At 38.8% G+C, this 67,182-nt stretch overlaps 1 protein-coding gene across 4 annotated transcripts; it reads right to left on the bottom strand.

Annotated features, from left to right (window-relative positions):
- Positions 1–10,795: 10,795 nt before the first annotated feature.
- LOC127429488 (NADPH--cytochrome P450 reductase-like) lies at positions 10,796–55,828 on the bottom strand. Of its 4 annotated transcripts, none has more exons than XM_051678518.1 (16): positions 55,793–55,828; positions 53,617–53,806; positions 39,794–39,842; positions 38,588–38,716; positions 36,975–37,124; positions 31,714–31,838; positions 29,586–29,675; positions 29,237–29,335; positions 26,281–26,397; positions 25,363–25,481; positions 25,075–25,256; positions 19,187–19,336; positions 18,715–18,982; positions 12,903–13,048; positions 12,190–12,275; positions 10,796–12,072 (listed from the first exon to the last, which is right to left on the bottom strand). In XM_051678518.1, the coding sequence occupies exons 2-16, from the start codon at positions 53,790–53,792 to the stop codon at positions 11,928–11,930; spliced, it is 2,031 nt and encodes a 676-aa protein (XP_051534478.1). In that variant the 5' UTR covers positions 53,793–53,806; positions 55,793–55,828; the 3' UTR covers positions 10,796–11,927. The 4 variants fall into 4 exon arrangements, with proteins under 4 accessions (XP_051534478.1, XP_051534477.1, XP_051534480.1 ...); XM_051678517.1 differs by lacking the exon at positions 55,793–55,828 and adding an exon at positions 55,556–55,632; XM_051678520.1 differs by lacking the exons at positions 53,617–53,806; positions 55,793–55,828 and adding an exon at positions 51,697–52,092.
- Positions 55,829–67,182: the final 11,354 nt, after the last annotated feature.

Genomic DNA, 67,182 nt, shown 5'->3' with positions numbered 1-67,182 from the left:
TTAAGGTCATGCCACAGCATCTCAATAGGATTCAGGTCAGTACTTTGACTAGGACACTCCAAAGTCTTCATTTTGTTTTTCTTCAGCCATTCAGAGGTGGACTTGCTGGTGTGTTTTGGATCATTGTCCTGCTGCAGAACCCAAGTTCGCTTCAGCTTGAGGTCACGAACAGATGGCCGGACATTCTCCTTCAGGATTTTTTGGTAGACAGCAGAATTCATGGTTCCATTTATCACAGCAAATCTTCCAGATCCTGAAGCAGCAAAACAGCCCCAGACCATCACACTACCACCACCATATTTTACTGTTGGTATGATGTTCTTTTTCTGAAATGCGGTGTTACTTTTACGCCAGATGTAATGGGACACACACCTTCCAAAAAGTTCAACTTTTGTCTCGTCAGTCCACAGAGTATTTTCCCAAAAGTCTTGGGGATCATCAAGATGTTTTCTGGCAAAAATGAGACGAGCCTGTTCTTTTTGCTCAGCAGTGGTTTTCGTCTTGGAACTCTGCCATGCAGGCCATTTTTGCCCAGTCTCTTTCTTATGGTAGAGTCATGAACACTGACCTTAACTGAGGCAAGTGAGGCCTGCAGTTCTTTGGATGTTGTTGTGGGGTCTTTTGTGACCTCTTGGATGAGTCGTCGCTGCGCTCTTGGGGTAATTTTGGTCGGCCGGCCACTCCTGGGAAGGTTCACCACTGTTCCATGTTTTCGCCATTTGTGGATAATGGCTCTCATTGTGGTTCTCTGGAGTCCCAAAGCTTTAGAAATGGCTTTATAACCTTTTCCAGACTGATAGATCTCAATTACTTTCTTTCTCATTTGTTCCTGAATTTCTTTGGATCTTGGCATGATGTCTAGCTTTTGAAGATCTTTTGGTCTACTTCACTTTGTCAGGCAGGTCCTATTTAAGTGATATCTTGACTGAGAACAGGTGTGGCAGTAATCAGGCCTGGGTGTGGCTAGAGAAATTGAACTCAGGTGTGATAAACCACAGTTAAGTTATGTTTTAACAGGTGGGGCAAACACTTTTTCACACAGGGCCATGTAGGTTTGGATTTTGTTTTCCCTTAATAATAACAACCTTCATTTAAAAACTGCATTTTGTGTTTACTTGTGTTATCTTTGACTAATATTTAAACTTGTTTGATGATCTGAAACATTTAAGTGTGACAAACATGCAAAAAAATAAGAAATCAGGAAGGGGGCAAACACTTTTTCACACCACTGTATATATATATATATATATATATATATATATATATATATATATATATATATATATATATAAAATAATAATAATCACACACTGAAGTGCCCAGCTGAAAAACAGTACGCTGTCAGAGCCAAAGCTTCGGATTTAGACCAATTAACTCTGTATCCTGAGAACTTAGACAAGGAATTAATAATTCTGTGGAGGCAAGGCATAGATCTAGAATGGTCGGAGACAAATAATAAAATATCATCTGCGTAAAGTAAAAGCTTATGCGCCATACCTCCTGCCACCACCCCTGGAAAATCATCTTCCTTTCTTATTGCAGCTGCTAATGGTTCCAGGGCAAGACAGAACAATAATGGGGAAAGAGGACATCCCTGCTGGGTGCCCCTTTCCAGAGTAAAATAATCTGAAATTAATCTGTTTGTTTGTACCGCCGCTACCGGGTGTCTATAAAGTAACTTAATCCACCCAATAAAAGTATTCCCGAACCCATACATTTCCAAAATTTTAAAAAGATAATCCCATTCTACCATAACAAATGCCTCAAATGCCAGTCATCAGTTTAGGAAGTTCTAATGGTTCCACAAAGTTTCGAATATCCTCATCAGTCAATGAAGAAGTGGAACAATAGAGATCAAGATAGAATTCTTTAAAAGCATTACTCTCTCTGTTTTATATATCTAGCCAGAAGTTTCCCTGCCTTGTCCCCCGATATCCCAGAGGATACTGAGGACCAGTTGGTCTCCATATAGACACTGATTTCAGCCTTTAGCATTTGTTGGAATTCAGGATTTTGCAGAAGGGATACATTAAAGCACCAACTATATGATTTCTTTTTCTCCATATGTGGCAACACCTCTAAACACACCAGGGCGTGATCTGAAACTAAAATGTTTCCAATTGAGCAATCAACAACAGATGATATGAGGGACTTAGATATACAGTATATATATATATATATATATATATATATATATATATATATATATATATATATATATATATATATACACATATATATATGTTGGGCCTCATGTATTCAGATAGAAGACAAAGGCAGGCCTAACACAGTCGTAAAACCTAACTCAGGCCCCCACATACAGGTGCATCTCAATAAATTAGAATGTCGTGGAAAAGTTCATTTATTTCAGTAATTCAACTCAAATTGTGAAACTCGTGTATTAAATAAATTCAATGCACACAGACTGAAGTAGTTTAAGTCTTTGGTTCTTTTAATTGTGATGATTTTGGCTCACATTTAACAAAAACCCACCAATTCACTATCTCAAAAAATTAGAGTACATCATAAGACCAATTAAAAAAACATTTTTAGTGAATTGTTGGCCTTCTGGAAAGTATGTTCATTTACTGTATATGTACTCAATACTTGGTAGGGGCTCCTTTTGCTTTAATTACTGCCTCAATTTGGCGTGGCATGGAGGTGATCAGTTTGTGGCACTGCCGAGGTGGTATGGAAGCCCAGGTTTCTTTGACAGTGGCCTTCAGCTCATCTGCATTTTTTGGTCTCTTGTTTCTCATTTTCCTCTTGACAATACCCCATAGATTCTCTATGGGGTTCAGGTCTGGTGAGTTTGCTGGCCAGTCAAGCACACCAACACCATGGTCATTTAACCAACTTTTGGTGCTTTTGGCAGTGTGGGCAGGTGCCAAATCCTGCTGGAAAATGAAATCAGCATCTTTAAAAAGCTGGTCAGCAGAAGGAAGCATGAAGTGCTCCAAAATTTCTTGGTAAACGGGTGCAGTGACTTTGGTTTTCAAAAAACACAATGGACCAACACCAGCAGATGACATTGCACCCCAAATCATCACAGACAGTGGAAACAACACTGGACTTCAAGCAACTTGGGCTATGAACTTCTCCACCCTTCCTCCAGACTCTAGGACCTTGGTTTCCAAATGAAATACAAAACTTGCTCTCATCTGAAAAGAGGACTTTGGACCACTGGGCAACAGTCCAGTTCTTCTTGTCCTTAGCCCAGGTAAGACGCCTCTGACGTTGTCTGTGGTTCAGGAGTGACTTAACAAGAGGAATATGACAACTGTAGCCAAATTCTTTGACACGTCTGTGTGTGGTGGCTCTTGATGCCTTGACCCCAGCCTCAGTCCATTCCTTGTGAAGTTCACCCAAATTCTTGAATCGATTTTGCTTGACAATCCTCATAAGGGTGCGGTTCTCTTGGTTGGTTGTGCATCTTTTTCTTCCACACTTTTTCCTTCCACTTAACTTTCTGTTAACATGCTTTGATACAGCACTCTGTGAACAGCCAGCTTCTTTGGCAATGAATGTTTGTGGCTTACCCTCCTTGTGAAGGGTGTCAATGATCGTCTTCTGGACAACTGTCAGATCAGCAGTCTTCCCCATGATTGTGTAGCCTAGTGAACCAAACTGAGAGACCATTTTGAAGGCTCAGGAAACCTTTGCAGGTGTTTTGAGTTGATTAGCTGATTGGCATGTCACCATATTCTAATTTTTTGAGATAGTGAATTGGTGGGTTTTTGTTAAATGTGAGCTGAGATTACTCTGTGTTCCACAGAACACTCTAACGGATCCGAAGGAGACTGCTGAGCAATCCGCATCTTCATCCATTTGCCTGCAGAAGTGAAAAGAAAAGATTTCTCTTCCCTCTTCAATCAAGTCAACGTCGCTGATTTCACCGCCAGCCTGCCGAGAATCAGCAGCTGTACCGCCCGCCGACAGAGCGAGGAAACGGCCTCCCGTCATCACCCGAGCCTCGAGGAACCGAGTCTGAGTTAAAGGACGGATGAACACACATTCTGCATCCTCATGCGATTCAAGTAAGAGGTTTACGTCTGGGCAGAGACAGAATATTATAGTGTGTTATTCTTGTGTACCAAGGTTATTGATTGTACAGTTTACGGACCGCCATGTCCGCTCATTATTAATACTCAGGGTATTAATTATCACGAATTTGATTTGCTGTAATGTGGTCCAACCACATTGGACTGCTATGCATTTCCACCATCGCAGGTGAGACCGGCAAACTGAGTTTATCCATTAAAGAATCAAAGACTGGGACGGTTTACGAGCCATCCACCGCAGCTGCTTCCTCTCCCACGATCGCGAAACCGGCTTTGGGGCCGTCACTTTATTCTCTCTCTCTCTCTCTCGTACTAACCACACACACACACACTCACGCGCGATCCATCACAAACATTCTCGGACACATTTTTGGCTAGTAAGATAGCTTCGTGATAAAGCTCAGCTTTGTCCCTAAGCTATCGTACAAGTGGATACACGTGGTAACTGGTAGACGCCATTGACTGGTTTCTCTCCGCCCACATTTGCGGCCATATTCTCTGGCCGGAAGTCTCGCATGACATACTCTCCACGAGAGTCACGTCCGCCATTTTGTGCGCGTCCCTCCTTACACACACACACTCGCTCTCTCACACACACACACACCCTCATGTGTTATAGGATTATTTTGATTTCCATATCTAATCATATCACTGTTTAGTTTGAAGTTGTAAGTCGGAAGTTTATTGACTGCATTGTATTAATTATTAATTGATATTACTGCATAAATAAACTTTGTTATATTACAAAGAGAAGTGTTTTAGTTTGTTTTGCATACACCTGTTTCATGCTGATGGCATGTCAGTGCTCGGATTCAAACCTTCATTCATTGTTTTTTTTCCTGAAAATCAATATTCTTTGGCTGTCGATTTTCCTAAGAAAACAATCTAATATTGAGACTGTTATATTATCTGGTTATTAGTCCCTGATTCCAGGGTGGTGCCCCGTCAATGTTAATCCTTATTAATATTCTATTGATTTTTGATAATTGATAATTATCTTTGATGATTGTTGAATTTGAATGATCAATAAGCTAGTGTTAATTTTAATTAATGTTTCATCGATGTTAACAATTAACGATTATCTTTGATAATTGTTGATTTAAAGGATTAGAAAAAGCTAGCATTGATTCTCATCAATGTTCTATTGATTTTAATAATTAATAATTATCTTTGATAATTATTAATTATTACTAATAACCAAACCCGCTCCTAAACGTAGCGCACTACATTTACTCGTGCCCCATATGAGGTTTTAATGAGTTAGATTCAATTAATTAATTTACATATTTATTAATAACTAAAGAAATAATTAATTATTTCTGATAGTAACACTGATCTAAACAACCAGTAAAGCCCTACACACACACACACACACACATATATATATATATATATATATATATATATATATATATATATATATAAATCTATTCTAGAGTAAATCTTATGGACTGATGAATAAAATGTATAGTCCCTACCAGATGGGTTCAAAAGTCTCCAAATATCTATAAGACCAAGATTTTTACACATCCTGTGAAGCGTCAATGTTGCTCTGTTGGGCTTGCACACTTTTGCTTCACTATGATCAAGGACTGAGTCCATCAAAATATTAAAGTCTCCTCCCAATATTATATCATGAGGGGTGCCAGCGGCTTGCAACATCCCCTCAAGATCTATAAAAAAGCCCTGATCATCAACGTTAGGTGCATAAATTTGAGCTAAAATGAGACTTTGTCCCTGAATTTCAGCTAAAACAATAATGACTCTTCCTAATTTATCTTTACTCTGTTTGAGACATTTGAATTGTAGGTGTTTACTTATCAGTGTAATGACTCCTCTGCTCTTACTTGAGCCAGCACTATAAAAACAAATGCCCACCCCATATCTTTCCAAATTTTTCAGCTTCCTGCGGAGAAAGGTATATTTCTGGAAGAAACATTATATTATATTTCTTACACTTAAGAAGAGAAATAACCTTCCTTATTTTTATGGGGTGCCCCAACCCATTCACATTCCACGTGGAGAGAGACAATCCACTCATATTAACATTTGACATATACACAAAAAAAAATAGATTGTGTCAAAAACAAGATTATAAAGACCACATTGCAACATTAGTGCAATCCTCAAAACCCGAACATCCCCCAGAACCGAACAAACAGAAAAAGAAAAACATGCGCATTAACCCCGTGCACGACAGCACCAACTGGCGTCCATCCCTCCAAATTCAAACAGTACATGCACGCCTACGAGAGCTCCCGTGACAACTTTGTCATCGGATTGCTCAAGTCCGGTGTTTCTATACAAATTTTGTGAGACAGAATTACACAGCAAAATATAATCAATAAAACACTCCAGCCAATAGGCAGAATAAGCACAAAGAGTGTGTAGATTCATCCATAAAACTGTCCTGAAGGTGTTACTCTACAAAATAAATTCCAGCCGATAGGCGGAACCAGCACAAAAAAAAAATGCTCAGTTTCTTCAAACATTCAAGCAAATGTTCAGTGAGCCGGTCCACTCAGCTGCAACATGAGTGCAAGCAAATGACTTACTCCAATGACTTTACAAGAAATACTCCACAAAACAAACTCCAGCCAATAGGCAGTATAAACACAAAGAGTGTGTAGATTCATCCATAAAACTGTCCTGAATGTGTGTTACTCCACAAAACAAACTCCAGCTGCTAGGCGGAACTAGCACAAAAAAAGCATGCAGATTCCCCAAACATTCAAGTGAATGTTCAGTGAGCCGGTCTACTCGGCTACAACATGAGTACAACAAGATGACTTACTCACTCCATTGACTTTATGAAGGACATCGCTTGCTGTGGGCATGTGAATGTTTTATGGCCATCCTTAGAATCTATTCTCAATTTAGCTGTGAACATCAGTGCAAAAGCAACCTTCCGTTGATGTAAAAGTTTCTTGCATTCCTTTCCGTCACGTGATTCCCTAGTCAGGACATAACTGATGCAAAAAACAGCATCATCGCTATTTGAAAAAAGTCATTTTTGATCAAGTCTAGACAGCAGCCATCACTCCAACACCTTATCCTTGAGTAATCATTCTAAATTGCTAATTTGGTACTAGAAAATCACTTGCCATTATATCAAACACAGTTGAAAGATATTTGGTTTGTTAAATGAAGCTTAACATTGTCTTTGTGTTTGTTTTTGAGTTGCCACAGTATGCAATAGACTGGCATGTCTTAAGGTCAATATTAGGTCAAAAATGGCAACAACAAAAAAAAGAAACAGCTTTCTCTAGAAACTTGTCAGTCAATCATTGTTTTGAGGAATGAAGGCTATACAATGCTTGAAATTACCAAAAAAACTGACGATTTCATACAAAGGTGTACACTACAGTCTTTAAAGACAAAGGACAACTGGCTCTAACAAGGACAGAAAGAGATGTGGAAGGCCAGATGTACAACTAAACAAGAGGATAAGTACATCAGAGTCTCTAGTTTGAGAAATAGACGCCTCACATGTCTTCAGCTGACAGCTTCATTGAATTCTACCCGCTCAACACCAGTTTCATGTACAACAGTAAAGAGAAGACTCAGGGGTGCAGGCCTTATGGGAAGAATTGCAAAGAAATAGCCACTTTTGAAACAGAAAAACAAAAAGAAAAGGTTAGAGTGGGCAAAGAAACACAGACATTGGACAACAGATAATTGGAAAAGAGTGTTATGGATCTTAACCCCATTGAGCTTTTGTGGGATCAGCTAGACTGTAAGGTGCGTGAGAAGTGCCCGACAACACAGCCACATCTATGGCAAGTGCTACAGGAAGTGTGGGGTGAAATGTCACCTGAGTATCTGGACAAACTGACAGCTTGAATTCCAAGGATCAGCAAAGCTGTCATTGCTGCACGTGGAGGATTTTTTGATGAGAACTCTTTGAAGTAGTTTAAGAAGTTCTGAATATTTGTTTCAAATTTTTCACATTATTAATGTCCTGACTATACATTGTGATCAGTTGAATGCCACTTTGGTGAATAAAAGTGCCAATTTCTTTCCATGAGAGCAAAATCTGTACATTATTCCAAACTTTTTGCCGCCAGTGTTTATTACAGGTGCATCTCAATAAATTAGAATGTCGTGGAAAAGTTCATTTATTTCAGTAATTCAACTCAAATTGTGAAACTCGTGTATTAAATAAATTCAGTGCACACAGACTGAAGTAGTTTAAGTCTTTGGTTCTTTTAATTGTGATGATTTTGGCTCACATTTTACAAAAACCCACCAATTCACTATCTCAAAAAATTAGAATATGGTGACATGCCAATCAGCTAATCAACTCAAAACACCTGCAAAGGTTTCCTGAGCCTTCAAAATGGTCTCTCAGTTTGGTTCACTAGGCTACACAATCTGCTGATCTGACAGTTTTCCAGAAGACAATCATTGACACCCTTCACAAGGAGGGTAAGCCACAAACATTCATTGCCAAAGAAGCTGGCTGTTCACAGAGTGCTGTATCCAAGCATGTTAACAGAAAGTTAAGTGGAAGGGAAAAGTGTGGAAGAAAAAGATGCACAACCAACCGAGAGAACCACAGCCTTATGAGGATTGTCAAGCAAAATCGATTCAAGAATTTGGTTGAATTCACAAGGAATGGACTGAGGCTGGGGTCAAGGCATCGAGAGTCACCACACACAGACGTGTCAAGGAATTTGGCTACAGTTGTCGTATTCCTCTTGTTAAGCCACTCCTGAACCACAGACAACGTCAGAGGCGTCTTACCTGGGCTAAGGAGAAGAACTGGACTGTTGCCCAGTGTTCCAAAGTCCTCTTTTCAGATGAGAGCAAGTTTTGCATTTCATTTGGAAACCAAGGTCCTAGAGTCTGGAGGAAGGGTGGAGAAGCTCATAGCCCAAGTTGCTTGAAGTCCAGTGTTAAGTTTCCACAGTCTGTGATGATTTGGGGTGCAATGTCATCTGCTGGTGTTGGTCCATTGTGTTTTTTGAAAACCAAAGTCACTGCACCCGTTTACCAAGAAATTTTGGAGCACTTCATGCTTCCTTCTGCTGACCAGCTTTTTAAAGATGCTGATTTCATTTTCCAGCAGGATTTGGCACATGCCCACATTGCCAAAAGCACCAAAAGTTGGTTAAATGACCATGGTGTTGGTGTGCTTGACTGGCCAGCAAACTCACCAGACCTGAACCCCATAGAGAATCTATGGGGTATTATCAAGAGGAAAATGAGAAACAAGAGACCAAAAAATGCAGATGAGCTGAAGGCCACTGTCAAAGAAACCTGGGCTTCCATACCACCTCAGCAGTGCCACAAACTGATCACCTCCATGCCACGCCGAATTGAGGCAGTAATTAAAGTGAAAGGAGCCCCTACCAAGTATTGAGTACATATACAGTAAATGAACATACTTTCCAGAAGGCCAACAATTCACTAAAAATGTTTCTTTTATTGGTCTTATGATGTATTCTAATTTTTTGAGATAGTGAATTGGTGGGTTTTTGTTAAATGTGAGCCAAAATCATCACAATTAAAAGAACCAAAGACTTAAACTACTTCAGTCTGTGTGCACTGAATTTATTTAATACACAAGTTTCACAATTTGAGTTGAATTACTGAAATAAATGAACTTTTCCATGACATTCTAATTTATTGAGATGCACCTGTACATATTATCTCCAAAAACAGCTCCACATGAGGCACTGTAAGGCTTATAGTTTAAAAATAAATAATAATAATAAAAACATCCCCAAAACTACACCACTGCCTACTCCTGGTTGCTATTGCTAGGATAATTTTGGACTTTGTCATTGTTGAAAGATGTTACAAAACAAAATAAATACAAAAATAAGCTCTTTTCAGCAACTCATTTACATATGTAAATTTGACGTCTTACGTAATAAATGACATCATCACGTGATTTAGCTACTTTTAGTGACATTTCAGCGAGTTCCCATGAGAAATAGTTGGCAACACTGCATCAAAGTGTGTGTGCGTGTTTCATGTTTTCACTTTTAAAGGAATATTCTGGGTTCAATACAAGTTAAGCTCAATCAACAGCTTTTGTGGCATAATGTTGATTACCACAAAAATGTATTTAGACTCGTCCCTCCTTTTCTTTAAAAAAGCAAAAATCTGGGTTACAGTGAGGCACTTATAATGGAAGTCAATGGGGCCAATCCGTAAATGTTAAAATACTAATTTCTGCCATTAAACCCTCCAAAAGTTGTCCCCATTGACTTACATTGTAAGTGACTTGCTGTATTTAATTTTTTTTTTTTTTTTTTTAAAGAAAAGTAGGAATGAGTCCAAATGCTGTCGATTGAGCTTAACTTGTATTGAACCTGGAATATTCCTCTTATAATGTTACTGCTATCATACACATTAATATATTCACAGCTGTGCAATTACATTACACTCAACAAACCCTTTTTGTAGGACATTCTTGTCATTATTTACAGTATCAAAGGTTTGGACACACAACTGATTTTTTTTTTTTTTAAACAAAGTTTTATAGACATATAAATAGTAAAAATATAAATTTTAAATATATATTAAAATCCCAATACTGTTTAAAAAGCATCCCAGGATGCACATAATGAAGTTTCATTTAGCATTTTTGTTCACAGCATAATTCCAATAAATCCATTTGTGCCAGTTCATAATTTCATAACTGTCCTTATGCAGTAAATCCCCTTCTCAAATGGGCAGGCAAATGGGCGAAAGAAAACAAGAACAGGCAAAAGACATGGATGTTACATTATAATTTTATTAATTAAAAAGACATGCCATATAGTAGTAATGTATAGGAAACAATAGGTGCATATAAAACTGGATGTCAAAAAAAGCATCTCCTAGTATATATATATAACTGTATCATCCTAAAAAATAGCGAAATTTTCAGCAGCAGTGCTGATCTTCAAGTTTCACTATGAACGAAAACTACACTTTAATAAGGCACTAGACCAGAATTCGTCCCCTTGTCAGTGTATCAGCCTTGTTTACACAAGACTAACACAGATTTAATAGTCAACTCCATAACTCGTACAGTAGTTACCAGAGAAAAGAATAGGTTAGGCATTTCTGAGCACCTCAAAGAAGAATAAAATGTTCAAGGGGCATCCAGTTTGAAATGGGGTTACATTCTTATTCAGCCAACTTTCAAAAAGAATACAAAAGTGAAAATCTCGATACTCAAGGTAGAACTATAAGCAAAATTGTGATCCACCTTCAAATAGCAAATGCACTTTTGCACCGTTTAAGAAATCGAACAGTTAAAAACAGCTTTAAAGTTGATGTACATACACTCACTGGTTCATTTCTGATCAAATAACATGAAGTGTCTTTTTTGCATATTAAGAACTAGTCATCAAGTGCATAAAAATAACGTGCGAGTCTCTCCACCTAAAGGAGGCAGCGATCTTTGCCAAAACGGTTTTACTTTTATAATAGGGTTCAGCTAAAGTTACATAATCTAGAGAGTCATCAACTCATTCCAATGCATTTGGCGGTGACAAAAAATGACCACATTTGATTATAAAGTTCTATGCATAATACAGAAGGCTACATTTAATATCCCTCTCTCTAATTGCATGGATTAACATATCATAATTAAGATTTTCCAAAGGAGATTCCCAGTCAATATTCTACACAATGTCTTTGTTTTATATATACAGTATATTTAAATTTAGTTTTCGTTTTTTCGCAAATACCCTACCATAAGCCATCTGTGTTGAATTCAGCATGGTTTCTCTTCGGAATGAGGTGTTGTGTGTCAATGTTTTCCTTTCTTTGACAAACATGTCAGAGTGATAATAGCAAACACATTTAAACCCATCCCTAAAAACAAATCCCCAAATCAGGAATGTTTGACTGCTGATAGGCCATTTAACTCCAGACGTCCTGCGAGTAGCGTCCCTTTGTCATCAGTTTCTTGATGTAATCTACAGCTTGAGTGCGGCTCATTCCGCCCAGCTCTTCGGCGATCTCGTAGAAGGAGTTCTGCACGTCCCGTGCCATGTTTCGTGCATCTCTGAGGGAAGAAAATGTGTAACATTAGAACAGTTTTACAGATGGTTCTGTAAACCCAAAACTTATATCTGTTGGAGTAGTGTTGCAGAGTAACTAACAAACATAGACTAACACTGACCCACAGATGTAGATGTGTGCGTTGTCTGTGTGAACCAGCCTCCAAACAGTCTCCTTGTTGTTCTTTAGGAGATGCTGCACATATACCTGGGTGTAAATAAACAACAAAAGTCATGCTGTGTGTATAAAATGTACACTGTTTATAAAATGCATGCTCATGGATGCTGATTGATCAATAAAGTGTTCAAGCCATTCTAAAATACACAAAAAGTGAAACACCTGTTCATCTAGCTATGTGTCAGGAACTATATCTTCTAGTGTAAAGACATTTCATGTCTTGTATATTATATTATCTGTATTTACATTCATAATATACACACATCCTCTCCAACCTTTCTGCTTAATTAAAGGATTGTGCCTCAACACCCTGGCAACATGTATACCTTGAGATGTCTCCTTCAGGTGAAACAGGTTTTGTTTTGCCACACGAGACATTTTACCAGTGCCCAGTTTCTTTGGAGGGCTCTTAAAAAGTGAAGCAAACAGAGATTTCCTATCTGCTGCCATTGACGTCCCAGTCACTATTGAAGGGCTTGTGTGTTCTTGTGGTGCTATCGACCAGTCACAGGTGTCAGGATTATTCACATAGTATTTATGGCTCAGAAAGATTGTGTACTTCCAAGGGTCGTGGGAATGCTAATGGATAGCTCTATACACACATTATATAATGGTGATAATAATACAGCTAGAGAGATATCTTAGCATGTGTGGTACCTTCTGTGCCTGGTCTCTGGAGAAAGCCACATTGAGTTCCGTCAGAACGCCAGTCTTTTCAAACTCTTCAAGTTCCTCCTGGTACAGGAAGTCCTCGTTCTTGTGACGGCATCCAAAGTACAATACCGTATTTCCAACTTCCTTGCCTAAACACAAAAGAGGAAATCGAAATATTAAAAGGCACAAGGGAAAAACAAGTAGGGCTGTGCAGAAAAATCAGCCTTACATTCAATTTTTTGTGTTGGAATTATTGTTGTGAAATGTTTCAAATAGTCTTTTAATTAAATCCATCATTCATAGTTTGTAAAACTCTCTAACTGTTTAAAGTTCAAACCCTTTTCTTGCTATCAAGTGGTCAAACTATCACCATCCCTCTTTTAAAAAAGCTACTGGGGCAGTCTGTGTCAAATCAGACAAAATTAAAGAAGTGTTGTTGCACTGACTCAGATTTTTTTGTATGTAAAAAAAAAAAAAAGGTATGTAAAATATTTATTTAGATTGTAACATTCTTATATTTTTAAGTCCCCTGAAATATTAATTTCCATAAATATTTCTTGAGGAAGCCATGTTTAGGGTACGATATCTCAAGAATTATGATTGGTGCCGTCATACAAATCAGCAGATATATAGACAAACTCGACTGCTCAAATCATGATATATAGCCTATCGGTATCAACCAAAAATGTCAAGAATATTGTGATATAGATGTTGCTATTAAAGGAATAGTTCACTCAAAAATGAAAATTCTCTCATCATTTACTCACCCTCATGCCACCCCAGATATGTATTCTTTCTGCTGCAGAACACAAATGAAGATTTTTAGAAGAATATTTCAGCTCTGTAAGTCCATACAATGCAAGTGAATGGTTACCAAAACTTTGAAGCTCCAAAAAACTGATAAAGGCAGCATAAAAGTAATCCATAGGACTCCCGTGGTTAAAACAATGTCTTCTGAAGCAATCCAGTTGGTTTTGGGTGAGAACAGACCAAAATATAACTAATTTTTGACTGTACATCTTGCCATCGCAGTCTCTATGCAGGATCATGACTTCAAGCTCGATTACACCTCCTAGTGCTTGACGCATATGCCGTGTACCATATGATGCTATAGGAAGTGTAATCAAGCTTGAAATCAGGATCACCAAGGAGACTGCTGATGTCAAGATTTATAGTGAAAAAGAAATTAAATTTTGGTCTGTTCTCATCCAAAACCAACAGGATCACTTCAGAAGACATTGTTTAACCCACTGGAGACGTATGGATTATTTTATGCTGAATTTATGTCCTTTTTGGACCATCAGAGTTCTGGCCTTCATTCACTTGTATGGACCAACATAGCTGAAATATTCTTCTAAAAATCTTAATTTGTGTTCAGCAGAAGAAAGTCATACACATCTGGGATGGCATGAGGGGGAGTAAATGATGAGAGCATCTTCATTTTTCAGTCAACTAACCCTTTAACACACACCCCTATATAGGAGAATCTTAAAAAGGGGCATAAAAGTAGTCCCTCAATGGGTCAATAGAGTATTATAATCAATATGGAATATTCTGGTATTTATTAGGCTTAATTTAAATAAGACGACAGCCTGTCTTTTTGCATGGGAACAAGACACATATAGACCAAATTCAATATCACTTTTAGATTCTCCTTGCTAGCCAAAATTGTCAAATAAGTGCTTCAAAATTAGCAAAAAATTGTGCCATACCTGCTTAAAATGTTAATATGTCACATTGTGATGATTATGTACACATGACTGTGTGGCAACACACAGCTCTAATGCCATCATTAAGTTTGCTGATGATACGACGGTGGTAGGTCTGATCACTGACAACGATGTGTAGGGCTTTACTGGTTGTTTAGATCAGTGTTACTATCAGAAATAATAATTATTTCTTTAGTTATTAATTAATATTTAAATTAATTAATTGAATCTAACTCATTAAAACCTCATATGGGGCTCCAGTAAATGTAGTGCGCTACGTTTAGGAGCAAGTTTGGTTATTAGCAATAATTCATAATTATCAAAGATAATTATTAATTAAAATCAATAGGTTAGCTTTTTAAAATCCTTTAAATCAACAATTATCAAAGATAATCGTTAATTGTTAACATCAATGAAACATTAATTAAAATTAACACTAGCTTATTGATCATTCAAATTCAATCATCAAAGATAATTATCAATTATCAAAAATCAATAGAATATTAATAAGGATTAACATTGACGGGGCACCACCCTGAAATCAGGGACTAATAACCAAATAGTGAAACAGTCTCAATATTAGATTGTTTTCTTAGGAAAATCGACATCCGAAGAATATCGATTTTCGGGAAAAAAACAATGAATGAAGGTTTGAATCCGAGCACTGACATCCCGTCAGCATGACACAGGCGTATGCAAAACAAACCAAAACACTTCTTTTGTAATATAAACAAAGTTTATTTATGCAGTAATATCAATTAATAATTAATACAATGCAGTCAATAAACTTCCGACTTACAACTACAAACTAAACAGTGATATGATTAGATATGGAAATAAAAAAATAATCCTATAACACATAAGGTGTGTGTGTGTGTGTGTGTGTGTGTGTGGTTAGTACGAGAGAGAGAGAGATAGAATTAATTAAGTGACAGCCCTAAAGCCAATTTCACGATAGTGGGAGAGAAAACAGCTGTCAGTTTATCACTCAGAGACGCAGTGGATGGCTCGTAAAAGTCCCGCGTTATTTGACTCTTTAATGGATGAACTCAGTTGCTGTCTCACCCGCGATGGCGAAATTGCACAACAATCCAATTTGTTTGGACCACAATACAGCAAAACAAATTTGTGATAATTAATACCCTGAGTATTAATAATGAGCGGACATGGCGGTCCGTAAACTGTACAAGCAAAAACCTTGAAACACAAGAATAACACACTATAATATTCTATCTCTGCCCAGACGTAAACCTCTTACTTGAATCGCATGAGGACACAGGTAGAATGTGTTTTCCTCCGTCCTTTAACTCTGACCCGGTTCCTTGAGGCTCGGGTGATGACGGGAGACCGTTTCCTCGCTCTGTCGGCGGGCGGTATGGCTGTTGATTCTCAGAGGGCGGTATGGCTGTTGATTCTCGGCGGGCTGGCGGAGAACTCAGAAATGTCGACTTGATTGAAGATGGAAGAGAAATCTTTAATCTCTTCACTTCTGTAGGATGAAGATGCGAATTGCTCGGCGGTTTCCTTCAGATCCGTTAAAGTGTTCGGTTGAACACAGAGTAATCTCAACTCGTCCAGCGAGATGGAGATTGTATGGCTACAGTTTCAAGTCGGACGTTACTTCCTTGTGCCACGAGGTTGCACATGAGAGCAGCGTTGAACTGCGTCCACACACTGTAAGCAAAGTCGCTGGAAGCAACTCACGAAACATTTCAAATGTATTTCAACTCCTGATGATGTCATGTTTGAGGGACGTTCTGTTGTGTGCCTCATCCAATAGGAGTTGAGAGTTCGATCCTTTAGTGAGCAAGGCTTAATGGATTTGTCTGTTTTGGACTCCCTTTGTTTGATTTTGGCGTGATTTTTATCAGTAAGATTTACGACTTGGAAGGTGGGGGCTTGAGTTAGGTTTTTACAACTGTTAGGCCTGCCTTTGTCTTCTATCTGAATACATGAGGCCCAACAGATGAAACAGCCTACAGAGAGGATATGCACACTCTGACACGCTGGTTTCAGGTGCACAACCTCTCCCTCAACGTCAGTAAGATGTCAGTACAGCTTGTAGTGGACTTCAGGAGAAAAGACAGAGAACACAGCCCCATCACCATCAATAGAACACCGGTGGAGAGAGTCAGCAGCTTCAAGTTCCCCGGTGTCCACATCACTGAGGATCTCATATGGTCCATCCACACTGAGGCCGTTGTGAAGGCTCACCATTGCCTCTTCTTCCTGAGATGGCTGCGGAAGTTTGGAATGAACCACCACATCCTCACACGGTTCTACACCTGCACTGTAGAGAGCATCCTGACTGGCTGCATCACTGCCTGGTACGGCAATAGCACCTGCCACCCGAGCCACGGGCTGCTCTCACTGCTACCATCAGGCGGGCGGCATCGCAGCAACAGGACCTGCACCAGCCGACTTCATGACAGCTTCTTCCCCCAAGCAATCAGACTTTTGAACTCGATCGATCCGGATACATATATCAGCACCACACTTTATTAGCCTCAGGCTGGACTCACATTTTATACTTCTCTTAATAACACACAGGCAACTGACTATTAACCAACAGCTGAATGTCAACACAACACTTCATATTTAGTGTTGGGGGGGGGGGGGTATTTACAGTGTATTTTTATTGTATACAGTCTTCTTATTTTGTGTATACTGTATATTGTATATTATTAGGTGTAATTGTGTATTGTGTAACAGATGTGTATACTGTGTTATGTGTAAATCAGATGTTTATTGTAATTATCATGACTGCTATGTTGCTTGGAACCGCACCCAAGCCTTTCACCCACTGTTGCACTTGTGTATATGATTGAGTGACAATAAAGGGATTAGATTTGATTATAGGGACATGACAGTCAATCAAGGCTAATGTTTTAAGATCAACACACATTTATTAGTTCATGGGTGATGTGTAAAGGATAATGTACAGTCAGCCGGTTGTTATCGCAAAGTTAATCCCGACAATCAGGACCCCCACTTAAGGCGGAGGGGGGTTCTGATCACCCTGCTGGGTTTTATTTTGCGATAACAACTGGCTGACTGTACTTGATCCTGCTTATTACACAGCTACTAACCAAATAAGTAAATAAATGGACAAGAAACATCGATTTGCATTGAAATTATGTAATTTGAGAAGAAAGAGTTCTGTTGGTGTTTATTTAGGGAAAATTACCGTCTGATTCCTCATTATTCAGCCTATAACAAGACTACTTGCCAATTAAACAAATCAAAATGGACATGAAACATTGATTTGAGTTGAAATTATGTAATTATGTGAGAAGAAATAAATCACTGAACAGCTGAATTCCACTTCCAGTGTTTATTTTGTAATTAATCAACGTCTGACACCTCATTATCCAGCTTATTACAAGGCTACTTGCCAAATCAATGGACATGAAACATTGATTTGTGTTGAAATTATTTTTCAGCCAGGTCTCCTATGCAACCAAATTGGCCCGGTTGCTAGGGAGGGTACAGTCACATGGGGTAACCTCCTTGTGGTTGCGATGAGTGGTTCTCGCTCTCAATGGGGCGTGTGGCAAGTTGTGCATGGATCGCGGAGTGTAGCATGAGCCTCCACATGCTGTGAGTCTCCGCGGTGTCATGCACAACAAGCCACGTGATAAAATGAGCGGATTGACGGTCTCGGAAGCGGAGGCAACTGAGACTTGTCCTCCACCAGCCAGATTGAGGTGAGTAACCGTGCCACCATAAGGACCTACTAAGTAGTAGGAATTGGGCATTCCAAATTGGGAGAAAAAGGGGATAAAAAAACAAAACAAAAACAAATACAAAAACAAACAGATGGACCCTTCTGTTTAACCACCCATATGGTTCTTATCCACCAACATCATAATCAATAATCCCACTCTCCATTGAATAAACTATAATAAAGTACAAAGCATAATCCCAGACTAAAAAACACTGCTTCTCTAAATTTTGTAGAATGCACCTTTCTGAATATTGACATTCCCCACATGATAACTCATGCTCACCATTTGTAGTTCAAATATCATTTAAGTGTAATGCTGCAAATGATTGAACTGAGGAAGCACAAAACACCTGCACTTCATCACCTGCATTACTCCTACCTTGTTCTTTGAGCCATCCTCTCTCCTGAATGAAGCCCATGAAGGGTGCGATGCCGGTGCCAGGTCCAATCATGATCACTGGGTTTGTGGACTTGAAGGGCAGGCGGAACTGAGATTTGCGGATGTACATGGGCACGGTGGCCTTGTGTCCATTATCGGTTGGTATTTTGGTCTTCAGCCAGTTAGTGGCAACCCCTTTGTTGACACGTCCTGTCTTGGTCTCGTACTCCACCACTACAGCACAGATGTGGATGCTGTTGGGATGGACCTGCCACACGACAGCAACATACAATGAAAATTGTACATTCATTAAAATTCAATGGTAAAATGTGTAATTCCTCCTAGTGGCAACAAATCAAATAGTTTGTTAGCACCACAGAGCCACACAATCTTCAGGAAGACAACATATGACTGGTTTAGTTGTAGTTGAACATTAAACTAGAGTAGGAGACTCTAGTTAAAAATAACTGACCTTGGAAGAGGATGAGATAGAATAGTAGCGCGCCTGCAGTCGTGGCAGAAGCTCACACAGATGATCAACAGGTGGGCGCAAAGAAGGCAAATCCTCAAGAATAGCCAAAATATTCCTACATGAGTCCAGGACCCAGCTCTGATACAGCGCCTGAAAGATTATGAAGACAATGTCATAAAAAATACTGTTGAATCTGAAAATGACTTAAAAAAAAAATTGTAGCCCATACCGGAGTGCATATTTGCCACAAACAAGACTTTTAATTGAAACAATACATTTCTTTGGACCTATTCACACTGAGACAATCTGTCTGATAACAGACAAGGACCCAAACTCATGAGGGGTGAAAAAAGTGAGAATGTTTCCACATATTTTTTTTTTTTTTTCAGAGAATAAGCTTAAAGCAATTTAATTTAATGTAGAAAATTCACTGCAAAATTTTGCAGAATTCGCTGGTACAGAATGCCCGCTCCAGATTGCCCTGCAAATAAACATCCCACACACGGATGGGTATGAGTTGTAAAATTTTCATTGTGGTTATTTTTATCCATCTTTAGTCGCTTTTTGCATTGAAAAGTACCTTTTCCAGGCTCAGGTAGGACTTTTAATCGGCCACTTCAATGTTTTACAACTTCACAAACTCATCAGATTCACAGGCACATAGACTTAAACTCATTAGCTTCACAGGCACTAGTAACTTAAACACATCAGCTTCACAAACAAAACAGATTAAACGTAGCAGCTTCAGGAGCACCGTGGCCTTCCTTGTGCCAGACTCTCTCACTCTCTGCTGGTGGTGTGGCTGCTTATATGCCGCTCTCCCCATGCTCACTGGAATTAGAGACAGGTGTTACACATAATCTAGCTCAGGTGCAAGCACCCTTACCGCTTTCTCTCTCTCCGGACGGATGCTCGACCACACCCCCGCTGCCACATATCCCCACCGCCCGACTCAGGCCGGGGAGACATCTGGCATGTCTACCATTCCCCCCATTTCTGGAAAGGAAGTCAGCGACAGCCACCTGCGCTCCCGGTCTGTGGACCACCTTGAACTTAAATGGCTGAAGAGCCAGATACCAACGGGTGATCCACACGTTGGTATCCTTCATGTGGTGGAGCCACTGGAGTGGGGCATGATCCAAGCAGAGGGTGAAGGCCCGCCCCAACAGGTAGTACCGGAGAGTGAGGACCGCCCCCTTGATGGCGAGACACTCCTTCTCTACAGTGCTTGCGGCTAATGTACAGCACCGGGCGCTCCTCCCCCTCCACCACCTGCGAGAGTACGGCCCCCAGCCCTCTGTCTGAAGCATCCGTTTGCAAGACAAAGGGAGAGAGAAATCGGGTGAATGTAAAAACGGCCCCCCGCAAAGTGCGGCTTTAACCTGCATGAACGCCTGTTGACACTGCTCCGTCCACTGGACCGGGTCTGGAGCTCCCTTTTTAGTGAGATCAGTCAGCGGGCTGGTGACATCCGAATAATTGTACGAATCTCCTATAATAGCCAGCCAGCCCCAGGAACTGTCTCACCCCCTTTTTGGTCTTGGGCCTCGGGCAGGTCGCAATCGCCGCAGTCTTGTCAATTTGGGGACGCCTCCCCCCGCCCAATCGCGCACTTCTTGGGGTTTGCTGTGAGTCCCGCTCGTCTCAGCGATCTCAGAACCGCCCTCAGATGCTGCATGTGCCGCTGCCAATCATTGCTGTAAATGATGATGTCATCTAAGTAGGCAGTGGCGTAAGCTGAATGCGGTCTGAGGATTCGGTCCATAAGACGCTGAAATGTAGCCAGGGCTCCAAACAAACCGAATGGAAGTGTCACAAATTGGTGTAGTCCAGACGGCGTGGAGAAGGCTGTTTTTTCACGAGAAATTTGTGTCAAGGGGATCTGCCAATAACCCTTTGTCAAATCCAGTGTCGAATAAAATCGAGCAACACGAGGCATTGGGTATGCGTCAAATTTGGACACCACGTTGACTTTTCTATAATCCACACAGAACCGTACAGACCCATCGCTCTTAGGAACTAGAACAACCGGGCTGGACCAATCGCTGTGGGATTCCTCTATTACCCCCATATCGAGCATTGCATCAATTCTTCCTGGACAATTTTCTTTTTGTGCTCGGGCAATCGGTAGGGACGGCTACGTACCACCACCCCCGGCTCGGTCTCGATGTGGTGCTGTATGAGGTTTGTATGACCTGGTAGAGGGGAAAACACATCTGCAAACTCATTTTGCAACTTGGCAACCTCTGCGAGTTGATACAATGAGAGTGGTCTCTGCAAGTGACCGGGCTGAAATGATTATGTTTTGTATTCATCTCTGGCCCGAGCTCCGCCCTCTTCGGGACTACCGTAGCCAATGTCACAGGGACCGCCCTCCACAATTTCAGGAGGTTGAGGTGATATATTTGACGTGCGCCCCCTCTATCGGTTTGCTTTACCTCATAATCGAGATCCCCCACTTGTCATGTGACCTCAAAGGGTCCTTGCCACTTGGCGAGTAATTTGGAGCTCGATGTGGGAAGTAATATGGAGTACCTTATCTCCAGGTGCAAATTCCCACAGCCGAGTTCCGCTGTTGTACAGTCGGCTCTGTTGTTCTTGAGCTTGGAGCAAATTCTCCTGTGTTATTTGCCCCAAAGTATGGAGTTCTGCTCTAAGATCAAGAACGTATTGAATTTCATTCTTACTGTTTGAAGGTCCCTCCTCCCAAGCTTCGCGCATAACATCAAGCACGCCGCACAGGTGCCACCTATATAGCAGCTCGAATGGGGAAAATCCCGTGGAGGTTTGCGGGACCTCTCGTACTGTGAATAACAGGGGATCGAGCCATTTGTCCCCATTTCTAGCATCCTCTTGCACAAACTTACGAATCATATTTTTAAGGGTTTTATTAAATCGCTCCACCAGGCCATCTGTTTGTGGATGGTAAACGCTAGTGCGGATTGATTTAATGCCCAATAATTCGTAAAACTCGCGTAGTGTTCGTAACATAAAGGTCGTGCCCTGATCGGTGAGCCCATCCATGTGATTATCTAATCAGCCAATCGTGTGGCAGCAGTACAGTGCATAAAATCATGCAGATACAGGTCAGGAGTTTCAGTTAATGTTCACATCAACCATCAGAATGGGTAAAAATTTGATCTCAGTGATTTGGACCGTGGCATGATTGTTGGTGCCAGATGGGCTGGTTTGAGTATTTCTGGAACTGCTGATCTCCTGGAATTTTCACACACAACAGTCTCTAGAATTTACTAATTTGTCCCGCCAGTTTCATAATGAACCGGAAATATTTTTACTGTATTTACTGTACTGTATAGTATTAAAATGTTGGACTTGTAAGTATAAATGTAAGCTAATAGACCTGCTGCTCTCTAGTGTGTCATTATAATAAAACAACTAGAACAAAAAAAAGAGAAAACACTCACTGCTCTTGACTGAATAAATTGAGTAGCTTTAAAAAGTATTAATGTATTATAATCATACAGTAAAGACCAGTAGTAGTTTTATGTTGCATTTCATTCTGAATGTTTACATGAATACTTGAAACTGCTGTTAAAAACTTTTAAAGCTGTTAAAAAAAAAAAGCACAGAATTTTCTTAATTTGTAGTTTGTTCTATTATTTTTAATCTATTTCTATTCATTAATGTTTTTATTGTTATTTTATTACTGGCTGTTTACTAGTCTTGAATTAAGAACTTGAAACCATTCTTCCATAATTAACATATTAGTGTTATTATTTGTTGTGGTTTTGAAGCTGGTATTAAGAATCGTCAAATTTCACTACCGACTACTGAAATTTTGATATTGTGATAATGTATAGCCTTTATTGCACATGGTAGATCTTGCTGCAATAACATGAAGAAAAAGTAGATCTCATTCCACAGAACTATGAGCATCCCTGGTGTTAATGGTGGTGATGGAGGCTTTCCTTTATTTGACTACCATACATAACATAAAATAATTCTCATATGACAATAGCCTCCTCCCCTACCCAGTGCAGTTTACATTTCTGTCGCAGAGAATTGAGTTGATTGCATAGGTACACTATTAGGTTGGGCATCAGTCATAATTTTACAAAAATATACAACATAAACTTTGACGTTACTCGAGCATGTAACATAAATATCATTGTTTCTCACTGGACAATTAACTTTTTTACTCAGACAACTGAATGACCAATTTACTTGTCCGGAGGACAAGCACATGACAATGCTTAATGTCAAGCCCTGGCTCAAATATATACTCTAGTCAATTTTGTGTTTTGACCATTTGTGAACTGTGTTAAACTCCGTCTCGTTTATGCTTTGTCGTTGTGACTTTTTGCCATGTCATCACATGTCATTCATATCTATACAACCAATGTGTTTATGATTAAATTACTACCAGAGCACAAAACAGTTTACAAGAGCACAAAGATCTTCATGGATCTAGCCTCTTAATTTTGTGCTCAAAGTGCACCAGATTGATGCATTTAACTTTAAAATGTACAAAATTCTTATGGGGGAGCATGCCCCCGGACACCCCTAGAGGGCCTGAGGTCCACCCACCACAGTCTCCCTAAATCCTGTGGGAAACACTGATTCCTAATATCCGATTGTTATATACTGCATCTAAAAACAGTTCCTTCTTTAAATAAATTCATAGTAGTTATAACGTTTTTGTTAGTAGCTTGTAGTGTTGCTAACTACATTTTTAACCCTCAAGTTCTGTTCATAATGGGCTAACGCTTGTTCTGTTCGCGGTCGAAATTGACCGGAACGGTCTTCGTGTGACACCTTTTTTCCAATACATATAATAACACATTTTATGTGTCATACCTCTTAACTAACTTCTTGCATAATTATTATCAATTTATTTATTTTTTTGCACTTTGGTGGATTTAGACCTCAAAAAGCTCAAATTAGACCATTACATTTTCATATAAAATAAGCAAATTTTTTGTTTCCTTCACTACAGTAAAAAGCAAACTTGAATACAAATGAAAAGGATGCTATGTGTCATGCATTGGGGCATCTTCTGCCATGTGCTGTAAAAAAACAGAACAGTTTTTATAACAAGAAGAGTTTTTTTTCTGGAAGGGTAAACTTTCCCCACTGTGGGTTCAGACGTAGCTCTGTAAGTGTGTGTGGTGTGTGTGCTCTGTATGGTGGATGTGTTAGTTTCACATATTCATTTCTGTCTGTCTTTGTGTGTGTGGTGTATGTGCTTGAGCGTGTTTGTGGGGGGTATTGGTATAGGTGTGTTCTGCACTTTTGCAGTGTTATAGTCTCATCAATTCATTTGTGTGTGTTCTGCATTTTGACTCTTTGTTATGGTCTCAGCCATTCATTTCCCCATGCATTTCAATGGTCGGTCAAATTTGACCCTGAACATTACAAGTGTTACTTTTCTGGAAAACAACTTAAACTTAATGGAATCTTGTTTGTGTGTGTGTTTAGATGGTCAAAAGAGAACATTTTAAAGTTTTTTAGCTCTCTGGTGAATGATGCAATTTTATTTTTAATGACCGAACAGAACTTGAGGGTTAAAAGAGTAGCTTGACTGTAGTTTCATTACTTTACGTTGAGTAGCTTGTGGCTTGAGAAGATACAATTTCAAAGTGGTACTATCATTACTACAAGTGCTGCCCTACAAAGGTAAAATGCAGTAACTACACAATTTATCAAAATTCAATGACAATAACTATCAATCAATATATCACTGAATTAGAAAAAAAGATTTGTGGATGAGATTTAGAAATCTTGTCTGGTGAGTTGAAGGCTGTTTTGCTTTTAAGCAATTCAATTTTGTATTGTCAGCTGGGTTATGTAGTTGTTGCGTGAATGGCCTGAGTGTTTTTTCCTTACGCTCTTGGTGTGAATAGACCTTTGGTGACAGTGATGCTTACTTTGCCCTCAGGTGAGGAGGAGGCCATCTTACGCATGTTCTCCTGTTCTTTGGGGTCGGAGGCGTATTGAGCCAGTTCATACAGCACGTTTGTGCGTGGAGAGTTTGTGATGTCCAGATAGTGTGTCAGGGCAATGCGGTACGTGGTGGGGCAGGGGAACGGATGCTTCTTATTGGATTCCTCTGAAAGAAAATACACCCCCATATTTCAGTTACACAGCTATAGTACTGTTGACTACTAGATAGTCTAAAATGAGTGATTCCAGTTAATCCAGGGTTAATGACGTACCATCAAGGTTATTGAGGGAGATAACAGTATCAAGGTCCACTCCAAGGATCTCACCAATCCTGTTCACTATAGCCGTGTCATTGATGGGATACACAGCAACATGGTCTCCTGATTCATACCTGCATGAACAAAATTACCATCTAATGGCTGTTAAAAAGTAAATAAAAATTTGTTGTATTTAGAACATAAAAAGTCTCCATTAAAACACAGAACAACACAAGATCCAGTCAGTTATTCTAATATAAACTGGTTATTAGGTGAATGGACATCCTGTACTATCTTATCAAAAATCAATGCAATAAATTATACCATAAGTTTGCCTTTAGTCCATTTAAACATGGACAAACATTTGCTTACAGTGCACATAATTTATTAATCTCCCTCAATAAACAGTCATCAATGAAGTCAGCATATGGCAGACACAAAAGTGGTGGGAAAACCCAGAGATTTCTTGAATGAGAGCCAAAATGAATGATCAGTGTTTCACCTCGAGTCCAGATGAATGTGCATTGATTTTTTTTCTCTTCAATATGGAGCTGATTAAAAGTTATTTCTTATTGTTAAAAATCAATTCGACTATGCAAAAAATTACTGGGATTTTTACTTCCGGAACCCAACTGTGGCACTCTATTGTCATTTAACAAATATGAGCAGTAACAGTACAGTGAGCGATCAGTATAAATGTCTAGTAATCTGGTATTTGTGTTTCCTTTTTTCTAGGGACATGATCTTGACAATGCATGTATACATTGTTTACCCTATAATGTACCCATTTATAAATTTTTCACAATACAAATGCCATTTACAGGATGTGGATTACTACATTTCTAAAAAGAAGTTAAGCTGTCATCCTGGTGTTTTAAGGGCGCAAACCTCATGCTGTCTGAAAACCAACATGCAAGATCACATGTGTGTTACCTGATCTTAGATCCTGTGATGTCCAGCTCCAGGTGCATCAGGTGTCTGTCTCCACCCTTATTAAGTTTACGGTTCACAGTCACAGGTGCCAGGAAAGGGTTCTTAGCATCGAAAGGCCTGTAAGAACACACAATGAATGACTGAAGTCTCTACTGATGCTGCATTCTTATTAACACTACAATGACATCGCAGTTTATCTTTTCACTAATTCTTTTAGTATTATTGTTGTGTCTTATATAAAAGAGTAAAAAGAAACATATTACACTACCAGTCAAATGTTTGGACACACCTACTTATTCTTTATTACTGCTTTATTCTATGTTTAACAGTAATAGTAAATTCAACAAAATACATCCCAGATAGGACACGTACATCTCCGAGATGTCTGTTTAAGAGCGTTTCATCTGGGAAGCATCACAATCTAATTAACATCTGCTGAACATCTTAAAAAGATCAGATTTACAAACATTCTGAATCATAAGCATCTCAAAGACATCTGCTGAATGTCTTATTGACATCCGAGAGGAAACGCCTTATAGAGGTATTGCAGATGAGCAAACAACGAAAAAACTACATCTTCCAGACCTATTTATACACAAATCAAACAGACGTCTGGGTGATGTACGTGTGCTATCAGGGAAATGAAATTACATTTTGCAGTGAATTTTTTTTTTTTTTTTTTTTTTTTTTTACAAATGTAAACTTCCATTTAGCCAAATTAATTACATTAATTCGAAGACAATTTATATTGGTCGAAAAAACAAATTTCAATCATTTAGATCAAAATGTTTTCCAGATCTTGAGAAACAAATTCTGTGCAGTGTCCAAAATTATGACTGGTAGTTACATACATATCACTGACGGACTTTGCAGAAATTAGTACATTATTATGTTGGCTTGACAAATCCAATATACTGTCATACTAAAAACTTGGATTATCCAAAAAGACCAAAATTTCAAACATTTACTTGTCCTTGAGGTTTTAAGTTACATCCACCAAACTTTGCACAGACATTCAGGGCTGCATTTTCCAAAAGCATTGTTAGCTAAGTAGATCGTAGAAACCATTGGCGCCAGTGGTCTCTACGTTCAACTTAAGCTTGCAATGCTTTTGGGAAATGCAGCCCAGACTGTTCTGATTTGGTGCACTAGGTCTATTCTAACTGCTGGGACTTACGGTTTTCACACAGCAGACAATCAAAAATTGGGAAAATTCCATAGACTTGCACTGACAGAATGTTGAAACAGGCCAACGGAGTGCTGGTTAATTCAAACTCCAACTTGTAAATAAAAAAATCAAAATGTAAACAAATCCACAAAAGGCCTTTAATCTACTTTAGATTGCTCTCTCTCTCTCTCCTTCCATCCATCCATCCCATCCATCTGACTTTCTATGTGACAGTCTGTCTGACTGACTGACTGACTGACTATCTGGTTATCTAGCTGGCTGTTTGTAAAACTCTGCGGACATGTCGGCTGTGGGGAGGCGCTATATGGCAAGCCGTTTTATAACTTAAAACACTGAATTCCCTGGATGCATAAGTAAATTCTAAACTTTTCAGAGAACCATCACTTTTGCATTGAGTTACATAAAATAACAAAAATAAGGCCTGAAAACATTTGTGTCACAAATTGACCCAACCTAGATGCTACGTTGTAGAAATTTTTTAATTAATATAGAAGTCCTTCACATAGCACTTAGACAGGTCATATGCAAATGAAAGCTTTCATTCTCAGGAAGATGACCGTACAGTTATGTACAGTATTTTGTTGCCATAATACAACAGTTTTAATTATTTTCAAAAATATCACAAGGAAATTTTATTTCGGTAAAGCATAAAATGCAAACGTCACTTTTCTGTAGCCTCACACTTTATATCAAATCTTACCTTTGGTTTTTGGCTTTAAAATGAGTTAAAGGAATTACTTGTTTACATGTTTGTTAGCTTGCTTGGTTGAATAATCCAATGTTGTGTCAAAACCATTTAGAACAAAATATGAAGTCTGGTAGAAAAAGTATGAGATCATATCATCAGCAAAATAGGTTCCTATCTATAGAAGATGAAATGTTACACATCAGTGTAAAGCTGGGATTCTTTGCTTTCCAATGACACATAGATTGGGCGTCTAGACAACTCAGAAGACAAGATATTCAACAAAACAGTGTGGAAGCTCAAAGCACTTAAAAACAAATACTTGTCTATGGGTGAGGGCTAAAATGCATTAGAGCACCACCTACATTTCAGATCAGTATAATGTGATGGAAGGTGATAGAGGAAAATGCTTTTTTTCCCTAGTACTTGCTGCCAACCAGTGGAATAAAAAAATACTTTTTGCTTGAAAATAGAGGACACAGAACTGAAATGGCATGCTTTTAAACTTTAGACATAAATGTTTTTATTTTTTTCAACAAAAAAAAATTCTTTATCATAAAATTGTAAACATATACAATGTTACTTATTATTGCAATCATTTCTTAAAATATAGGGGGCTATCTGTAAAATGAGACCATTTTTAATTAAATTCGTCCACTGTGTGTGTGAAAAGGGAGCTTTTAAATTTGAGTGTGAAAAATTTCAGGCGGCAACCCAAAAATCCTGCAGAGTATAAGAGGGTAATGTCTGTATAACCGTAAAACTTAACCTTTCAAACAAATTCTTGGCTTTCAAGCCAACATCACAGTTTGTCTTGACAAACTTCACCTGTCTTTATCAAACTATCCTTTACTACCTATATTCCAAACATTTTCATACTTTGATACTGTCTATTAAATACAGATAAAGGTGCGTTTAACTATACAGCATCATAAACAAACACCCTTTATTTACTGGGCCAAAGTCTGGTCACATCTGGTCAAAATCAGGCGGGTGGGAGTGTTACTCTGTTGTCAGGGTTATGGGGACAGTTATTTGAGTTAAGCATAAGTCTCAAGAAGTGAAGATTGTGTTTTACTCACGGCTTCTGGATCTCAAAGCTTTTGAGGCGTCCCAGCTCTCCAGTGTAGATCTTATTCATGTTCAGATCAGTGTGTACCTTCAACTCGTATTGACGGATGCTGAAAGACACAGAGAGAGTGTGTGAGAGAGACTGTGTGTGCTTCTAAAATAAACCTGCCTCCCAAAACCAAATCCTATTCTTCAGTTTGTCTTTGGAACGTTGAGTTCTAGTCTGAAAAAGCTGGTAAGTGCTATTAATAAGCTGAGAAGAGTATCTCAATAAGCTCAGGTCACTGTGACCCTCTAACAAAGACTGAAAGAGGAACAGAAGGTCCTGAAGAGATGGGAAATATCGTTGAAGATTCTGACCTGGATTCTTCACCAGTTGCTTCAACTCCAAAGTGTTCACAAACAGCCGGCCAGAACTGCTCTCTCCATGACACAAAGTCCTCCTCAAGACTGAGAGACACACAATAAAATCTATTATATTTAGTCTAATTAAGTCTTTTTCATTTACATCAAGAAGAAACATCACATTAGTGGTTCTCAATTGGTTTTGCTTCAGGACTGAGAGTTTTCATTGGACATCAAGTGGTGACCTGACACAGTACCAAAAATGTTAATTGTGCAAACGTGAACAGAAATGGCCTCAGCATCAAATGCATCAATATATTTAAATCAGACAGCGTTTTGGCTGCACCAACTCAGACTTTGTTCATAGCTTGTTATTTGTTGTTTGTGGCCTAAAACAAAGGTCTGTAAAACTGCAGATTCTAACATTTTAATGTCATGTTTAGGGTACAATATCTCAAGAATGATGGTTGCTGACCTCAAACAAAAACATACAAACTTGAGTTAACATACAACATACAAACCAAGATTCTCCTAGTGGGCCAAAATTGTCAAATGAGTACCTCAAAATTAGCAAAATATTGTATACCTGACAAAAATGGTAATATCTCACACTTTGATCATCATAGAGACTTTCAAAACACATTTATTAGCATCCTTGGTCTTTTAATGAGTGTAATTAAGGTCCCAAAACCATCCACACCCCTAGATTTTTATTTCCCCCCCCTAATTTTTTTAGGCCAATTATTAAGACTTGAAGGGTATGAGTTTGTCTATGCATCTACTAGAGGCCAACTGATATATCGGTTTTACTGATTAATTGGTGTGATAGTTGCTTCTTGGAACTATCGGTTTTCGACAAAAAGCAACAGTGATAGTTGATGATTTTTTTTTTTTTTTATTCCTCCATGTTCCTCTGTGACCAAAACCCTTCCTCTGGTGAAAATATGATTAATAATGCAAAAAGTTAGACACATGAAGCATAGGCATTATTGACTGTTTATTTATTTGACCTTTGTTTATTGTCGAGTTCCTGTTGATTTTGCACTGATTCTAGAGATACATACAAAAATCATCTTTATTTAAAAAATAAAAAATACTGGAAAAAGGAAAGGAAGTTTATAATCAGGGTAGTTATTATATTTTTAAATAATTTTGTCAGGTCACAGTTAAACTGTCAAACAAATTGTTTAAAAATGCAACAAATTCATAAATATGAATATCAAATGAAAGGCAGGGATCTGTAAGATATCAAACAATACATAATGAAAACTTTAAATTATATTTTCCATAAAAAAAAGAACTCTGTATCAAAGTTGTGTCCTCATTTTGCGTCAACTCCGTCAGATTATTTTATAATCCTGAATAAATCAGACAATGTCATGGTCAGCTATAACTCTGAGTACCCCTTTCCCACTTCCTGCTCATGGTAGATGCAACAGTAGGACATGTGTTCTAGTAAGTTTCATATTTTTTGTTATATTTCTGTTAGAATTGTGGGACAAATTTTGGCATTTTAGTTTAGGTTATAGAGGCAGCTTTAACTAAGGAAAAGAACAAAATGTCTCCAGTGTACAACACATGGTTAAGATGGAAAAATATAAAAGTTTGTCAACTCTGTCAGAATTTTCAGAATAGTGAGAAAACAGAAAAAAAAATGATAGAATGTAATTTATCATTTAACTCTTTTACTGAACACTATTATTAGATAACACTAACATTTTAACAAAAATTGTGTTACATAGTGCACTCTTGTTAGATGGATCAAATTAAAATAGCATGCTTTCAGTGTGTCTGACGGAGTTGAGACAAATAAAAGATGTAAGTTATTAAGTGAATAAATGTCAATTTTCAGAAAAAAGTGTTTTTATAAAAACCTGTTGCCTTACAGGTTTGTTAGCTGAGACCTTTGTCTACAAATATATCCATTTCAAATAAAAAATAAAAACTTAGATTTTAAACATGTTAAAATCTTCTCAATCTTATTTTATAAAATCTTATTTCAAGAATCAGCGTTTGACTGACAGTGTCCCTAGTGAGCGATCACTGATGATCTTAATAAATGATGATCTACTGTTGATGATTTGTTCACACAGCACTTGGGCTTTCCTAATTGGGGAGAAAAAAAAAAAATGGTGTAACTCACTTTGCATCATCGTCTCCCATTCCCAGGTCAAAGATCCTCTGCGCTCCCAGCTCGGCCAGCCTCTTGTCCACATATTTTCCCATGGCATTATAGTGCTCATATGTCTTATTGCCCAGAGCAAACACCTTTAAAATGAGTTTAGAAAATTACGGGATTAATTTTGTGCCAATTGTTTTGAACGTAATTTATCAAGAAACGGATAAAAATATAAACTGAGAATAAATAAAGGCAAACTGAAACTGAAAAGGGCTAAATTTACACTTAGTCTTCACATAAACCGCATACTTTAATGAAATTCTCTTGCGTTTGCTGATCGGGACTTATGAATGCGCTGCTCACGTTTTCAGTCACACTTCCAAAGTTCCCTTATGACTCAGTACACTTGACATTGTGTAGCAACGCATATGGGGAATACCTTCTTATACGACGTAGTTGAAACCTCTCTACAATAACGGCAATATTCTAATATTGGCTATGGTGTTTGAGCCCCGCCTGTTTTGGCGCGAAACTGTCCGTTATTAAAAACGGGTGCACAAACACCATTTCCTCAGAATTTCTTCCTTCAAGACAGCGATCATCTCTTGTCTGAAGCCCTCTACCTTTGCCATTGATATACACAAGTCAGCGGGCGGAATCTTCACGGGAAGACTTTCCGCTCCCCTGCAGTGCTCCGGCAAACATCACACCGCCTCACCGATTGACGCTTCGCTGGTGAACGGGCCACAGCATCCTGATTCCCCGCAGCGCTTTCGCAGGGTTTGTGTATCCTTATAAAGCAATTGTATATTGTATATTGTGAGATATAAATATAAATATAAATGTATATATTTATATATCTAAGAGAGTCACTTACGTGTTTGCATCTTTTTAAAGATGTCGTTCCGTAAGTGTACCTTGTGCGAGAGGCACATCCCCCGTAAGATCAGCATGAGAGCTGCCTTTACTGTCTGGGCCGTGCCCACGCAGAGACAGCTCTCATGGAGACAAGCTGTCCTCACTGTGAGGGCATGAGTCTCTAGACGCTTTGCTCGCGAATCACCTTCGTTCTGAGGGACGATTCAGCCTCACGCCCCCCCTCCCACCCGCCTCTTCTGTGATATCCGAGGATTCACACGAGGAGGCACGGCTGGGCCGCGAAGTCGAGCATGATGACTTTGAGGTAGTCCTCGTGGCGGCACACGCCCCACGAGCCCCTCAATCTCTCCGAAGCACATGTTTTCCGATACGCTATGTGCGAGACGAGCTCCGACCTTCTTAAAGAGCGGGCAGCCTCGTCTCGTGCAGTGGTTCTGACACTGGGGATGATAATGACAAAGTCATGTCTCTCACTGCATCAGGCAAGTGGTCAGTGGATGATGCTGCCGCCCCTCCCCCCAGCGAGGGAGAGGAACGTGCATGCGCCACTGACAGGGAGATGCTCTGCATCCTTACAAGGGCGGTCGAAGAGCTTCACATTGAGTGGTCTCCCCCAGAGGAACCCGAACAGTCTCGCCTCAATGAATGGTTCCAGCAGCCTGGACGCCGTCAAACAGCAGCCTCCTGCAAATCTGCCCCATTCTTCCCTGATCTAAGTCCTGGTACGTGCCCTTCTTGGCGTGCTCGCGCAGTGACGCCATCCTCTTTAATGTGGATCATGGGGAAGAAAACGGTTATGCCCAATTACCCCCTGTGGAGAAGGCGGTAGCAGCACACCTCTGCCCAGCGAGTAACAGGGTGTGGAAATCACGCCCAATACATCCTTCCAAACCATGTCAACAAACGTCCACACTGGCGGGAAAAGCTTACTCAGTGGCAGGACAAGCTGGATCAGCACACCATGCAATGCCGTTGCTCTGGGTATTTCAAGCCAAGCTCCTCAGGCAAAGCATAGCTTTGATCCTCGAGCATGGCTTCGATCCAGAGACATTCAAAGAGCTCCGCACCGCTACAAACTTAGCGCTGCATACCACGACAGTCACTGCGCAGGCCATCGGCAAGTCCATGGGCAACCTGGCAGTTCTGGATCGACATACATGGCTGACCCTCACAGAAATGAGTGATAAAGGCAAAGGCCACTCTATTGGATTCTCCAGTGTCTCCAGCTGGCCTCTTTGGCAGCTCTGTGAATAAGTTTGCTGAGCATTATGTCGTGACTCAGCAGCAGTCACAGGCTATGAAACATTATATGCCCAAACAGAGCATATCACAGCTAGTTCACCCTTGTTCTGTTTTGAGCCAGCACCCGACTAAAAGCCCCATACCTACTGCCTCACTGGCACCTGTATATCAGCATGTGAAGCAAAAGCGCTCCTGACAGGCACACCCCTTTGAAGCGGAAAGCAGAGCCCGCGGTTCCCTCCGGATCTGCTCCAAAAAAGGCTCGATTGGAGACACAAAACCATGTTCCCCATCTCCCCACTACTGGTTGTCGGGAAAGGAATATTGTTGTTCACATTATTGTTCAAAATGTTGTTTCTGTGTCTTGCACTCAAATAAATGCAATAAAAAATGCAATTAGTGCAAAAAAAAGAATACAGCACTTTGCAAATGCACGAGATGCTCACACATTCTCAAAAAAGAGCCCTTTTCCTCTTCAAAGCATACACATTATGCGCAACCGCTTCCCTATAGTGAGTGTCGCATCATATCATACAGTGAGCAAACCAAATTGCTCTCTGTCCCATTACAAGGACAAGTGGTGAGCTTTAACGGGTATTTCAGAATGGGTGCAAAAAATTATCGAACATGCTTATACGATCCAATTTGCATGCCAGCCACCCCGTTTCAAAAGCGTTCTGTCTGCCACAGTTTCACCTGAAGACGCACCAGTGTTACGAGATGAAATACACAATGTCATCATGAAAAATGCAATAGTGATTGTGATTTTCTTGTTCCAAAGAAAGACGGACGTTTTACCAGTGAGGTGTTGCGCTGGGGCAAGTTGTCAGGCAGAAAGTGCCGACCACGGATGCTTCCAACACAGGTTGGGGGGCGGTGTGCGATGGACACCCGACTTTCGGCACCTGGACAGGGGCGAAGAAAGCATGGCACATCAACCGCCTAGAGCTATCGGCTGTATTTCTAGCCTTAAAGGCTCATCAATCAGAAATAGCGAGCTGTCATGTCCTTGTTCACTCAGACAACATGACAGTTTTGGAATATATAAACCGCAAAGGTGGAATTCATTCACCGCCACTGTTGAGACCGTCGTGTTGCCGCCTCCTATGGAGCAGCATCATCTCCTAATTCAGGTCGCCTTAATTACGGCGCGGACCTACTGTCATGCCAAGGGGTGATACCGGGCAAATGGAGACTTCATCCTCAAACTGTATTGAGTATATGGGAAATATTTGGCATAGCAGAAATCGATCTATTTGCCTCAGTGGAGAATGCCCACTGTCCCCTTTGGTACTCGAAGTCCCAAGCCCCGCTGGGAGTGGATGCAATGGCACACAAATGGCCGGCAAAATGCAAATATGCGTTTCCCCCGGTATGCCAGATTCACTCTATCATATGCAAAGTCCGAGAGGACAAGGAAATGGTTCTATTAGTTGCGCCAAAATGGCCCAACCAGCCATGGCTTCCGGAAATGATGGAGAAGCTGTACAGCTCGCCATGGGAAATACTGCTGAGAAGGAATCTCCTCTCTCAAGCACAAGGCTCAGCTGGGGCTGTGGAACCTGTATGTGTGGAACCTACATGTGTGGCCCCTGAACGGGGCACACTAGATGTACCAGAACTGACGCATTCAGTCATGAACACCATTTTACAGGCCAGAGCACCGTCCACGAGACGCCTCTACACAGTAAAATGGAAGGTGTTCACTGATTGGTGTCTCTTACATGAGAAAGACCCAGTAAACTACCCCATATATGAAATTCTAATATTTCTTCAAGAGTGATTAGACGCAGGACTCACCCCATCAACGCTCAAAGTGTATGTGGCAACTATTTCTGGGTATCACGCACATGAAGCCGGCGCCTCTATAGGCAATCATGATTTAATCATAAAGTTCCTAGCTAGACGGGAGCAAGACGATTAAACCCACCTCTGTCGGCTACAGTCCCGACTTGGGACTTTAGTCCTAAAAGCTCTCGCAGGGCTCCCCTTCAAGCCATCGGACTCTGTTGATTTGCGCATGCTCTCTGATAAGACAGCACTACTGCTGGCTCTGGCCTAAGTAAAATGGGTAGGTGACCTGCATGCACTATCATTCAACAATTCATGTCTGGAGTTTGGCCCCGGTCTTTCAAGAGCCACTGTCAAACCCAGGAAAGGCTATGTGCCTAAGGTCCTAACCATGCCTTTCAAAGCACAGGTGGTTCACCTTCAGGCCTTCTTCCCTCCTCCATTTAATTCGGATGAGGAACAATCATTGCATTTGTTATGCCCTGTTCGGGCACTACATGCATACACTGAGCGTACTTGCCAGTTCAGACTGTCTGAACTCTCTTTATATGCTATGGAGGATGCACAAATGGAATGTCTGTCTCCAAGCAAAGGGTCTCTCACTGGATTGTCGATGCAATTGCCCAATAAAAGACTTGCCCAATTGGTGTAAAAGCACACTTAACAAGAGGCATGGCCTCCTCATGGGCATGGACGAATGGTGTATCCTTACAAGTCATGTTTTGCAGCAGGATGGTCCTCTCAAAACACATTTGCGATGTTTTACAACCTAGACGCAACGTCTCTTTCTTCACAAGTCCTCTCTGTTTAGAGCACTTGCTATTCATTCAGATCTTTGCTTGGTGTTGCCTACACTTTGTGAAGTGTGCATGGAGAGCTGTTTTCAGTGAGCCTGTCTGAGACTTCAGTCAGCAGCAGCATGACTTAGCTTTGACGAGAATCACTTCTGCTCTAAAGACACCGTATCATGGGTATTGACTGATCAAACCAATGTGGGTAGGAGAGCACCCAAGGTATCAGAAATACATTGCTTTTGGACTTTACTTACCCTAACGTTGTTCCAAACCCATCCGACTTTCTCCCGTGGAACACAAAAGATGACGTTAGGTACAATGTTTGCCTCAGTCATCATTCAATTTCACTGCATCTTTTTTCAATACAATTAAAGTAATAGTGGCTGAGGCTGCCACTGTCCATAACATTCAGCTTAACATCTCCTGTTGTGTTTCACAGAAGAATTAACAACATTTGGAACAACACGCAACATGAGGGTGAGTAAAATAAATGACAGAATTTTAATTGAATTTATTTCAGTTTTCATGACAGGATGGAAGGTGTTTTTCCTTCATATTCCACTGTGCCGAGGAACTTACTGTGTATTTAACCCCATTGAGGTCAGCATCACCCTCTTGTAACCAGTCATAGAAGTCCTGAGCATTATCAGTGGGGTCGCCCTCTCCATATGTGGCCATGCAGAAGATCGCTAAAGAGTTTTCAATCTCAGTCAAACGAGAGAGCTCGCCCTGAAAAACAAATGTAAACAAATGCTAATTCCCATATTTATGAGGTCTATCGAACTGCTTATCAGTGGAAAGGTCAGCATGTAAATCCATTCTGTTTTTAAGTGTTCTGTAACACTACAAAAACACATTCATTTTTTTTTTTTATGATTTCCATCAAGTGCGAGCACATTTTTAAACTGTTTAAAGTTTGTGAATATTTAATGGAGGCAAACACTGAGGCATCATATGATTGGTTGTCTGTTGCTAAACAACTTGCTGTAACATTGTAGCACCATATCATATTGTAAGAATCAAATTGTATTCTTTAGGCACCGCAATTCTGGGTGAAGACCGCAAAAGTGGTGCTCGCCCCCTTTCAAAATTACAAGTGTGAAATGTAGGGTAGGCATGTCGCGATCATGAAATAATCATCTGATCGCGGTTATTTGGTCCAACCGCGATTATTTGAGCTAACCACAATTATTGTGCACTTTCCAATTTCCAATCACATTTTAATGCCCAAATAAGAGAATTTCAACAAATAAGCGCCACGAACGCTGCATTGTGTGTCATTCAGTTGAACTCCGAGCGATACTGAGCCGCACCGCTGACGTCAACCAGATCAGCTTCTGTCCGGAAGATCACGTGAAATGCTTCTCAGGCGCTCGGAAACATGCGCCTTCAGCAGAAGCTTGCGCTAAGTTCCCGCAAAAATATAAATGAAGAAATATAAACTTTGATACTGATCGCAAAGCACTCCGGTTTCACTTTAATTTAATGATCGTGTAATGGCAAATGGGTTCATACACTCAGTGATAATGACACATAGTGACACAGAGGAGGAGATGCACGATGATGAAATGATGAAACGAAATCTCAAAGGTTTTGCTTCATGAGAAATAAGGGCTCGTGGGTTTAATCAAAGAGCAATAACGTGTAAAAATGAAGAAATGTAGACAGAAATATTTTACTATTGCATAATATAATTTTAGATTATATTACTATTATATAATATACATATAATAAATATATAAAATATAAAAAAATATATTTTATTTTTATTAAAAAATAAAATATTATAAAATATAAAACAAGTGAAAATGTAAAACTGACCAAAACTAAAGTTGACCAAACAAAGAGACATATTTTAAGTATTTAGAAGTATTTTGAAATTTAAAATATTTTCATGTCATTCATAGGTTTTTAAAGCCTTAAAAGGAAATCATATATCCCTATTTTAATATTTGATTTATATATTTGAAGTTAAATATGTCAAAAATAACTTCTTAAGGTGTGTGAAGGCAGCACACATGCACCTAAAAATATGAAAATTAATCATGAAAGCCCTAAAACAGAAAATTAATCGTCATAATCAAAATTATTTGTTTGACAATTAATCGTCAGCCAAATTTCATAATCGTGACAGCCCTAACCCAGGATTTAGTGCAGTGTAAAAAGCCCTAAAGAGGAGTTTAATGTATTACCATGTCATATTCCTCTGGGTCTGCTACCATCCCCTTCATGCCGTAGCGATGAGCGTCTTTAGAGAGTCGATTGGCAAACTCCTCACCTGTGCCCGTCTGTGAGCCATAAAACACAATGATGTTCTTGCCCTGGCAGGTTACAAGAAAAAAGTAATTACTTTCACAAGATACAGCACATGGGCACACTTCAAATGACTTTGCTAAATGAGTCAGCAAATTAGTTTGGAGTTTAACAACAATGCCAACAATGTGAACATTTCTGTTACATCATTTGTACTTCACATTTGCACTTGTGTTTACGCTCTTCCAACAAGATTGCAAGCTCTAGACAAAACGTGAATTATGAAAGACTAAACAAACAGACCGTCCCCTAAGGGGAAGACTTGGTGGAAAGCTAATATGTCAATGAATCTCTAGACTAAGCTTAGTAAAATGCCTTATGAAACAGATTACACAGTTCTGAAAAACAGCAAGTTTGTAGCTAGTAAAAAGCTAGCACAACATTTTGTCTTTAGTGAAGCAAAAATCGTCCTCAATGTTTATCTTCACTTTACAAATGAACAGGAAGAAATGCATTATCGATGATGGCCTAACTGCTTTCCATCTGGAGTCTATCAGGGAAAGAGATCTATCATAAACCTAATCACATTCAAACTAGAGGTTGACTGATAGTGGATATTGCGAATACTGATAACTGAGGTGATGGGAAAGGCCGATAAGTGATTTATTGACCAATAGTTGAAAAATCAATTTATAGAATGTCAAAAAATGTTCTATGACGGGCACAGACTAAGTAAAAAATGAATAAAATCCCAGATGCTGTTTATTGTTCATCCAGAATTAAGATTTGGTGCATAAAGCAGGACTTTTATGTATAAACAAGCCTGAAATACACCGAGGACTCTTATTTTGACATTACAAATTATGAAAAAACTATCGGCATAGATTTTTGCCAATAACGATAGTTCCAAAAAGCAACTATCGGTACCGATTAATCAGTAAAACCGATATATCGGTCTACCTCTAATTCAAACATGACAGTTTGCAGCTATGCACTTACGTTATGCAAATGTTTTCTGTACATACGTTTTGGTGACTGTATTTTAGTATATCAGTGGAGTACAAGATGATATTTTGTTTGAGTGCCAGATGTGACTGAAAATTAACATTTTAACCTCTACTGGGTAAAGAGTAAAAATATCTTACCGTTTTCTTCATTTTTTCAATAAAACTGGTTTCCCTAGTTGTCGGAGCCCTACAAAACACAGACAGGTCAGATATCAGAATGGATTACAAATGATTACATTATAAACCTTTGCTCATACTAATATGGACACAAATTTTTCTTTATGCACAAACAATGCCAAGTTCTGGCCTGCAAAACTGGATCATCTGTCCACTTTCAACGCAGAACTGGACCTTAAAGGCCACACATCATGAGGAATCACATTGTTCTTGATCTTTTGAGATAAAATATCCATCTATTAAAGACCTTCTATGCATTGAAACACCTTGTTCTGTACTTCTGCAACATACTGTCGTAAGACAAATTAATACATTAACACATGACAGTCCACATTTACACATCTACAATTTTATTAGGTGTTCAGCACTTAGTCCCAACCTGTCACAATGTGACACAGGCTTTGCAAAGGGGCTGTTATTGAAAGATGGGGCACCACACTATTTTGGTCCTGACGGCAAACCCGCAACCAACAATAAATGCTGTAACTTATTTCACATGTAAAGAAGACACAAGACTTAAAAGCAAGAAATAGCCAATTAAATTCTATGAGTCAGAAACAGGGTGGAAAATGGTCAGGAAACACTAAATTACTACATGACTTAGGGTTAAATGATTTGGACAAAAAAAAAATCTAATTATTTATAAAAAAAAAAAATGACTGTGATTTGAACTGCGATATACAGTATATGACATGTGACGAGTGATTTATTTTGGCCGAAATTCATGGGTAAGTATGCTCTACTGCCAATAGACATACAGCTCAAGAAATGGTGCACACTTCAGTCCCCTTAAAAAGAACCAGAATAAATAAATACGAATACAGTGTAACATAGAGGGGAAAAAGAGTTTTATGTCGCATTCACACTGTATTTGTTTACTGTATACCTGTTTTTGTCCACTTTGTAACAGGGCCTCAGCTTGCTTCTCATCACAATTTTTTTTTTGGAACCTAGTAATAAGTTTAGAAATTATAAAGAAAATATTTTTTTTGTTGCACGGCTCTCTGCAATACTCTATTCTGATTGGTCAATGGTGCCATCTAGTGGTCTGATATTACTTTGTAATAACCGCACATCCACGTATCAGATTGCTCATACGGATTCTGTGAGCCGTCTCTCCTGCTTCTCGATCTCTACAAGTAGTCTTATAAAATAATTTCCACTCAAATCAATATTTCATGTCCATTTATTTATATGGCAAGTAGTCTTGTAATAGGCTAAATAAGGAGTCATTTTTATAAAATAAACACCAACAGAACTCCGATGCAAACCAGAGGTGGATTTCAGATGTTCAGCGATTTCTTTCTTCTCACATTACATAATTTCAAATGTAAATCAATATTATATGTCAATGTTTTTATTTATTTGGTTAGTAGCCATGTAATAAGCGGGATAATGTACAGTCAGCTGGTTGTTAAAGCTAAATAAACCCCTTCAGGGTGATACAAGAGTCCTCCGCTTCTCGTTGGGGTCATGATCCCATTTCGGGGTTTATTGTGCGATAACAACCAGATAACTGTACATTATCCCTTACAAAATAATAATGATATTAGTAATTATCATCATCTTTGTTAGTATTATGGTAACACTGTACAATAAGGTTCATTTGTTAACATTAGTTAACTACAGTAGTTAAAGGAATAGTTGACCCAAAAATGAAAATTCTCTCATCATTTACTCACCCTCATGCCATCCCAGATGTGTATGACTTCCTTCTGCTGAACACAAATGAAGATTTTTAGAAGAATATTTCAGCTCTTGGTCCATAAAATGCAAGTGAATGGAGGCCAGAACTCAGAAGGTCCAAAAAGGATATAAAGGCATCATAACAGTAATCCATACGACTCCAGTGTTTTAATCCATGTCTTCAGAAGAGATATAATAGGTGTGGGTGAGAAACAGATCAATATTCAAGTCCTTTTTTGCTATAAATCTCCACCTTTGACCAGCCCTTATCAGTATGTAGCGATATGCATAAAGAATGCAAATCACTCAAAAAACTAAAGAACAAGAATGTGGAAGTGACAGTGAGTGTGGAGATATGGGGTGTTTTTCAATGCTAAGAACGTGTTCTCGTTCCTACGTTTTTATGAAAGTCAGTCTTGCCTAACTATCTTGAAAGAGTGAACTTGCATCGATGCAAGTTTTGAGATGTGCTGCAATGTGTAGATTCAACAATCTCTTAACTATTTTCAGTTTCAGGAGGTGGGTGATAACGTCAAACAAGTCCTCAAAAACATAAGAACGGACATCGGGAAACAGCCTTATAGTAAAAAGAACTTAAAATATTGATCTGTTTCTCACCCACACCTATCACATCGCTTCAGAAGTCACTGATTTAACCACTGGAGTCTTATGGATTACTTTCATGTTTCCTTTATGTAATTTCTTTTTTTTTTTAAATGTAAATTTCTGGCACCATTCACTTGCATTGTATGGACCTACACAGCTAATTATATTAATATTCTTCTAAAAAAATCTTAATTTGTGTTCTGCAGAAGAAAGTCATACACATCTGTGATGGCATGAGGGTGAGTAAATGATGAGAGAATTTTCATTTTTGGGTCAACTATCCCTATAATTTCAACATCTATTAATATATTTCTAAAATCAAAAGTTGTATATGTTAACATTAGTTAATGCACTATGAACTAACATGAATAACTGTATTTTTATTAACATTTATTAACATTAACAAAGATTAATAAATGCTGTAAAAAATTATTCAATTATTAGATCATGTTACTTAATGCATCAACTAACGTTAACGAATTGAACCTTATTGTAAAGTGTTATCATTATTATTGAAAATATTATTAAATATTACCATATTTTAAAATATTTTCTTAACTTGACTATGCGCTATTCACATTATATAAAATATTACAGTATATCCTAAAAATAAATTTGTGATAAGACCCCTTTAATTCTCATTAACGCCCTCAATTCTCTCTCCTTTCGAACCCTCCTTCGCTCTCTCTCAGTGGACTCTCAAAGATCTTTACATGCCTCCATCTTTACATCATCTCCACTCCAACACACACACACACACACACACACACACGTAAAAACATCCACAAATGTTCAAGAGAGTGCAGTGAATGGAGGGAAAGCGTGAGACTTTTTCACTGTGTAAATGCTCCAGGAAGACAGCCAACTATTGCACAAGGATTTGAACAATGTGATTTAATGAGAGAAAGCTGCTGTTGAACTTAGTTTAAGGGAATGTGAAAGGAAAATCCAATGACTTAAAACTACCATCATCCATTCAGCTTCACTTTCATTAAGGCTTTCAAAAAGTATGTTTGGCCATCAAACGTAATATTCTAGTGCTAAATTTATATCTATAATTCTATGAAGCAATGGTCTCATCTTATGGGTGATTCTCACGAAACCTGTTAAGAAAACATCCCGGTGATATTTCACTCCAAAATCAAATTAAGCAAATAAGAAATTATATTTTGCATAAAGGAAAAGAAGCATATTTTAAGGCCATTAAGACTTCTTATAATGTGACATTATTTTCATGACAGTTAAACAATTCTCATTACCACAATGCAGAAAAAGATGGTCATTGTGATACACATTACCACAATGCGAAGAAATGATATATTATTTAATGTGTAAAGAATTACACATCATAGCAGTCCTCCTTTGGTAATGCCCTTTCATCTTTGCTTATTTTAAACTAAAAACAATTGTACAGCAGCATCTTTTTTTTTTTTATTTACTGTAAGACATGTTATGATAACGATAATCCTCATTGATAACAAGGAGAATAGTAAAAGTTGTGGTAAAACGTCCTCAACTGTCCTGAAAATAATGTCACAATGCAAAAACTCTCAATGGTCCTAAATGTAGGCTTCATTTTCTTTACGCAAAATCTAATTTCAGATATTTGTTTGTATTGATTTGGGGTTAAATATCACCAAATCAATTCAAAATATGCACCCTTAAAATATGATGAAACAAGTCAAAAACAATTCATGGTTGTTTTCAAATTTACTACAGTTCTTACAGTTAATGTAGATTACAACTCATTGCACAGGTTAACACTGTGAAACAGCTGCTTTTCAAATCTTTGGTAATGATATATGATTGCAATTTGCTAAATTTTGAAACAAAGCATTATGGAGACCTTGCAGAGTAACATGATATTTTCAATAATATGACTTGGTGGTATTCAAGAGGATAAAAGTGAGTACAGACTAAAACACACACAAAGGCTTTCATAACTCATTAAATGTTGAAATGTAACTCGTTTGCCATCCTTCTACGGTTGTCCAAATATTCACAGTTGAATGCAAGGGACACACTCACCTGTCCACCACGACTAGTCGGTCTTCCGGTAAGGAGAACACGCAGCCCATGATGACAAGATCCACTTTTAAGAACAGCGAAACTACGACCACTATGTAGTCAAACGACAAACAGCTGACACGAAACTAGCATTAATTACAGCATATATACATACTGGCTTCCTGCTCGCACAGGCATTGAGACAACCACGTCGTGGCAAGCACAATCAAAGGTGACACTGGCCATGAAGTGTCACAAGACAGGAGAACAGAATAGAAGGACCTGATGGAGAGCTTCACTGTGATTATTTAATAAGAAGCTTATTCCAGAGGAGAGAAGCAATCCTGATGGGAGTCAGAGCTCACACGGGACTTTGCCACCATCCCTCCTCCATCAAGATGAGGAGTAATGATGTGTCCGCACATGGAGCCAGTATCTCTACAGGGTTCAGTGGTCACATCCTGCAGAGATGGGCTGCGTTCTCAATCACGCACTGCGTTCACACTTCAGAGGCACCAGCAACATCTGGTCACCACAAAGCAGAAGGCAGGACTCTTTGATGAACTCTCCCATAAATGAGCAGCACAGCCAGTCACTGGAGTCACAAAACTCTAGTAAGAGCCATGGATTTCTTGTTCTTCATCTCATCTTCCCAGAGATCGAGACTCACACATACACCAGCACAATCCTGTAGCCGTAGCAACGGTTTTCAGAATGACAGCATTGCAGCGTTTGAAGAGAACGAATGACTGAGGTCTGCCCCTCCCACCGGAGCACAAGATCACCATGGCAACCTCATCGATCATAAAAGGACTCCCTTGTGACAGGCTAGGCACTGGAAGCAGCGAGACAAATTGGAAATGGTTTCGACAAAAATGGGGAGAGAAAAAAAAAAAAGAAGCGGAACATAATGGAGCGCTTGTGTTGTGCCTCAACTTTCCACCTTTGGCTGAGCTCAGAGAAAGACCTGGCTGGCCTCTCCAAACACAACACTCCATTGACTTGGAAAAGATAAATGTACTTTCATAAATGCAGCCAAGTAACATTAAAGAGAAAGAGGTACTTTGGCAATATTGTATGCAAAACTATTATGCCATTACAGTGCTTTGAAATTGAAATTTGAAATTAAAAAAAAAAAAAAAAGAAAAAGAAAGAAAGAAATGGAAAATACTTTGGCATTCCTTACGGCCCAACTCTTGAGGATCCCAAGAGTATTTTTGAATCTTTACAGAAATGAAAAGAATGTTTCAAGTTTAATTACCTTAAGATTTAATAGCTGAATTCCTGATGAAGAACCACACTACCTGTGAATCCTGAAAGATCTACCAAATAGAGAATCATGACCAACAAAATGCGGCAAAAGAGCTCTGCAGCTACCACCTACGCCTATGATGCACTGTGAAAAACGCAATCGATCTACACTCTCAATCTACTTGTATATTTGCAAATATCTGAATATTTTGCACTGAAATTAAATATATTGTTTCTATACTTCTACTCAACTTTAAACTTTTTATTTTTCCATTGTTTTTCATTCAATTAGATCACTCTCAGTGCTTTATGGGATTGCAATTTATGCACTCAGGGAAGATGTTAAGTATAGGGATGGGCATTTTCAAGTAATTCTGTAGTCGAGTACTCTATCCCACAAAAACGAGTACCCAATTACTTGTAAATTAAAACGCACATTAAAAATAACACGTGTGACACGTAAGTGAATCTTAGATTGTTTTATTCACAAACTTTACCAAGAATGGCTTCAAAATAGGATAAGTTCAACAAAATATGCTTTTCTTTTGGGAACAACTTAAATGAACACTATGCATTAATACAAATGGAAAAGAAAAAAGATTTAAAAATAACAGTAAAAAACATTTGCACTCACCTGGAGCTTACATAGAAACCAGCACTGATGGCATGAGGGTAATGCACGAATATAAACTCTGAGTCTATCAAGACTATAAGAATATCAAATTATCATCATTTCACATGTTATTATTCAGAAAACCAAGTGGTAAAAGTTTGCTTTTATAAAATGCACTCTGCCTGTGTTAAGAGATTTAACACACAACACACATACTGGTCAGATCAGCTGGTCTGATTATCTTTTGTAAAAGATATAGCTGGGTTGATTGAACTGTCATGAATTATATAAATTCCGAAAAAAATAAAAATAATACATTAAATGGGGGCCTCACTTGGCTTTGTTTGAAAACACTTTATTCCATCAAGAAATGTCTTGAAATTGCATATATTATATATTGCATATATATTTTTGGTTATATGTTTATTGTTTACATGCATATTTTGTACTATACTTACAAGTATTTACAGTGATATGTAAAACAAGTGCTTAATCGGTACTGTCTCTTTAAGACCTCGGGCATCAGCGCATATTAAAGAGCGAGGATGTTTCTTTAGTGCATCCAAGCTATGTGCAGGCCCGGTTCCAGATCAAAATTGCAAAGGAAGCTTCTGAAAATATTGGGGGTGCTCTGTATAAAGAAAAGATACAATGTAATTATTATTTTACATCAGTTCGTTCCGGTCCTCGAATCTGATTGGACGAGAGACATTCCATGAGTACTGATGTCTCAGAACATCAGCACTCAGACACTTCACTGTTTGTATCACTCCACTTGTGCTCATAGCATTCTGTACTAAAGTGTAAGAGAGCAGTGCAGATGTGTAAAAGAGCTAGATGTGTCTCTTTTCATTTTTCCATGTGACATTAAAAGTTTTAGCCAGGAGGTGGCGACAAGACAATTTTTATGTGTTATGAGCCAGTTAAGTTTGACATGCATTGAGTCAGTGCACGTCAGTTAGCGAGCAGTTTCTTTGAAATCATCGACATTGTCTCTCACTCCATGATCGCTCAGATTACTACTACACTTCTACAGCTGGGAAATAAATATTGGATCACGGAGTGTCCACATTGGGAAATGTAAACATTCATCATAGCGGAGGATAGTACGCATCGGCTACCGCAAAATCCTCAGGGGGGACGAACCGCTCGGACGGCTATTTTAACACAGAGAAAATAGGATGTATTTGACCAAAATTCCATTATCTTCAGCAAGCTAACACTACAGCTGTGAAAAAGTTAAACAGCTATAGTTTTACTCTTCATCACTGCTTGGGAGTCGCGACAGATGAAGGTAATCGCTTACACACACACACACACACACACACACACACACACACACACACACACACACACACACACACACACACACATCTCTCTCTCTCTCTCTCTCTCTCAAACACACATCCTTGTTTCTCGAATGACTTGTAAGGAACAAGCCATCGGTTCTAGTCCTAAGTGCCGTTTTCGAAGTTACGGAGGCTTGTGCGCATCCTTTGAACTAGCAACGGCAGATCCTGATCTGTGGCGTAATGAAGTTCCATGAACCAATGCATTTTTTTTGTGACAGTCCTTTAGTTTTTCCTCATTTTTTTATTTACTTGTTCGTTGAACTGATGTATAAAAGTGATATCACACTCGCAATCATGCTGTATGGCCCTAAATTAGCACTGCTGTGATTACCTGCGACCATGCTGATGGGCCATACAGCACTCTTGATCGTGTGATATTGCTTTATTATTATTTTGTACATGTTTAGTGCTCACAAAACACAACACAAACTTAATATTTAATCCACAACAAATTACATTGCCTTTTTTTAAGAATTTTATTTTTTAATGTACAATCAAATATAACAATGTTTTCTCCACAACCTCCGATTTAGAGCCAGTTTTGGTGTTTCACTAATAGTTCACGTTTGGAATTGGCTTTGGGAAACTGATCCTAGACTAGCAGTAATGGTTTGCTTTATCCTGTAGCAAAAATCTGAAGCAACAGGCGATGGAAAGAGTGAGATAATTCCGCTAGAAATTCTCTGTGTACATTTGAGACGTGAAAGCAGAATGTTGCGCCTGCAGATAAGGACACACTGATTTGCGAGATCATACACTGGCGGCCAAAAGTTTGGAATAATGTACAGATTTTGCTCTTCTGGAAAGAAATTGGTACTTTTATTCACCAAAGTGACATTCAGCTGATCACAAAGTATAGTCAGGACATTAATAATGTGAAAAATTACTATTACAATTAGGAAAAAATATTCAGAACTTCAAAAACTACTTCAAAGAGTTCTCATCAAAAAATCCTCCACGTGCAGCAATGAGAGGTTTGTTGATGCTTGGCATTCTAGCTGTCAGATTGTCCAGATACTCAGGTGACATTTCACCCCACACTTCCTGTAACACTTGCCATAGATGTGGCTGTCTTGTCGGGCACTTCTCACACACCTTACAGTCTAGCTGATCCCACAAAAGCTCAATGGGGTTAAGATCCATAACACTCTTTTCCAATTATCTGTTGTCCAATGTCTGTGTTTCTTTGCCCACTCTAACCTTTTCTTTTTGTTTTTCTGTTTCAAAAGTGGCTTTTTCTTTGCAATTCTTCCCATAAGTCCTGCACCCCTGAGTCTTCTCTTTACTGTTGTACATGAAACTGGTGTTGAGCGGGTAGAATTCAATGAAGCTGTCAGCTGAGGATATGCGAGGTGTCTATTTCTCAAACTAGAGACTCTGTTGTACTTATCCTCTTGTTTAGTTGTACATCTGGGTCTTCCACATCTCTTTCTGTCCTGTTAGAGCCAGTTGTCCTTTATCTTTGAAGTTATTTTTGGCAATTTCAAGCATTGTATAGCCTTCATTGCTCAAAACAATGATTGACTGACAAGTTTCTAGAGAAAGCTGTTTCTTTTTTTTTTTGTTGCCATTTTTGACCTAATATTGACCTTAAGACATGCCAGTCTATTGCATACTGTGGCAACTCAAAAACAAACACAAAGACAATGTTAAGCTTCATTTAATGAACCAAATAGCTTTCAACTGTGTTTGATAAAATGGCAAGTGATTTTCTAGTACCAAATTAGCAATTTAGCATGATTACTCAAGGATAAGGTGTTGGAGTGATGGCTGCTGGAAATGGGGCCTGTCTAGATTTGATCAAAAATGACTTTTTTACAAATAGTGATGGTGCTGTTTTTTTTTTTTTACATCGGTAATGTCCTGATTATACTCTGTGATCAGTTGAACGCAACTTTGGTGAATTAAAGTACCAATTTCCTTCCGAAACAGCAAAATATGCACATTATTCCAAACTTTTGGCCGCCAGTACATGCTTATTAGTTTTGATGTAGGGATTTTGTGTACATATGTACACCGGGAAGGAAATCTGCTTTACATATTTAATTGAGACTGCTCAAATGTTCCTTTGAGGGTGATTTGCATGTTAAGTTAGTAAGTGTGATCGGTGGAGACACATTTGAATTGCAAGTGTAAATGCACTGCAGCTAAATAATATCCAGATATTATCCGGTTCTCCTATGAATGGTCTGTTTCCTCCTTATACTGCCTGTTTTTTTTTTGTTTTTGTTTTTTTTAAGAGTGCAACAAGCCGTGTCTGGTCTTGTAAAGCCACTAAACATTAAGTGTGAAATGTTTGTATTTGTGAGTTAAGCACTCAAGTTTTTTTTATTGGTGAGACAAGCAGAAATGCAGACTTGTTTTATCCTCTTTGAGCATTGAAAAATACAAAAATACAAAGAAATACAATGCTTTGAATCAGATTAATTAAATTAGATATGTCTGCTCCTTCCATTCCGTTTTCAAACGCTACATGGGCAAAAGTGTGTGGACACTCTGTGTGGAAACTAATCCCGACTTGAGAAGGAGCTGAATACTTTTTATATTTGTGAGAGTTATAAACTTAGTACTAAACTTAACCTTCAGCAATGAGGAAGTTCTAGAGTTCCTTTTCTCACATCTAAAGACTCAGCAGTGGCAATAATGTCTGGCACTGAGACCAATGACACTATTCAAGGCTAAAACACTCCATTAGCCAACAATAAACATTGCATGATTAACTTGTGTCAGCAGTATGACAGAAACTGTTGTCAGCAGGGCTGCACTTTTTCAACAGTACGAACACAATGATGAGACTGCATCTGTCAATTTAGTCTGTGATATTACATTTTCTTCTCCCCCTAAAACAATTTTTATAATCTATAATTGTGGAACCAAAAGGTAACAGGCAGGTGGGTGCCCATTTCATGAAGAAATGTCCCACTGCTAAGTCAGAAGAAAAAGAAGAAAATGTTTTTGCATAAAGAAAAATGTGCCTATTTTTGAAGCCATGAAGGGTTTTTGCGTTGTGACAATTAAGCACATCCCTCAAATTCTCCTTACTGTAATGCAGAAAAAAAATCTATGATATGATACAATGACATTAAGATATTAAGCAAAACGAGAGGGGAGTGTCTTCCCATATACTGTACATACAGTATATACTTCACACACCCCCTCACACTCAACCTGAAAATGAAAATAGAATTTTAACATTTAAGTGCTACTATGTACTATGCTGTACAAGCCTATTATTTTTCAATGTTTACAGAGTGTGTTGAAGTTAAATATTTAATAATGTACTGTATGAATATATTACATATTTACACATTTTTGCAAATATTGTTACATGTTTGTTGTTAATGAACAATTTGTACTATTTACAAGGATTTACACTGAGATTACATTGATATGTGTAACAAGTGCTAAAATGGTACTGTCTCTTCAAGAATAGCGGCAGTTCAGCGAGTGTCTCACAGAAGTGTTTTCAGTTGAGCGCATAATAACAAGAAAGGAGTCACATGGTTTCTTTACCGCATCCGTGCTACTGTATGTGTGATTAGATGCCGTAAACTACATGTCTCACACCCACAATATTTATAATCTAACAGCCAGGACATGCACAGTGGCTGTTACTTTCGCACATTTCCCCACCACTGTCAACAAGAAACACACCTGATTATATTGTGAAGAACGGACCATATTCTGAGTTCAGTCATCTGGGAGCAGTTTGTAAGAATAGTGTTGTCTATGAGAATGCTGCATAGGATCTCAGACTATCTCAGGATGCATATGCAAATAACATGCAATGACATTGGAACTACGGGTGTCATAATTCAGTACAGCCCCAGAACAAGTTTACTCTTTAGCCTCCATTTGTATGTTGCAAAATTATTATGATAATAGTAATAGCCTATGGTAATATATGTTATATTCTAAATAAGGCTGTCAAACAATTAAAATATTTAAATTGTGATTAATCGCAATATACATGATATATACTATATATATACAATAAACATGAGTGGACAAAATATGCTTCATCCAGATGTATTTTTCAGTCATCTACAAAAAAAAAAAAAACAACAGATACACCACCAACAGAGTTGAACAACAGAAAATTAACACAAAACTCAATTAAAATGATGTACAAAATATAGCAGATGTAGGTGTTTGACAGGATTTATTTGCTTTTTTTTATGGAGTTTTGACAGACATAATCTTTCCAGGAGCACAGTGGAATTAAAAAGCCACTCATGCAAAAAAAAGTCTGCACTGTAATTTACAATTGACAACTCTGTGCAAAATACATCACCCCGGTCACAATGGTAACTGGTGGGATTAAATGGGTTAATGACAGTGTAGATTACCTGAAGGGTTCCAGCAATGTCTCCAACCTCTGCATTGGCTAGTGCACTATCAAACAGAGACACTGTGACAGAACCTTGGAGACAGCAGCAGGGTTTCCGTTAGCCAGTAATTAGTACTGCCACTCCCTATACGCATATTATGCAGTCTGCGTAGGGCACCAACTCCTTAGGGGGCACCAGACACTCCACCGGCTGCCTTTACTGGCACGTTACACATTATTCAAGGACCGGTAGCAGTCGCAAAACACAGAGGATCACCTCGCACTCGCCTTTCACTTCGCGCTTGCACCGCGCCTCGCAACTTTCATACCGCGCCTCGCTATGCACAGCATATACGGCTTTCACGTGACAAAAGAATGAATGACTCGGACCAGATGACTCGAGAGGTAAACTAATAATTTCTGTTTCCTGTGTGAGCAATGCATAACGTATACGGCAGTCACGTGACAAAAGAACAAACGACTCGGACCAAAAGATTTGAAAGGTGAACTAATCATTTCTGTTTCTTGTACAGCGCCTATGCGGTTTTCACGTAACAAACGAACGGAGGTTGCGCAATGCGCATGCGTGGCCAACACAAAATGAACTAATCACTCTCCGAGACTACTCTGAGTCACATAAAAGTTTCATTCAAAATGAACAAATCGTTCATGAATGACCCATCACTACAGCACAAGACAGGCGTTCAAATGGCAGCTGTCTTGCCACTGCAATCATGTTACAATGTTCTGAGCTCTATCTGTGCTTTGCGGGCATGTTCTACTGGTGTGCAACTTTGCAAATGAATAAAATGCTTGGCGCAGGTATCAGCATAATGTCTCCCACCATCTGTTTCCCGACAGTCAATGCATGTGACTTTAGCGCTGTTTGCGCGAATTGACTCGCTTCTCATGAACTACGGGCTATTAAAAGGGTCATATTACGTGTTAACGCCGTTAAAAATGAGTGCCGTTAAACGAATTGTGTTAGCGCGTTATTTTCGACAGCTCTAATTCTAAAATAACAAAATAAGTTTGTAAGTTAAATTGATATATAGTATATATTTATTTGTTGAATACAAATGGACATAATGCAGCCAGCATTATACATGGGGTCCTTATAGTCTCCTAGCTCAGACAACACACTGACTGGTCGCTTGATAGTTTTAAATGGGTAGGTTTTGCACATCCCTACTTCTTACCTGCAAATGATATATTACAGAGTGAAAACAATTGTCATTTCAGACACAACTGTTCATCAATAGACATTTCTTTCTGAGAAAAACGTTTTTTTTTTTTTTTTTTTTTTTTTAATCTTTTTAAGAAGTTTTTATATCAAAATGTAAAATCACAATATCGCAATACATATTGAATCGGCTAGGAAATATTGTTGTAATATCTAATCGGGAGGCGTTTGGCAGTTCCCCGCCCTAAAAGCGATTTTGCCCTACGATGACAGAAACCTTTTACGATCCCAGAAATTTGTCTGAGACGGCAAAATCAGCAAAATTCTGTTGCTCATGCGACAGAACATGCAGTGAAAGGATCTCAGTGCTCAACTTCTTCGCCACTGTATAACTCAATCACTGGCGAGTGTAATCTGAACATTTACTAGCCAGTTGCTATTATTTTTTAGTCACCTAGTGCAAAATTTGGTTGCATATACGAGTAATTTACTCACACTGTGTAGGGTTGCTGTCGTGAAAACAATGTCACAAAGCAAAAAATCTTAATGGTCCTAAAACAAGCATTGAGCAAAAAGCAAGCAAGAAAAAAAAATAATGATATATACAAATATGTGTGTGTGTGATATATATACACACACACACACACACACACACACATACACACACACACACACACTGGCAAACTGTATATATGTATAATGTCCTCAACTACTTATATGGAAATTAAATGCCTTGATAACATGCCAGGTACTCACGTGGGCTCCAGTTTTTTAAACTCAGGGATGGGCTCGGCTTTCTTTCTGAATATAAGCCAGTAGATGACCAGACCAGCAATGAGTGAGAAGAGGAATATGTCCAGGTTACTGAAGAGGGGCTCGTTCTCATCCATGAGCTCCGTCTGAGTGGAGGGCTCGGGCTGGGTGTCGGCCATAGTTATGAGGAGCACTGCCCAACAGAGAGAACACCTCTGATTTGCACGTGATTCATATAGGAATAGTAATGTTTTTTTCTAAAAAATATTCTAGTTGATCCATGTGTCAAATTCTTTTTGCAGTACTGTGTAATTTCCCATTTCCCAATCCTTTAAGCACGCATGGGCAATTTGATATCAAGTAAATAAAAATGAAAAACGAAACATTTCCGAGGTAGTCACAAACACACAGTCTCTAGTGTTTTAAATGTTCTGACTTGCTCACATTACACTCTAATCACTAGAGATCCATTCAGCCCAAAGAAGAACATTCTCTGCATTTACTTGATTGTTCATATGTGTTAAAACAAACAATCCAAACATCCATATCTACAAAATTTAATTTGAAGAGAATCCCATAGCTCTACTCGATGAAACACTGACTCAGATACTTATAACAAGTAGTGAGCGGGGAAAATCATGCCAGTTATCTGCTGGTTAGAGAACAATCCAACTATAGTGCATTCACAAAGTATTCAGATCTCTTCGTTTTTTTTCACATTTTGTTATGTTGCAGCCTTATGCTAAAATGCTTTAAATTATTTTATTTTTTTCACATCAATCTACACTCCATACACCATAATGACAAAGCAAAAACCAGATTTTTGATAACTTGCAAATTTATTACAAAGAAAATATTGAAATATCACATTGACAAAGTACTCAGTACTTAGTTGAAGCGCCTTTGGCAGCGATTACAGCCTCAAGTCTTTTTGGGTATGATGTGACAAGCTTTGCACACCTGGATTTGGGGATTTTCTGCCATTCTTCTCTGCAGATCCTCTCAAGCTCTGTCAGGTTGGATGGGGACCATCAGTGGACAGCCATTTTCAGGTCTCTCCAGAGATGTTCGATTGGGTTCTAGTCTGGGCTCTGGCTGGGCCACTCAAGGACATTCACAGAGTTGTCCCTAATCCACTCTTGCATTGTCTTGGCTGTTAGGGTCACTGTCCTGTTGGAAGGTGAACTTTCAGCCCAGTCTGAGGTTCTGAGTGCTTAACCAGGTTTTCATTAAGGATATCTCTGTATTTTGCCGCGTTCAGCTTTCCTTCAACCCTGACCAGTCCCCCAGTCCCTGCTGCTGAAAAACACACCCACAGCATGATGCTACCACCACCATGCTTCACCGTTGGGATGGTATTGCACAGGTGATGAGCGGTGCCTGGTTTCCTCCTGACATGACACTTTGGAATTGAGGCCAAACAGTTCAATCTTTGTTTCATCAGACGAGAGAATCTTGTTTCTCACAGTCTGAGAGTCCTTTAGGTGCTTTTTTTATGTGTCTTGCACTGAGGAGAGGCTTCCATCTGGCCACTCTGCCATAAAGCCCGGATCGGTGGAGTGTTGCAGTGATGGTTGTCCTTTTGCATGTTTCTCCTATCTCCACACATAATCTCTGGAGCTCAACCAGAGTGACCATCAGGTTCTTAGTCACTCTCTTACCCAGGCCCTTCTCACCCGATTGGCCAGCTATAGGAAGAGTCCTGGTTGTTCCACACTTCTTCCATTTAAGAATTATGGAGTATTAAGTGTCATAGCAAAGGGTCTAAAAAATAATTTTTAATACATTTGCAAAATTATCAAAAATCTGGTTTTTCCTTTGTCATTATGGGGTATGGAGTGTAGATTGATGTGTGGAAAAAATAATTTAAAGCATTTTAGTATAAGCTGCAGCATAACAAAATGTGAAAAAAATAAATAAATAAATTAAGGGGTCTGAATACCTTATGAATGCACTGTAGACATGTGGTGAAAAGGATTTCGTTGAAACAAACTGGTCCAAGTCAGCCTACCCAAACAAAACCTAAGAACAACTCAATGAGTAAACAAAAATATTTAGCGGTGTCTAAATGAACACATTATTAAAAGAAGATACATAATGAGCTTATGTTACTTGGTAGGTTGATATTAACTTTAAAAATATATATTTGAAACAATTAAAGTTTGAGAAAAGTTCTTACCTGCTCACTTGAACACTGACAAGCGATTCACGCGATGCGGAAACTTGACGTCACGGCTCCATCATACACGTTCGACTAGTCCATTCTGGTGAGGGGGGGACGTGAAATATTTGTGAATTTCTGTGTCTTTTCATGTGTGAATGTAGTCATATGTACATGTAGCTGTTTGTAATAGTAATGGATATGTATATAGCGTGTATTTATTTTAATTTTGTGATAACACAATGTAAAATAAACTTTTATTAAAATATAAATCCACCTGGCCATGCAGTGGACGAACCTACATATGGTTTTGTAATGATGTTGCACATTCAACGTGAAATAATCAATCTCAAAGTGCAGCGGGTTAAGGGTGATGGTTATACAATCATGAGGATAGGACAACATGTATTCTCGTCCCTGAATCTGCAGTAATCTTTCTTCTGTTAAACGACAAGTCTAGGTAACTAAAATATAACAAGGTGAAACAGTAACAATTCATCAAACTCATCACAAACTGATGGGGCAGGTTATTAAAACTATTTTAAATTAAAATTAACAGATTTGGAAAACAGGAACAAAAATCCTGGCTTACATATGTAGACAAGCTTAATAACTATAGGAATTACTCGGAGCAGAAAAAAAGAATGCAAACAATTATTATTTTAGAAATCAGTTATATGCAGGGGCGGATTATGACTAGCAAGGGCCCCAGGGCCAAATCTTCTTTCAGGGCAAACATGCAGTTATAGCAGTGAATAGTATAATAAACGTTTTTGTTCGACAGCCCTTTTATACAAAGAATAAAGCTTAACCATATAACCCTAACATATGAAATATTAGTAAGAAAATAAAACATTTTACAACTTTTTTCTATAATGAATTTTTTTAGCACTTGTTGCTTGAATTCAATAAATACTCATGAAATATCAGTAATATGAAATATCAGTAACAATAACAACTTTATTGTTAATTTTACTTTATCAAAGTCAGCAAAGATTTCACGTAAAAAAATAATGAGTGCATCAAAACATGAAGGTAGCTATTTTGGAAATTATATTACAAGGTTTTCTACTTCCAGAAGAGCATGGAAACTTTCACCAGCAGACAGTAGACATCTCATACACATAGTAATGTTGTAGAGGCTTTAGAAAGTCAGGCCTTAGTTCATGAAAATATATATTTCTTAGCATAATTTTGAAGTAAAAGAGCAAAGATATTCAAAATTGACTAAATTATAACTTATCAATTTTTAATTTTACTAAGTACTATTTATTTATTTATTTATTATTTATAAATGTGTATTAATCAATTAATTTTTGTTAACTTTTGGATAAATTATTAGCTTAAAATAGATATATTATTATTGAAATATTATTATTGTTTATTTTTAAAATTTTCACTGCTTATTTTTTACTGCTGCTTTTTTGTGTGTCCATCTCTATTTTCTTTCTCTGGAGCTTGCAAAATAATTCCAGTGCCAGATATTATTATTTTGCATTTAAATGAATATTTCAGGTTCAATACAAGTTAAACTCAATCGACAGCATTTGTGGCATAATGATGATTACCACAAAAAATTATTTCGACTCGTCCCTCCTTTTCATAAAAAATAAATAAATAAATAAATAAATAAAAAACAATGGAGGTTACAATGAGGTACTACAATGGAAGTGAATGGTGCCAATTTTTAAAGGTTTATAGGCAGAAATATATATTTTATAAAAGCACTTTCACTGTAAAGTTGTTTAAATTGTAATTTTTACAGTCATTTTAGGGTTTGTTGACATTACATCGTCATGGCAATGAAGTTGTAAAATTGGCAATAACTTTACACAGAAAAGGTGAGAGACAGCTCTTTGCTAATTTTTTTAATTATTTTCATGATAGAATCTGGTGAAATTGGATACACCCAGTTACACATTTACTATTTGAGGTAAACATGGCAAAGAAGTCAAAATCCTCAGGCTCTGGAGACATTAAAAGACACTTACGGTTCAAGATGAAAGCCCAGACAGGCCTGTGGACCGGTGACTCGATTTGGATGGCGTGGCGGGAGAAGGAATCCAGCGCCAACTGTCCAACATGTCGGTGATGTTGACGAAGGTTCTTGCTGACTTGGAGGATCTCACTGTAATACGTCGATCAATTACGGCGATGGAAAAAAAATTCTCTGAGCTGTCACAAGAGTGACTGATGTTGAAAAATGAATAGATTATTTGGAGTCATCAGAGAGGGAATTAGCCGCTAATCCGTCCGCGACCAAAGTTGATTTGGAACGTGTTCTTGAAAAACTTAAAGATTTTGAGAATAGAAGCCGCAGGAATAACGTTCGAATTGTTGGAATTCCTGAGCATGAGGAGGGCAGTGATATGGTGAAATTCCTAGACAAGCTTTTCCTGAGTCTGCTCAACATAACAGGCCACAAGCTGGAAATCGAGCGAGCTCACAGAGTCCCAGCTCACAGATCCGCTGAGGGAGAAAGGCCCCGATCGATTCTGGCCAAATTTTTTAGATCATCCGATAAAAATCTTGTGTTGCGTCAGGCGAGGAGCAAAGGAAAGCTTTCTTAGAAGAATTACAATATTTTCTTGTTCCCGGACTTTGTGAACTCGATAAGAGGGAAACGCGATCGGTTTAAGGAATGCAAGAAACTCTTACATCAGCGGAAGATTACTTTTGCTCTTATGTTTCCGGCCAGACTGAGAATAAACACCAAGGATGGCAGCAAAGTATTTACATGTCCCAATCTGTTTCTTTTTGCGTTGGCACCGCCGAGCAGCTGGAGTTTGTTTTGTTTTGTGGATTAACACTTTTCCTTAAAGAAACTTTTGCATTGACGGAAGATCACTTTTACAATGAAGTTCCTGGGCAGATTGAGAATAGACACTATGGATGACCGCACAATATCTACATGCCCACACAAAGGATGTCTTTTATAAAGTTAACGGATTACGTAAGTCATGGTATATATATTTATGCGGCCTCTGAATGAATTGACTCGACCATCCGGGGAACCGGGATGCCGGTTTTGTTTCTTTTTGTATTGGTTCCGCCTAGCGGCTGGAGCTTGTTCTATTGAATAACACTCCTTTGGAACAGATGTGGATTAATCTGTTCGTTCTTCATGCTTATTCCTCCTGCTGGCTGTAGTTTGTTTTGTTGAGTATTTTTACGGGACATTGGAATGATTACGTCATCCGCTGAACTCATAACAGCTGGCTCACGGAACATTCGTTTGTCTGTCCAAGGAATCTGAATGGTTTAATATCAGCTGGAATTTGTTTTGTGGAAGATCACACCTTTGAGACAGTTCTGTGAATGAATCTATATGTCCTTTGTGTTCATTCTTCCTATTTGCTGGGTTTATTTTACAAAGTATTTTCTGTTATGTAATTTTGCCTCACAAATTTGTGAGGCAAAGTTGAGCAATCTGATGGCAAAGTTGTCGTGGGGGCTCGTGGGCATTCATGGACCTTTTGAGTTTAGAGGGATTGTCGCCGGTTGGCGCTTTCGTGTGCGGGATTAATGCGCACGTTTTTCTTTTTTCTGTTTGTTTTGTTCGGGGGAAGTTCTGGGTTTGATTGTTTCACTAATGGGGAATGTGGTCTGTATAATTTTGTTTTTGACACACAGTTTATTTTTTCTACTATATCAAAATGTCAAATGTTAATATGAGTGTAATATCTCTCTCCACATGGAATGTAAATGGGTTGGGGCACCCCATAAAAAGAAGGAAGGTTATTACTTTTCTTAAACGTAAGAAATATGATATAATGTTTCTTCAAGAAACACATCTCACCCCGCAGAAAGCTGAAAAAATTGGGAAGATATGGGGTGGACATGTTTTTTTTAGTGCTGGCTCAAGTAAGAGCAAGGGAGTCATTATATTGATTAATAAACATCTACAATTCAAATGTCTCAAACAGACTAAAGATAAATTAGGGAGAGTCATTATTGTTTTAGCTGAAATTCAAGGGCAAAGGTTGATTTTGGCAAATATTTACGCACCTAACGCTGATGATCAGGGCTTTTTTATAGATCTTGAAGGGATGCTGCAAGCCGCTGGCACCCCTCATGATATAATATTGGGAGGAGACTTTAATCTTTTGATGGACTCAGTCCTTGATCATAGTGAAGCAAAAGTGTGTAAACCCCCTAAAGCATCATTGACGCTTCACAGGATATGTAAAAATCTTGGTCTTACAGATATTTGGAGACTTTTGAACCCATCTGGTAGAGACTATACATTTTTTTTTTCATCAGTCAATAAGATTTATTCTAGAATAGATTTTTTTTTATATCCAAATCACTCATTTCATCTGTTGTTGATTGCTCAATTGGAAATATCTTAGCCTCAGATCATGCCCTGGTGAGTTTAGAGGTGTTGCCATATACAGAGAAAAAGAAATCATATAGTTGGCACCTTAATGTGTCCCTTTTGCAAAATCCTGATTTCCAACAAATGTTAAAGACTGAAATCAGTGTTTATATGGAGACCAACTGGTCCTCAGTATCCTCTGTGGGCATGGCTTGGGAGGCACTTAAGGCGGTTCTTAGGGGTTGGATCATACAATATGCCTCATTCACCAAAAAATCCAAAGCACAAGAACTTGTGGAGTTGGAAGGAAATATTAAAAGTACAGAGGCAGAGCTGAAGCGCCGTATGTCATCTGATGGCCTCAGAGAATTGACCCCATTGAAATATAGATATAATACTATTTTGTCACGGAAAGTGGAGTTTTGGTTATTCAGGGCAAGACAGTCGGGGGACAAAGCAGGAAAACTTTTGGCTAGATATATAAAGCAGAGAGAGTCTTTTTCTACCATTCCCTCAGTGAAATCTGCTGGTGGTGAAATATTTACCTCGGCCATTGATATTAATAATGCTTTTAAAGAATTCTGTTTTGATCTCTGTAGTTCCACGTCTTCATCCACTGATGAAGATATTAGGAACTTTGTGGAACCATTAGATCTCCATAAACTGACGACTGAACAAAAAAACTCTCTTTATTCTGAGATAACCTTGGAAGAGCTTGATGAGGTAATTAAGGCCTTGCCTACAGACAAGGCTCCGGGGCCAGATGGCTTTTCCTCTGAGTTTTTCAAATCTTATGCTACAAAACTGGCTCCACTTTTGTTAGAAGTTTATACGGAATCATTAAAGAACGGAAAGCTTCATCCAACCATGACGCAAGCCCGGATCAGTCTGATTCTTAAAAAGGACAAAGATCCAAGTGAGTGTAAAAGTTACCGCCCAATTTCCCTGATCCAGTTAGAGGTAAAAATTTTATCCAAAATTCTGGCTAATCGATTAAGTAAAGTTATGATATCACTTATACATATAGATCAGGTGGGGTTTATTCGAGGCCGTAGCTCTTCTGATAATATTAGGCGTCTCATCAATATCATGTGGTCAGTAGCGAATGATCAATCTCCGGTTGCTGCCATCCCTCTTGACGCTGAAAAGGCATTTGATATGGTAGAATGGGATTATATTTTTAAGATTTTGGAAAGGTATGGGTTCGGGAGTACATTTATTGGTTGGATTAAGTTACTTTATAGACAAACGGGTTAATTTCAGATTATTTTACTCTGGATAGGGGCACCCGGCAGGGTTGCCCTCTTTCCCCATTATTGTTCTGTCTTGCCCTGGAACCATTAGCAGCCGCGATAAGAAAGGAGGATGATTTTCCAGGGGTGACGGCAGGAGGTGTGGTGCATAAGCTTCTGCTTTACGCAGATGTTATTTTATTATTCGTCTCCGACCCAACTAGATCTATGCCTTGCCTCCGCAGAATTATTAGCTCCTTTTCCAAATTCTCAGGATACAAAGTCAACTGGTCTAAATCCGAAGATTTGGCTTTGACAGCGTACTGTCCAGTAACGGCCTTCCAGCCAGGTGCCTTCCAGTGGCCTGGGAATTTTATTCCCAGCAAATTTGTCTGATTTAGTCAGAGTTCATTTTGATCCCTTAATAAAAAGGTTTTCGAATGATGTGGACAGGTGGCCTACCCAAGATTTTGTTTTATTATTATGCATTTGGCTCATTGGTCGCTTCCACCTGAGAGAGCCCCTCCCTGGTTTTGTATTGAAAAGGAAGCTCTTGCCCCTATCTTGCCTCTGCATAGCCTTTCGATCAAATTAATCGGAGAAGTTAAGTCACACTCCATTATTTTGCATTTACACTCGATATGGACAAAAGTGTCCAGAGTGTTTAATTCGGATATTTATTTAAATGGTGCCTCGAGCATATGGCAGAACCCTAAACTATGTATTAATAAGTCCCCTTTCTGATGGTCAGATTGGATTGTGAGGGGGGTTAATACACTCGGTGACCTATATGAGTATTGAGACCTTTTGAAAATTTGGTTAAATATTTTGGGATTCCCAGATCTCAATTTTATAAGTATTTACAGCTGCGCCACCTACTCTGCACTGTTTTTGGGAGTGGCACACACCCCCCTAGTGCGGCAGATACTCTGGGAGTGGTGATTACTGCTTTTGGAAAAGGTCATGAGGCATCAGTTTATTACTCCCTGCTAATTCAGAGTCTGGGGGTCGGAGCTTTAAATTCCTTCAAAAGATTATGGGAGGAAGATTTAAATTTGTTTTTGGTGGAGGGAGTGTGGGCTAGGATTCTTAAAAACATCAAGTCTGCATCTAGAGATGCAAGGGAGCGCCTTATGCAATTTAAGATTCTACATAGATTTTATTGGACCCCTTCAAAATTGTATAGGCTTGGTCTTAAGGACACACCCACCTGCTGGCAATGCCATTCAGAAGATGGAGACACCACCCATGTTTTTTGGGGGTGTCATAATATACAGGAGTTCTGGTTGAGGGTCCATAATTTTACGGGCGACGTATTGGGTTCTCGGATCGCCTTTTGCCCCAGGCTCTGTATTTTGTCATTGATGTAGGAGATAAGTACATGAAGAATTGGATCCTGGCCGATGTTATGGTGGGCAGACAGGTTATCCTTGGAAGTCAGCTGGAGCCCCCTCGTTTCGTGAGTGGTGCGAGGAGATGGGCAGGGTGGCAGCTTGGGAAGAGTTGTCATATAGAAGGCTAGGCAACATGGATATGTTCATCAGGAGGTGGGGCAGCTATTTGGCCTTTTTGGAGGGCTCTCAGGGAGGGGCAGTGGAGGGAGACGTGTTGTTTTAAATGTGTATGTTGTAGCCTTTTTGTTTTTGAACATATACTTTTTTTAAATGTATGTCTAAATATTTTCTTCTGTTTTATTGTTTGTTTGTGTGTCTTTGTCAATTGTATTTGACCACTGGGGTATCTGTTTGTGTTGGGTGGTGGGGTGGGATGGTTAATGTTCTGGAGGAAGAGTTGTAAATAATGTAATGTGATTCCAAATAGTCTGTTATTTTTTATATATATTTTTTTTATATATATACAGTATATGTTATATGGAATCAATAAAAACTTTTAATAACAAAATAACGCATCTTCTAGACCCAAAACACTTTTTTCTACTGTCAATAAACTCATTAACCTGCCTGCGCCCCTCATTTCAGCCTCTAATGAACTCTGTCAGTCATTTCTTCACTCCTTTGAGAATAAAATCAACTCTATTTACAAACCTTTCCCTTCTACTGGTCCTCCTGATCCACTTCAGGATTTTCTCACAAACCACCAGATTGGCACTTTTACTGATTTCGCCACCACCTCCCCATCTACAGTTTCTGAGTAAATTGGCAAATCGAATTCTACTTCCTGCCAGCCTGATCCTGCACCCACTGCCTTGCTTAAACAATGTCTGCCTGTTATCTCAGTGCCTATTTCCCAGCTGATCAACAGAATATTTAGTACTGGCTTTGTCCCTCCAGAACTGAAAACTGCGGCTGTCACTCCAGTTTTAAAAAGGTCTGGCCTAAACCCCACCAATCTTACAAATTTCCACCCTATTTCGAATCTTCCTTTTTTGTGTAAAGTTATGGAGAAAGTGGTTGCATCTCAGCTTCTCTCCTATTTGGCCACATACAATCTCTTTGAGTGTTTTCAATCTGGTTTTCGTCCTCTACGCAGCACTGAGACTGCACTCATCAGAGTTGTTAACGATCTACTGATGGCCGCGGACTCTGGAGCCATCACTGTCCTGGTCCTTTTAGACATCAGTTCTGCTTTTGACACTATCTCTCATAGCATACTCATCGCTAGGCTCTCTGCAAGGCACTGCTCTGTCCTGGTTCATTTCTTACCTCTCTGGCCGCCAACACTACATTTCTATTCGTCAGTTTAATTCAACTTCTGTTACTGTTTCTCAAGGTGTCCCCCAGGGTTCTGTACTTGGTCCTTTGCTCTTCATCACCTATATGCTTCCCCTAGGTCACATCATTTGCCATCATGGCCTCAACTTTCACTGCTATGCTGATGACACTCAACTTTATATCAGCTCTAAGCACACTGCCCCATTCCCCACAAGTTCCCTCTCTGAATTTATTAAGGACATCAACTCATGGATGATAAGTAACTTTCTAAAACTCAACACTGATAAATCTGATGTACTGATAGTTGGGTCTCCAAGTGTTTTATCACATCTTCCTAATCAGTTGGTCGATATAAATGGTGTCCTGGTCAGACCCTTCACTCTTGTTCATAACCTTGGCATTATCATTGACCCCCCACCCCCCCACACACACACACACTCTCTTTCCATGCTCACATCTCCTCTCTCACAAAAACTGCTTTCTTTCATCTCCAAAACATTGCATTACAAACACTGTAGTGTCCTCTTTTCCGGCCTTTCGACTAAAACAATAAACAAGCTGCAGTACATCCAGAATTCAGCAGCTAGTGTTCTCACCTACACAAAGAAATTCTCTCACATCACTCCCATACTTTGTAGGCTACACTGGCTGCCTGTCTCCAATTGTATCTAATACAAAATGCTCCGTACAACATTCAAAGCTTTACATGGTCTTGCCCCCTCATACCGATCTCGTCCGCTGCTACACCCCATCCCGCTCACTCAGGTCATCTGATTTGGGCCTACTATTCATTCCACGTTGCAAGCTGACCTCACTAGGTGGTAGGGCTTTTTGCACACTTGCCCCTTTGCTTTGGAACTCTATTCCTCGTTCCCTCCGTGATCACACATCCATACATGATTTCAAAATCAATCTCAAAACCTATCTCTTTGACCTATGCTTCTCTGACTCTTAAATAGTGTTTTCTCTTATCCTGTAAAGCGACCTTGAGTTTGAAGAAAGGTGCTATATAAAATAAACTTATTATTATTTTAATGTTCAAAAATTGGCCCCCATTCACTTCCATTGTAAGTGTCTCACTGTAATCCAGATTGGTGTTTTTTATTTTTTTAAGAAAAGGAGGGACGAGTCGAAATTAATTTTAGTGGTAATCAACATTATGCCACAAATGCTGTCGATTGAGCTTAACTTGTACTGAACCCGGAATATTCCTTTAATAGGTCTTTATCACACTTCCACGTTCGCAGAGCGGAAGCTTCACTTAGTAGCGTAACACAACTTCCGCTGCAGTCTGTTTCAATGACAGTGCCCACAGCTCGGAATTATTATGGACTATTTTATGAACAATTCATCTCAAATACTTATTCTTAACAGACCTACCTCATCCTCCAATCATTACTCAGGGATGATGAAGTAAAGAAAAACAGTGTCATGTTGTATTATTATTTTAAACAGGATGTATGTGAGCAGGGAACACTTCACAAGTAAGTTTTTTTATTACAGGAATGCAAGAATATAATACAAACAAGAGTACATTTACACATTAAAAAGCATTAGTGTCATGATTCACTGTTATTTTGTCTTGTGTTTTGCCCCTGTCATCTGTTTCCCCCAGACTACACTTCCCATAATTCCCTGCCTTATCACTGCCAGCTGTTCTCTATTGTTCTCACCTGTGTTTCATTCACTCACTAACCCCTGTGTATATAATGCCCTGATTTATACCCAGTCGTTGTCAGTTGTTATGTGTTTCTCTCCCGTTCATATGTACCGAGTTCCCATTGTGGATGTTTTGTTTGTTTTATTCCCTAGTTCTTAGTTCTGCCATGTTCCAGAGTTTTTTTATGTTAATTTGTATCACACATTGTTTCTTTACTAAACTTCTTAAGATGCACCTAGATCCTGCTCTTGTGAGTCCTTTCAAAACCTTACAATTAGAACATGACAGGGGTCTATAGTATCACAAAAAAAAAAAAAAAACATATTGTAAAAAAACATAAAAATATTCCAAGTAATGATTCTACAGAGTATTTGCGACGATAATGATCACATTGCTTTCATGTACTTATTTTTATATAATCCATGTATGACATAAGATCAATTTAAAAATGTTCAAATGCAGAAATGTTTCCATCCCAGTGTCCAATTACAGAAATTAACTGGTTAAATCGTTAAAATCGTGGAGTTATATCCTCGTGGTTTGAGTACGGTGACTGAAGCAACCGAATGCAATGTAAATAAAACAGAGATGAAATTATCCCAGTGTCTACAATTGTATTATCACAAATGGGACATGAGCATGCTGCAGTAGTGAAAACACTGACATTAAAACAAATGTTGTCTCTTCGGATTTGAGTTGAGCACATCACTCCTCTGGGTGTGAGCTGAACAGCACGCACAGCTCCTCATGAACCACACATTAAAGTGCTAAATAACACATGGTGAAGTGTTGTGTTAATCCAAAGAAATGTTTTAACGGCTGATGTTTATTGCCAAGTGCATCCAAGTTGGCTAAACTTACTAAGAAATAGTGCGACCATACATAGACAGATCAATGAGCGGATGTTTGGTTATGCTACTATTCAGTGCCGGATGTGACAACACGCAGACTGTGATAAAGGCCTTATAAATGCAGTTGTGGGTAAGAGACATCCATATTTATTGCTGGAGCAAAGAAAACATCCCCAGGGGATGATGAGATATGTTACACCATGATTGACCACCTGTCTGATGAGGCGTGTAAAGTTATACTGGAATTGTACAACAAAGTGTGGGTAACAGGCATGCTTCCCTCCAGCTGGAAACATTCAATTGTCATTCCTATTAAAAAACCTGGTAAAGACCATTCTGAAGCCGCTAGCTATAGACCAATAGCACTAACTTCAAATATGTGTATGCTTATGGAAAGAATGATAACTGACAGACTAATGCATTTTATTGAAAGCAGAAACCTTTTTTCTCCATATCAAAGTGGTTTTTGGCAAAGTCGAACCACAATGGACTCAGTGCTTTGGAATCAGATGTAAGAAAGGCTCAAGTTTGCAAAGAATCTGTTGTAGCTGTATTCTTTGATGGGGAGAAAGCTTATGACATGTTATGGAAAGAGGGGCTTCTGATTAAATTAAATTAATTGGGTACTGGTGGTAGAGTATATAATTGGGTGATGGATTTTTTGTATAACCAAAC

This window comes from Myxocyprinus asiaticus, chromosome 39, assembly GCF_019703515.2.
Source record: "Myxocyprinus asiaticus isolate MX2 ecotype Aquarium Trade chromosome 39, UBuf_Myxa_2, whole genome shotgun sequence".
NCBI classification, from domain to species: Eukaryota; Metazoa; Chordata; class Actinopteri; order Cypriniformes; family Catostomidae; genus Myxocyprinus; species Myxocyprinus asiaticus.
Note: the sequence above shows the minus strand (reverse complement) of the source record. Positions and strands in the feature narration are given on the sequence as shown.

Bases quoted from the DNA above. Each gene is read 5' to 3' on its own strand.
- LOC127429488 (XM_051678518.1), bottom strand. From the start codon at position 53,792: ATGGCCGACACCCAGCCCGAGCCCTCCACTCAGACGGAGCTCATGGAT. The intron at 29,336-29,585 runs GTCAGAATCTTC...TGTGTCTTTCAG, and splicing joins GCAACTGGTGAAGAATCCAG to CATCCGTCAATACGAGTTGA. The intron at 12,073-12,189 runs GTCAGTGTTAGT...TTCTTCCCTCAG, and splicing joins GCACACATCTACATCTGTGG to AGATGCACGAAACATGGCAC.